At 31.6% G+C, this 72,089-nt stretch overlaps 7 protein-coding genes and 1 long non-coding RNA gene across 9 annotated transcripts; 3 read left to right on the forward strand and 5 right to left on the reverse strand.

Annotated features, from left to right (window-relative positions):
- Positions 1-1,803: 1,803 nt before the first annotated feature.
- Positions 1,804-2,856, reverse strand: LOC108455537 (transcription factor ORG2-like). Its single transcript, XM_017754084.2, has 3 exons — positions 2,544-2,856; positions 2,102-2,461; positions 1,804-1,990 (listed from the first exon to the last, which is right to left on the reverse strand). Exons 1-3 carry the CDS (start codon positions 2,775-2,777, stop codon positions 1,910-1,912), a joined length of 675 nt encoding a protein of 224 aa, XP_017609573.1. The 5' UTR covers positions 2,778-2,856; the 3' UTR covers positions 1,804-1,909.
- Positions 2,857-18,599: 15,743 nt separating this feature from the next.
- On the forward strand, positions 18,600-20,996 carry LOC108456093 (syntaxin-72). 2 transcript variants are annotated; one of them, XR_008270955.1, is made up of 9 exons: positions 18,600-19,253; positions 19,341-19,466; positions 19,779-19,941; positions 20,011-20,096; positions 20,191-20,259; positions 20,344-20,388; positions 20,488-20,550; positions 20,607-20,703; positions 20,820-20,838. XR_008270955.1 is itself a non-coding variant. In XM_017754688.2 (9 exons), the coding sequence occupies exons 1-9, from the start codon at positions 19,098-19,100 to the stop codon at positions 20,830-20,832; spliced, it is 798 nt and encodes a 265-aa protein (XP_017610177.1). In that variant the 5' UTR covers positions 18,606-19,097; the 3' UTR covers positions 20,833-20,996. The 2 variants fall into 2 exon arrangements, 1 of the variants encoding a protein (XP_017610177.1); XM_017754688.2 differs by having other exon boundaries at positions 18,606-19,253; positions 20,627-20,703; positions 20,820-20,996.
- Positions 20,997-21,849: 853 nt separating this feature from the next.
- Positions 21,850-22,533, forward strand: LOC108455539 (AT-hook motif nuclear-localized protein 15-like). Its single transcript, XM_017754085.1, has one exon. It carries the CDS (start codon positions 21,850-21,852, stop codon positions 22,531-22,533), a length of 684 nt encoding a protein of 227 aa, XP_017609574.1.
- A 13,118-nt stretch (positions 22,534-35,651) lies between these two features.
- Positions 35,652-38,361, forward strand: LOC108454217 (zinc finger protein BALDIBIS). Its single transcript, XM_017752599.2, has 3 exons — positions 35,652-36,224; positions 36,318-36,714; positions 36,905-38,361. Exons 1-3 carry the CDS (start codon positions 36,089-36,091, stop codon positions 37,890-37,892), a joined length of 1,521 nt encoding a protein of 506 aa, XP_017608088.1. The 5' UTR covers positions 35,652-36,088; the 3' UTR covers positions 37,893-38,361.
- Positions 38,362-42,767: 4,406 nt separating this feature from the next.
- On the reverse strand, positions 42,768-44,150 carry LOC108457490 (fasciclin-like arabinogalactan protein 12). The gene has a single exon (XM_017756592.2). It carries the CDS (start codon positions 43,707-43,709, stop codon positions 42,978-42,980), a length of 732 nt encoding a protein of 243 aa, XP_017612081.1. The 5' UTR covers positions 43,710-44,150; the 3' UTR covers positions 42,768-42,977.
- A 12,509-nt stretch (positions 44,151-56,659) lies between these two features.
- Positions 56,660-57,700, reverse strand: LOC128280632 (uncharacterized). The gene is made up of 2 exons (XR_008270729.1): positions 57,609-57,700; positions 56,660-56,917 (listed from the first exon to the last, which is right to left on the reverse strand). It is a non-coding gene; the product is annotated as an uncharacterized LOC128280632 (long non-coding RNA).
- A 3,636-nt stretch (positions 57,701-61,336) lies between these two features.
- Positions 61,337-62,804, reverse strand: LOC108456056 (uncharacterized). Its single transcript, XM_017754649.2, has 2 exons — positions 62,350-62,804; positions 61,337-62,262 (listed from the first exon to the last, which is right to left on the reverse strand). Exons 1-2 carry the CDS (start codon positions 62,648-62,650, stop codon positions 61,544-61,546), a joined length of 1,020 nt encoding a protein of 339 aa, XP_017610138.1. The 5' UTR covers positions 62,651-62,804; the 3' UTR covers positions 61,337-61,543.
- Positions 62,805-64,157: 1,353 nt separating this feature from the next.
- LOC108456085 (uncharacterized) lies at positions 64,158-65,795 on the reverse strand. Its single transcript, XM_017754679.2, has 2 exons — positions 65,176-65,795; positions 64,158-65,088 (listed from the first exon to the last, which is right to left on the reverse strand). Exons 1-2 carry the CDS (start codon positions 65,624-65,626, stop codon positions 64,364-64,366), a joined length of 1,176 nt encoding a protein of 391 aa, XP_017610168.1. The 5' UTR covers positions 65,627-65,795; the 3' UTR covers positions 64,158-64,363.
- Between the last annotated feature and the right edge of the window lie 6,294 nt (positions 65,796-72,089).

Consider the following 72,089-nt stretch of genomic DNA (forward strand, 5'->3'; position numbering starts at 1 on the left):
TTGGGTTCCAAAGAAAAAACACATCACCTTTCTGCAATGGTGGATGGCCTTTTTAGAGTTCAACCCATTGGGCCCATCATTTCCTTTTCTAATTACATATTTCATATGGTCAAGAAGCAAATCTCTAATTAATTTTAATTATATATAAATATTTAAATTTGATAAATTTACAATTAGAGTCCAATTAATTTGAGAATATGAAATTTCCCATCAAAATTTGAAACTTTATAATTATTATTATTATTTTAAATTAAATACTATTAAAATATACAAATTTTAAAATAAATTATAAATAATTAGTATCTAACAAATTCAAGTTTATAATATTAAGTTTAAATCCTCAATTAAACTTATGTTCAAAAGATAGGTTTGATTAGTTGTAATTAATATTATTTTCTTTCACAATTATTTTTTCAATTAGTGGCAGTTTTATAATCTTATTAAAAGAAGAGTTTAATAATAAAATAATATATTAGAAAACATGTAAAAGTACAAGATAAATATGTAAAAGTACAAGATAAATTACATTTATTTGTGATATTATTGATAAATTTTGTAAAAAAATTATAAAATAACACAACAAGATACACAAGCAACCTATGATACATAGAGCACGAGTACTATAACAATTTTTGTTACCCGTGTTCTATGTATCAATTTTTGAAGAAATTCATTAAAATTTGATGCGTGCCCACATTACATCAAATAAATATGTGTATATTAATGAACCTGTGATATATATTGCACATTACATTTTTATAATATTAGTTTTTGTTTAAAATTGTTAATTAATTTCTTTGACAAATTGATACATAAAGCATGGATAATTATCTTTAAAATATAAGATACACGTGCCCGTGCTCCTGTACCATTTAAGTTATATTTTGTATAGTGTAAGTTAATATATATAATTTAGATAATCACAAAAATATAAAATGATTTAAATTTATTTATAATATATATCAACCATAAAATTAAATTTATACAAAATTATAAAATAATTTTAATATATTTTAATTGATACATACAACCAAATCTGTGCACTGCTGGAAAAGAAAACTACTTATATATACAAAGAATATTACAATTTTGTAATGCAATATTGTGGTGTGTGATTTATGACATAATTATAGATTTAGCTCTTAATGTTTACATCTTTTATTAATTTGATTTTTATTCTTTTCTAGCTAAATTTAACCCTCAACATCTTAATAAGAGTCGAATTTGACCATCAACTTTTTTAAAAAAAAAGTTAAATTGATTTTTTTCGACTAAAATATTGACTAAAACGTGAAATTTTTAAAAGTTCATATTCTTTAGTCATTGATAAATAATTTACTGGACAATACTCAACGCACTTACCACAAAATATACAAATTACAAAATCGATACTGTAATTAAGCAATCGTTTTTTTCGAATATCCGTTTCAAATTTCCAATAAACAACGGGTAGATCTACAAGGCATATTTATTTGGAATCTGAAATGTTCAAATTCTGGGTACGGCAAATGTTGATAAAATCTGAGAAATTAATCGTAGGAACATTAATTAATTTCATGTTAGAATGGAAATTTGATGCATGTACGGTGTTTGCAACATAATTATACACAAATACAACTTACGACTCATGCCTCTCTATGATTTTCGTTGTAATTCTCTTCTCAATTTACTCTACTCGTATGTTAAGAGAAGATCAAAACTTGACTACTTGATGAGAAAAAGAAGCTACTTAAACCTATAGGTTGCCTTGCTATTCTCTCATTGGTTTGAGAGGGGCTATGTAACATGTGTTTGAAAAGGGGATTGTGAATAAGAATTACGAGGATAAGAATCAAATTAAGAGACAACATGATGCCATTAATTATATAAAAGTTGTAGTTCACATTTAGTTAGGGATATATAGCCAAGATTAATTACACAGTGCCAAAAGCTTCCCCCTCAATGCCTCAATATCTGATTCCCTTAATTGGTAAGTTGTTTTGGGTTCCACCTGCACAATCCAATTAGATGAAAGAAGCCACTTAAACTGCTTGATTTCATGTACAATTATCACTATAACAAATTCACTCTTAGAAATATATATATATATATATATATGCACCTGAAGGTGAATATTGTAGAAGATCATGCCAGCTCCAAATGACTCAAAAGAAGTAGCATTCAAAAGGATTAATCCTTGTTGCTCCTCCAAGATATGCAAAAACTCAGATAACTGAATCTTCTGAACTCGGTCCTTTCGCAACGTTATCTGAATCACAACTTCACTATCACTACTTAGCCGATTTATAGAAACCGTAGCACTGCTTGAACATCTTCCATCCCTACAACGTTTAATACCACCCTGCTGAAAAATCCTCAACAAAAGCTCTTCTTTTTTATGAACCAATCTCTCCACTTGTTCCTGCAACTCTGGTATATATTTCACTGCTTCTGAAACCGTCGCTGGAATGCTCACCTTTTTCTGCAACAACAAATTGATGAGTTGCATATTCATATTTATGACATGCATGTATATGTCTTCAAATAAGAAATTAGTTATGTACCATTTGATCTGCAAGTGGAAGCAATGATCGAAGAGATGAAAACAAGCTGTTAACCTCCTTCCGCCGGTGGCGCTCGCCAGCATTGTGGTTAAGCTTCTTAACCACGCAGGGATCGAAGCTGGCTTGAGGGACCGAGTCTAGGGTTTCATTGTTTTCATAGATATAGTTAAGTTGATGGCCAATGGGATTAAGCAAAGGCCAGTTAGGTGTTGGGAATGGGGCTAATGCACACATATTAAACTGCTTTAACTTCTTGCAACTTTTCTTTAATAAACTGAAAGGATCATTGACTGATGGATATATACAAACTACAACACTTATCAAATATTCTCCCTTTGTTTAATATATACATGGAGTTGGTGCCTCTTTTAAAAAACTTAATATTTTATTAAAACATTATAAAAATAAAGGAGAAACAGAATGTGGGCAATTTGCCATGCATGAGGATTGCACGAGCCAGGAGTAGGATTGCCGCTGAAAGACATGCGTAAGATCTCGCAGGTCACGTGAAGGACATGTTCCTCACCACCCACACTCCATGTTATATACAAAGGTTTTCCTTGAAAAACTTGCAAGTTGATCCAAGTACTAATAGGATGAAGCTCGTGCAATAAATCAGGCCTTGTAGAGGAACTGTAATCGAGTTGCAATTATGGAATCTTTATGCATCAAAGCAATGTTCCTAAAAGTCTCATCCTTGTGGTATATGTTAAGCCTTTACGCATCGGATACATGCAACTGATTCGAGGTAAGTTGGATACTTGTTTGAGAAACAAGTTCATCAAACATGACTCGTTATAACAACTTCACTCAATAGAATCACTTAAGTGTCATTTGATAAGTTTTCACATGGCCAGTATGCAAATTAGTCCTTTAACTTTACATCGGGTCAGCTTATATGAAAAAAAGTTGTACTTTGATTCATTAGGAGACAATTTGCAACGATGAATATTTAAGGTAGAATGTTTTGCTAGGCACCTAATAGGTCATAGACGATAGGATGAATTATGAAGTTAAACTAAGTAAGAATTGATTGGAGGGAAGTGTCGAAATCATTTTTTTTTTGAAAATGGTCAACTTTTATTTAAAAACAAAAATGGGAGTCGCCACCAATCCTTTTTTATTTAGGTGTGATCGGATCACCTCATAATTTAATCATTTTCATAAAAGTTTAAATTTACTAAAACGATAATTTTTGGTCTACGAAATCTAGAAAACGAGTTCGGGAGTCGATTACGCACGAGGAAGGATTAGCACCCTCGATACGCCCAAAATTGGTACCTAGTTGATTACTCAATGTCTTAATATCGAATATTGAAAATTTGGAAAGAATTAAATATACGATCTTTTTTTATTAAAAAAAACTTGAATAAATTGAAACGATTGCCAAAGACCCTCTCGTCTCGAGATAACAAAATATCACATCCCGTAAATTAGGACACAATACTTTGAACCCTCGAGAATAAGCTTGCCTTCAATTTTTATTTGAAATTCATGTATTTTAATTTTAAAAGGATATTCGGTTGTTTAGATTCGACAAGAAAAATCGAAACCCCGTAAGTTGGGGTATGATTTCTCGAATCTCCAAAATACAGAACATTGCCTTTATTTTTTAAGATTTTCCCTTTTTTACAAGCTTGGATAAAAATTAACGAAATATTTAAAAACGATATATATACTTAGTTTATTTGAGTATGGCTAAAACATGAATTCGTATTTAACAAATGATAATACAACGTGACTTTGTGGTAATAATGGCACAACATGCTTGATAATAAATATAAGATAGCAATCATGAGTCATGGTATAAATATGCATAATAATAAATACGATGATATAAATGGCGATGATAAGAGTAAAAACAACAACGAGATAAACAAATAAAGAAGACAATCTAATTAGAAATAATAAAATAAGCAATACATGAACTAATAAAAGGTTTTAAATAAAACTTAAAAGCAAGCAAATGAATAAAAAATAAATAAAAGAAGGAATTAAAATAAAACAAATAAAAGAAGGTAATAATAATAATAATAATAATAATAATAATAATAATAATAATTTAAACTTTGAAACATATAAAAAGTGTATGTATAAAGAAATAAATAAAATAAACAATAATGAGAGTAATAATAATAAAAGCATATTAGAAAAATAATAATAAGAGAAGAAACAAAAAAAAAAAATGCTAAATATTAAATTAATTAATTTAATAACACGATAATATTAACAAGGAATGGCTAAATTGAAATCAAAATGAGATTTTGGGCAAAAATCGGGAATGGAAATAAGGTAAAGGACCGATTTACAATGTGCAAAAAACAAGGAAGGACCAAGTGGGAAATAATCCCCATCCTCCAAAACGCATCGTTTCAAACGGATCACATTGAAACTGGAATGAAACTTTATGGCCAAAATAAAAACAAAACAAAAGATCCTATTGAACCCATCCTCAAAAGCGGGAGGACTAAGGGAGCAAATAGACCCTTAGTCCAAAAACACGCGGATCCTAAACGGTCATGGGACGGGTCGGGTCAGATCTATCCAAAATGACGCCGTTTCAACGTCTGAATACCAGGCCTAAAACGACGTCATATTAATCCTAGTATAAATAATAAGAAACAGAAAAAAAATCATTTGAATGGCCCCTTTAAAAAAAAATTCTTTCTTCCTCTCTTTTCTCCTGGGTAACCCAGAATCCAGCCAGGCTTCAGTGAGTCTTTGCCATGGTGCCACCGTGGCTTCGTCGTAACTCCGCCGTGGTGGAAGAAAACTCCAAAACCTATTTTGAGCCATCTTTTCACGTAGAAACAGATTCAAAATCGAAAGATTTCAAATCGAACCCAAAACTCTAAAAAAAAAAAAGAAAAACTTTTCGACACATTTGCTTCAAAGTCTCAAAACTCTTCTGGCACTGATCATCCTAGATAAAAGGAACATTCTTCTGTAGTAGTTTAGTCATCGGCAATGCTATCTTCGAGAAGCCATTTACAAATCTCCTGTAGTACCTAAGCTAAATCGAGAAAACTACGCACCTCCGATACATTCTTTGGCGCCTTCCACTGAACAATTATTTTGATCTTCTTCGGATCAACTCTAATCCCGTCGGTAGATACCACGTGTCCTAAAAATACCACTTCTGACAACCAGAATTCAAATTTACTTAATTTCCCATACAACCGTTTGTCCCGTAGAATTTGTAGAACTTTTCAAAGATGCTGATCATGTTCTGCCTCTGTCTTCGAATATACCAATATATCATCAATAAAGACCACCACAAACTGATCTAGGTACGGCTGGAAAATGTGATTCATCAAATCCATGAATGTAGCTAGAGCATTTGTCAATCCAAATGGCATTACCAAAAATTCATAATGGCCATAACGAGTACGGAAGGCAGTTTTAGGCACATCACTTTCTTTCACCTACAACTGATAATACCCGGATCTCAAATCAATCTTAGAAAATACTGAAGCTCCCTTTAGCTGATCAAATAAGTCATCTATACGAGGCAAGGAATAGCGGTTCTTGATTGTCATTTTGTTCAACAGTCGATAATCAATGCATAACCGTATAGAACCATCTTTCTTTTTAACAAACAGCACTGGAGCTCCCCAGGGTGAAATACTCGGTCAGATGAAGCCTCGATCTAGTAAATCTTGCAACTGTACTTTCAACTCTTTCAATTCAGTAGGCGACATTCGGTACAGAGGTATAGAAATTGGTGCTGTACCTGGATACACCTCAATAGCAAATTCAACCTCTCTATCAGGTGGTAAGCGCAGTAGTTCTTGTAATAGCCTAAATTCAAAGTTATCGGAATAGTGGTTTCGTAACCACAAATCCGATTTAAAAAGAAATTTATTTCAATATTTTTGCATGAAAATTGATATGATAGGAAAATCGTATGAAAATATTGATAGAAAAAAAATTTACCGATTTAGTGGTTAGATAGAAAAAGAAATTATTGAAGAAATTATTGAAGAAATTGGGTAAAAACAAGGTATCGGGCCCTCTATCTCGTAAAACCGAGTCGAAAATAATTTTATAAATATTTATGAAATGTTAGTAATGTGGTATTAAAATTTCATTAGGAAATTTTAATGTTTGGGTAGTCAATTAAATGAAAAGGACTAAATTGTAATAGGTGTAAAAGTTTCTAGAATGATTAAATAGCTTAAGAGTCTAATGAGAAAGGATTTAAAAGGCAATTAGACCCAAAATTTATTATGGATGGACGGCAAGGGCATGAAATCAGAAGGAAAATTGATAAATTAAGGGCAAAATTAGAATATTACAAAATTAACTAAATAAAACTAGGACTAAATAGGAAATATCTAGATTTCTCTTCATTTCTCTTCAATTCCAGCAGCTAAAAACACCATAGGAGGGTTCTATAAGCTGGTATTTCATAATTTTTGCACCAAGTGAGTTAATCCTTGCCTTTATCTTGCAATTTTTGTGTTTCTAAGACTTTTACAATTAGGTCCTACTATTAAATTCATTAGTTTTTGATTTCATGGATGAAATTGAAAGTCACCATGGTTGAGTGCTGTAAGTTTATGATGAAATAGAATGAAATTAAAGCTTTAATTTGTTTATGAGATGATTTTATTAGGTAATTTCAATAGAAATTGATTTTTAGGACCTAATTGTGAAAATGGTTGGAATTAAAGTATATTGCTGAAATTATGATTCCTAAAGGTTTTAAACTAGTTTAAGGTGATAGAATAAAATGTTAATTGAGAAAAATCAACTCAATTTAGAGGCTAATTGAGTAGGGACGAAATTATCATTTATTAAAAGCTTAGGGGAAAAATGGTAATAAATAGCTTGCACAAAAACAGTTTGGACAGCAGCAGTAGACTAACTTTTTAAAAATCACCATAAATTTTAGAAATTGAATTAGAAGATGAAAAAAATATGTAATTAAAGCTTATTGAGTCTAGTTTCTCATAGAAGAAATAGTGTAAGCAAAGGATTTGTAAATTTTGAGATATAATGAATTTTGTGAGACAAGGTCAGAATGAATTCGGGTTCCCCTGTTTTGAAATTGAAAAATCATAAAAAATTGAATCAAAATAATTAGATGCTTAAATTTATAAGTCTAAAATCCTGAATGAGTCTATTTTTAATAGAAACAAACAAGAACATCATTTGAATCCTGTATGAAGAGATAATTAATTTTTAGTGAAGAAGGGTCAGAACTGTCAGACAGCAGAACAGGGGTGACTTTAAAGAATAAACTGTACTTATTTGCTAAACTAAAAATTCTGAAAATTTTATGATAAGAAGATATATGAGTCTAGTTTCAGGAAAAATTAATGGATCTTAATTTTGAGTTCCGTAGCTTGAGTTATAAATAATTTAGTGACTATGACTCAAATAGACAGCTTTGAATAAACTATAAATAATAATAGTTGAATTATAGAGAATGTTGCAAATGAACATGAAATGTATTAAATTGATAATTAAATTTATTTATTTAGATCCAGAAGATTCAAATACGAAGCTAGATCGAGGAAAGGAAAAAGTTCGGGATTAGTAGATTTTTTTTGTTTACAAACAAGTATCAAGGTAAGTTTGTGTAACTTGAATTATATTCTTAAATTGCTTGAGATTGTATGTTATTGATGTGAATATGATTTGAATGTTCATTGTATAAAAAATTTATGAAACATTGATATATTTGATAAAAAGGGGAAGAAATCCCGGTTGAATGAAAGGAAAATTCGATCGATCTCTGAGAAGGAATTAACGGTAAAAAGGATCTAGCCCGGCCGGGTGATCCTATCTTGATATAGCCCTCTCGAAGAATATGTGGAAAATGGATTTAGCCCGGACGGGTAATCCAAATTAGGGTCTGAATTTAGCCTAGACTGGTAATTTAGATCCAAGCTCATTAGAGTAATTGTCGTTGCAAGGGATTTAGCCTGGACTGGTAATCCCGACAATACTCTATGAGTTTATATTGCAGGGGATTTAGCCTGGACTGGTAATCCTGATAATACTCTATGAGTTTATATTGCAGGTGATTTAGCCTGGACTGGTAATCCCGCTGCAAGGTTGAGGTTCGTGGGAGTGTGCTCTCTGAAATGGAAATGTGCGCACATGAATATGAATTGACGGACCCGGAATTTTACACTAACAGTGTACCTCTGAAAATTCATCGAAATTTTGATAAATTCAACGGGATAAATATGGAAAAATAACAAAGAAATGGAAATTATGATATTGATGAGCTCATCAATCATGGTATATATTATTGGTACATGGAAATTATTGTACTAACTTGAATGTTGAGTTTGTGCATATTAGAGTAATAATGTATTGAATGGATATATGAATGTTTATTGTATTGTATTGAAAATATTAGGTAAGTATAATTCTTGTTACATGAGCTTACTAAGCACGAAGTGCTTACCCCGTTTCCTTTTTCCCTGTTTTGTAGTGTTAAGAGCTCGGAGGTCAGATTTGGTCAGAGACACATCACACTATCAACCTCAGGATTTCGGTATATAAAGAAACTTTATTTTGGAAATCAATGGCATGTATAAGCTAATAAAGTAAATGTTAACGTGAAATGAATATAAACTTAGCCATTAGTATGGTTAACAAACCTGGTTTTGGGTATGTGATGACGTTATCTTATAAATATGCATGAATTTATCTTGAAAATATGTTGAATTGGTTTGGTTGAAGTGGATTGGTCCTGATTTAATATTGCAGGGAAGGTTAGATATTTATAAAGGGGCTATATTTAATATAAAAAAAATCGTAAACTCTGATAATACCTCGTACGCTATTCCGGCAATGAATACGGGTTGGGGTATTACAGTTCTTCTAGAAATACATTTGGAAACTCGCATACAGTCCTAATCTGACTGCACTGACTCCCAACTGAATCAGAATTAATAACATATGCCAAGTATGCTGAACAACCCTGCTGCAGTAATTTATTAGCCTTTATCGTTGAAATGATGCGTGTCGAACCACTGGTACGGATGCCATTCACTTCAATTCTGTCCTCATTTTCTGTCTGAATACTAAACCTCTTTTTATAGCAATCCAAAACTACCCCATGTTTATATAACCAGTCCATACCCAAAATGATATCAAAATCACCAAAAGGCATGATCAACAAATCCACAGGAAACATTTTATCATGTATTATTAACGGGCACCTCCGACATACTCTATCTACTGACGCCGTTTGTCCCAAAGGGCTAGACACTTCTATAGAAACTCTAGACATTTTAGATCCTAATTTCCCCGATTCAACTAGTTTTGAATTAATATATGAATGTGACGAACCGGGGTCAATTAAAGCATAAATAGGCTCAGAATACAATAAAAATATACCTGTAACAACATCGTGTGCATCTCCTTCCTTACGGGTCCAAACTACGTACGCTCTAGCCGGTGCCCTGGCCTCTGATTGTTGTGTAACTATATCACTGTTTCTTCTAACACCTCCACCTCCGGACACGAATCGCCTCGCTAGATCATCGCCACAAACAAGAGGCATCGATCTACGAGATCTTTGACGATCGTACTTTCACTTTTTGGACAATCTCGAATGAAATGATGTGTGAGCCCGCATCGAAAATGTCATCGAGTTATCCTCCAACATTCACCTAAGTGTTTTTTTCCACAGTGTTCACAGTCAGGGATATCAATTTTTCGTGAAGTTCCCTTTACACTATCGGTAGAAACAATAGTCTATTTACCCTTACTTTTGTCACCTGGATCCGATTTGAAGCTTGGCTTCCAACCACCTCTGAACTCTCTAGATATTTTTGGTAAATGATTAGAACTAGCAGTTCCAGTTCGTTTTCCAGTCAATTTAGTCATTTCAGGCTTTTTTTCCAATCTCAAAACTTGTTCTACCATTTTCGCTCTTTCAACCAAATCTACAAATTCTGTGATTCGTTGTGACAGTAACTGTACTCTGATTTCATCTCTCAAGCCCCGTAGAAACCTCTTGTAACTATTTGCCTCAGTTGGGATGAACTCAGTAGCATACCGGCTCAATCTAGAAAAAGCTCTTTCATAATCCACTACTGATAGATTGCCTTGTTTCAACATTAGAAATTCCTGCTTTTTATCTTCAATATATAGCTCTCCAACATACTTCTTCTGAAATTCCTTCTTAAATAATTCCCATGTTACCTGTTCTGCTGGCAAATGTCAAATTACAGATTCCCACCATAGATAAGCCTCACCCTAAAGTAATGAAACGACACAAATCAAGCATTCCCAGGGGTACATTTTAATTGCCGCAGAACCCATTTAGTTGATTCCATCCAATTCTCTGCTGTAGATGGATCAACTCTTATCAGACCCATAAATTCTATAGCACCGTATTTTCTTAGCTCTTTTATTGGGGCCCGTCTCTGAGTTGGTACAGAAATTGTAGCAGGAACAGTCTCCGTTACTCTTTGCAAAGCATCGACAATATCTCTTAATATATCAGAATCATCTCTATCATTTCATCTTTCTACTCTAGGAGGTTGGTTTCTCATCGGGTTAATACTAGGTGTTATTGATTCAGTTTCATTTAACTCGTAAGATTCTTCTTCTCCAGTATGCATTTCTTCATCAGTATCGTTTATTCTTTCATCTGACATCTTTTATCTATAAAAAAAAACAAATAAATAGGTCAGCATCCAAAATTCCCGACTCAATTTCGACTAAAAAGTGGCATGTACTATTAGACTCACTTCCGAGATCGATTTAGCCCGAGAATCAGCTAAACCTGATAGCTCTAATACCAATAATTGTAACACCCCCTAACCCCAAACCGTCACCGGAATAGGGTTACAAGGCATTACCGGACATATCAGACAACTTACGAATAATTCACAATTAATATAACATTCATAGTATAATTTAATAAGTAAGTCCCTATATTGGACTCTCGAAGCCTAAAACATGTATTAAAAGTAAAACGGGACTTGTTCGAGTATTCCGAAAATTTTTTCATAATTTTTATTTTACATGTGTATAAATACACATATCACACATGTACACTTTTATCATCATACATTTGGCACAAATTATAATTTATTTATAATCTAATAACAAAATTTGAAATCAAATAATAATAATATTAACAATAATAATTAATAAAATCTAAGAGAAATCTTAGATTTTTCTATCCATTTTGCCGCTTCAATCATTACAAATGGCTTAATTGCCATTTTAACCCCTTTTTAATTCTATTATTTTAGAATTAAACTTTTAACCTTTACTCAATCTAGTCCTTTTTACTAATTACTCTAAATTAAACTAGTTTCACCTAAATAGAACCTAATTAGACATATAACTAGACTCATAATTATTCCTAATAATTATTTACGAACCTGTTTCACTAAGACGGAGGCCCGATAATGTACTTTTTCGGTGCCCACGGATTTTGGGTCATTACAACCGAGCCTTGGATGGTGTGCGTGCTGAGGGAGCACATGGAAGGGGCACGACACAAAGGAGATTCAAAAACCCTAGGGTTTCTGAATTGTTTTAGGTTATTGGGCCTTTTGGGCCTGTAGGAACTTGGGCTTATTTTAGGCTAGGGTTTGGGTTTAATTTTTGGTATTTTGGGCCAAAGGTGTAATTTAGGCTTAATGAGTCTGTAAAGTTTGGGTAGTGGGTTTTAAGTAATTCGGGCTTATATTTGTAAATTGGGTTTGTCATTAGTCGTAAATGGATTGGACTTTAATGGATTTATTATTGTTTTCTCTTTTGGTTTGGTTTTATTGTTTCTGGTTTGGGACCCAGGAAAAATAAGCCTATTTTGATGTTTTGGAAGCTTTGGGATAAGGTTTTGATGAAATTTAGTGAATATTTTGAAAGTTATTAGATTTCTAAATATTGTTCATGTTGAATAAAAAGATGAATTAGGGGTTAGATTGATAAGAATTCAAGTTAGAAATGAAATAAGGATTGAATTGTAAAGTAATTCATAAGTTTTATGTTGTAGGGACTAAATTGATAAAATTTCAAAATTAGGAAAATATGCTGGAAATTTAATAGTTAAGTATGAGTTTGGAAAAAATTTCAATAGAAATGAAGTATGAATTGAGATAGAAAAAGGAAGTGAATTTAGTTAAGATTAAATTAAAATAAAAGTAGAAATTGAATAGAAATTGTATTAATTAGATATAAATTAGTAGTGAATTAATGAATATGAATTGTTTTAATTCCCATAGCTAACGTTGTCTCAGGAAATCTCGGCTAAGCAAGGAAAAATGGCAAAGACAACGGGAGTTAGCTCGAGAAAATACGGTTTGTATTTCTATAATCGAACTTAATACTTAAATTGTTGGATTTATTATTTAATATTTATGTAGTAGGTGTTTTGAGATGATTATTTGAATTGGATTGAATATTGATTATATTGAATTGATTTATGAATATATGTGAATATTTGAATTGAAATGAATATTGATGTGGAAATTGAATAATAAATATTTGTTATATTGGAAAATATATGCGTTGGAAGTGTGATAAAATTGATAGAAAAATGTGATTATTGTGAAATTGAATATTTATTAGTGAAAAGTGAATGGAATTATATTGAATTGAAAATATATAGTTAATTAATTAAAATATGAATTAATTGAAAATTGAAAAGTGAATTAAATACCCTATTAATTAGTCGGTCTAGTTGGATATAGTTGGCATGCCATAGGATATGGAAGAGTACTGGTTTTGTTCGCCATCGATCGGGCACTTATGTGCCGACTCATCATCTTATTACCGATTCGAACTTTGTGTGTCGGATATTGTTACTATTATCGTTCTTTATTCTTGTTTGATTTGTTCGATGAGGTACTGTGTACCATCTTTATCTTATTCTTGTTTCCGGCCGGCCGATGAGGCACTATGTGCCGATCTTGGTGTGTTGGTTGGATCCGTGTATCCGTCTAGGTCCAAGTCATGTTAATAGGGGTAAATAAAGGAACTGGAGAGATCATTATTCTTGAATAATTTAATTGTTCTTGTATATCGATTTTCTTGAATAATTGATATTCTTGGATAACTGATCAATTGATTGATACTGAATAACTGATTATTATTGAATAATTGATTGTTATCGAATAACTGACTATTACTAAATAAATAATTGTTCTGATTGACTGATCGTTAATGAATATTACTGATTGATTAATTGCTATTGAAAAATAATAAATGATTTTGAATTTAAAGTAGACCAAAATATTGGTTGGAAAGTGAATGTTTGAATACTCATTGAGTTTGAAAAGTTCAATATATATAAATTACTATGTTTTATAATTGTTTAAGTGTTCAGATTATAGAAATATCACTGAGTATACCTATACTCAGCGTACGGTTTGTTTCTGTGCGCAGGTTAAGTAAAGATAGAACGTTGAATCAGCATCCCAGGCCGATCCTGAATTCAATAAGGTAAAGTGTGTTAATTATTGGTAAAGGCATGTACTTAAGGTGTCTTATGTGTGTGTCATTTTGAAATTGTAAATGTAAGGATGAAATAAATAGATTTAAGTTTGGTTATGATATATAATAGAATTTGGTTAATTTGGTATGAAATTGATTTATTTGATGATATTTGATATTTGAATAAAATTAAATATTGAATAATATGTAAATGTTTAAATTTGGCAAATTATGAGTGTATCAGGTTGTGTTGGTATTTATGTGTATATTAATTGTAAATGGCCGATAGGTCTGGTAATGCTCCGTAACCCTGTTTTAGGGACGGTTTGGGGTTAGGAGGCGTTACAAATAATAATAATAATAATAATAATAATAATAATAATAATAATCTAAACTTTGAAACATATAAAAATATAGTATAAAGAAATAAATAAAATAAACAATAGTGAGAGTACTAATAATAAAAGCGTATTAGAAAAATAATAATAAGTGAAGAAACAAAAGGAAAAAATGCTAAATATTATATTAATTAATTTAATAACATGATAATATTAACAAGGAAGGGCTAAATTGAAATCAAATTCAAAACCAAAGGATTTTAAACCAAACCCCAAAACTCTAAAAAAAAAAAACCTTTCGGCTTTTGGCCTTTTCCGCCGTGGCCTCGGTTGGATCCCTAATGATCTGATAGCCTTCGGACAAGAAAGGCAACGTCGATGATACGTAGACCAAACGACGGGTAAAAATCTCCTATTATGTATATTTACTTATTATTTCTGCTTTCGAATTAGAAATAAATAAAAGAAAAAAATTACCTTTTTGAAATTCTCAGTCTCGTTTTTTATTAATATTTTCTGTAAAAAAAAATACATTGACGATGGTGACTTTTTAAAGCCGGATGCTACAATTAATTTCATTTTATTTTTATTGTTTATGCTTCTGCTTCTACGGTTTCTATTTGCTTTCTCTGCTTTTTGTTGCTTTCTTTTTTTTTTTGCTGTGTTTGTAGGTTATAGGAGTCAACGAAGGCATGTTTTGCCATCTTGGTGCAAGGTCGCGGCAGAGCCGAGCCTTGGATGGTGTGCGTGCTAAGGGCGCACATGGAAGGAGTACGGTGCAAAGGAGATTCAGAAACCCTAGGGTTTCTGAATTGTTTTAAGTTCTTGGGCCTTTTGGGCTTGTAGGAACTTGGGCTAATTTTAGGCCAAGATTTGGGTTTAATTTTTGGTATTTTAGGCGAAAGGTGAAATTTGGGCTTAATGAGTGTGTAAAGTTTGGGTAGTGAATTTTAAGTAATTCGGACTTATATTTATAAATTGGGTTTGACATTAGTTGTAAATGGATTGAACTTTAATACATTTATTATTGTTCTCTTTCAGTTTGGTTTTTTTATTTCTAGTTTGGGAGTCGGACAAAATAGGCCTATTACAGTAAGGTTACAAGGCAAACAATTAAATGGTTCAGTTGTTGAAATTCTAAAAAAAAATAAAATTTGATGAAACAAGGAACAAGGTGAATAAGAATTGTTTGGAATAAAGGCATGAGCTTAGTAGACTCGATATTTATGATTCTTTGAATGGTAAGCCCAGTGTTTAATTAAAAACTGAGACTTCCCTTATGGCATATTGGATATATGTCAGTCATTGGGTTTTATAGCAGTAATCCATATACAACTTTAGAGATACGCTTTTTTTATATGAGAATATTATTGTATTTGTCTACTTCTTTTTAGATTATAAAAAGTTTAAATAAATTTAATTTTTGCTTGATAATTCAATTTTATAATGTTATTAGTAGGGGAAAGTCAAAATTTTTAGGGGTCAAAATTAAATTTTAATTTTTATAGCCTATATTTTTATAATTTTAAAGGATTAAATCAAATTTTAGCATTTTTAGGGGGAACAAAGTGTAATTTTACCTTTACTAATTTAAATTTTAAAATTTTTAAAGGCCTTAAATGAACAATTTTTCATTTTAGTAGGGGTCGGGGCCCCTACCAGCCCCTAGATACGCTGCTGGTCACTAGTTAGTTTAAGTGCGTTATTCTAATTAAAATGATTATGTGAATCTTTAAGAATTGTTAGCACTGTTAAAATTTTTTTTTTAAATTCAGGTTCATTATAATGTTTTCTTTTTGCTCTATGGATACCAAGTTTATTTTATTTTTTTCAAAATGTCACACCAATACAAAAGAATTCTAATAGTGTTAATAAATGTACCTAAACTTTTAAATTGAAAATAAAATTATGGAAATTAAATTCCAAATATATGAAGAGTACAAAAACTTTGAGCCATTTGTAAACTTTAAATTTTTACAGTATAATTTAGTCAATAAATAAATAATTAATCCAACGCAAAGCATGGGTGGAAACTATTGGGAAAGTTGCTACTACTCGTTCCATATTCTATTATAATGAAGTTGTTTCCCTACTTAGGCTATTGACTTGGCCTTAAATAGGTTTTATTTGTGCTGACTTCAATCTACTTGAATGTAACATATTTGACAAAACTAGAAGTATTGGTTGACTCAGGTGCTAAGACTCCCAATCGAATTACTTGAGATGATTGGATAAGCATGAAAGTCTTCTCTTGGTGATTAAAATGCTATTTTTAGAGATAAATATCATATTTATTCAAGAGAGTTTTGGAGTAATTAAAAGACTGATATATGAAGACTTTTATGTGTTAAATATTCAGGATAATCAATGAGATAATTTTAACTCTTAAATATGAGTTTAAAATCTATCAAAACACTATTGATTAACCACTTGAAGAGGCCTAAAAATAGGGCGGGAAAATGATTGTATGAAACAGTGATACCACGTCATTTGTATATATTTTCCAATAGTTTTATGCCACATCAGCATTTTCATCTTGAAAAAAATTAAATCCAAATTAAAATCCTAATATTCAGGATGAAATTATTGATGTGACATAAAACTATTAGAAATGGATAATATCCCTGTTTTATACAATCTTTTCTGAAATAGGTTGTTTCATGCTGCATATCAAGAGCAGTTTTTGGAGTGTTTTTGTTGACAACTTTGTTTTGTTTTCTTGTGGTTATTCTGTAATGCTTTTTTAGGTATTATTTGGAGAGGTTTATTGCTTGTATTATGAGATATTTGAGTGAGTGATTTGTGACAATTGGGGTAAGTATTGGGGCTACAATTACTCCTTTGTGTAAGTGTAGATTAAACTTAAGTCAATAGGTGATTCGGATGATTGTTGAATAAAATTACTCACTAGACAAGGCTACGCTGATGTAGGATTGTAATGTCTGAAATGTGTTAACAAAAATCAGTTGTATCGATTTATTTTTACCTTTATTTTTATTGTTGCATGTTTTTGTTCTAATTATCGTTACAACAAATATTAAACAAAGTTAATTTATGATATCCACGAACTAATTATTTTATTTGAGTTAAAAGAATGACATGTTTATTCATGTTTTTGGCTAAAAAGTATAGCGGGAAATTTTCTATTATTTTCAGCGTTATTCCTCTTCCATAGATGTCAACAATTTGTGTTTTCTTGAATCAAGAAAGTCCTATTCGGCCTACCTGCTCTTTCACCTTTCTTCTTACCTTCACTTTCTTTGTTTTTGCTTTGGTTCGCACCTTGATTGGCACCATTAAATTTTGATAAAGTGTGCAGCCAAAAATTAAATGAAATGTTAAAATAATTAATGTGTATTATACTGAAAACAGTTATAATAGAATATTCCAAATTTCAGCTCATCAATCTCTCAATCTGAGTTAACATGAATGCTGATTTTGGGGTTTTCCTATAAAAATAACATTAAAATTTTATTTAATTATGAGAAACAAATTAATTATCGTTAAAAATAATTAAATAAGTTTAACATTTATCAATAAAATATAATTTACTATATGAGTTTAAAAGAAAATAATAAACAAAAAGAGTTTATGAAACAATTATCTACTGCACTAAATTTGGTGCCGTCATACGGTTAGACGACACTAAGTGTTTTTTTTTTACATCAGATGATCTGAAAGAAGAAAATTCATATCAAGTCCTTGAATGTTTTGATTTATTATACTTTAATTTTGTGTCGTCAATGTGTCATGTGACGTCAATAAAAAATTATTTTTTTAAAAGAAAAACAATAGTTGTGTCATCAATCAATTAGACAACGTCAATATTCACTATAGAAAATACCCCATTTTTATAATTAATATGTTTCACATACTATTTTTGTAATTAATTAATTTTAGTATTATTTTAAAAATCCTCATTTCGGTTTCTACCTTAAAACTAAGTAGTTATTCCTTCTCTTTTTTCACTTTCAGCAAAAGAAAAAAAATTGTTTCTTCTATATTAATTTAAGCTATCCAAACAAAAATGTAAACGTAGGGTGGTTACTATAAAAGTATTTTAGAAGTTTTTGTATTAAAGGTAAGTTTGTATTTTGTTTTTATTAAAAATAAATAAATTAATCTTTATATATTAGATTAAAAATAAATTAATTTTTCTGTTAAAAGTTATATTTATTTGTATCTTTAAAAGCTAGTTTGATTGATGAAATAATTAAGCGATTGTAATATGACGTATTATATATATCTCATACTAATATATAGGGGACCAGTTTATAACAATAAAAATGAATAAAATTTTTAAGAGAAGAAGCGATAGAATTTTTTATCTAATGTAGGAGTAGTTTTAAATAAATTAGAGAAAATGGAATGGTAATTTTAGGTGGTTTCTCATTTTAACCAATAGGTTAGAGAAGATTCGTGATAGAAAATATTTCATCATAAATCACATAACTGCGAGATTTTTCCTTAAAGGTACATTTTCTTTGTACGTTAACAATTTCAAAACGAGAATGAAAGTTGGATTTGAACAAGCCAATCCGGCGGCGAACGGCGGCGAAAATGAAGCCCCGCCGTCACCTGCCAATTCAAAACAGAAGAAATCGGGCTGTTACATCAGTTTTTCAGCTCCCTTACCAAGGTATCCGCTCCACCATTACTTTTTCATCCCCAAAATTAGAAACAACATCCAACTACGAAAAATCATGGAGCCTGAAGCCAACCGAAAAAAAACACCAAAATCATTTTTCCTCTCCTTTCTCTTTCATCGTTCCATTCCCTCTTGGAAAATTGAAAAATGACGGTAATTGATATCCTATTCCGAGTCGATGAAATCTGCAAGAAATATGACAAGTACGATCCCGAGAAGCAACGCGAAACCAATGCCTTTCTCGACGATGCCTTCGCTCGCCTCTACTCTCTCGTTGAGGCCGACATCGAAAAGGCTCTCGCTGTTCGCTTCCTTTTTTCTTATCCCTTCCTTTTTTTGTTTTCTTTTCAAACATTGATTTTTCAAATTAATTATTGGAATAAAATGCAGAAATCTGACAAGGTTTCTACGGAGAAGAATAGAGCAGCGGCGGTGGCATTGAGCGCTGAGATTCGTCGGATAAAGGCTCGATTGATGGAGGAAGTTCCTAAGCTTCAAAAATTGGCTAAAAAGAAGGTATATTTCTATTTAATTTCAGCCTTTTTGCGTAGTCATATTATCGTTAACTTTGTAGGTATTTGAATTTGTTAACAAAGATTATATTATTCTTTAATTATGATTTGTCTCATTTCAGTAATGTAGCTCTAGATTTTATGATAATTAAATATCAGTCAGCATGAAGTAGGGTGAGATTACTAGTTCGATTTGCCCATGTTCAAAATTTTAAGCTGCATTGTCTTGATTCCTGATTGATTATGGTAACTTAAGATTACAAGAGGTTGACAATGGAATTCTTGTATTGAATATGCTATTGGTATCTAACTACAGGTGAAGGGACTTTCCAAAGAGGATCACGAAACTCGTTTCGATATGGTTCTAGCGCTACCTGATCGAATTAAAGCCATTCCAGATGGGTCTACGGCTGCAGCAAGCGAGAGCGGTGGATGGGGAACTTCATCATCCAACAAAAAAATCAAATTTGATTCATCAGGTAATTGAGGGTAATGCTTATTCCTCGAGCTAATTTTGAAATTGATCGTCGATTACTTTCCTTTATCAGAGGAGCGCTTCGGTAGTGATTTTTACCAACAAACTGAAGAGTCAGATCAATTTAGACAAGACTATGAAATGAGAAAAATGAAACAGGCATGTAAGCTTCACAGCAATACCTTTAATATCTACACTGCAATCCAAAGTGGTCTCTGCACTGTTGTTTTAATTATATATAAAATGCATGCAGGATGAAGGTCTTGATGTGATATCAGAAGGTCTGGATACACTGAAAAATATAGCTCTTGACATGAATGAGGTTTGTTCTTATGTGAATGGTTCTGGTTTGGTCATGATATCATGAGCAACAAGAAATTAATTTATTTGCTTTAAATATGTTCAGGAAATAGATAGACAAGTTCCTCTAATGGATGAAATTGAGACAAAGGTGAGAATTTTTCTTAATGCCATGTCTCTTCAGTTTGGCCTTAGAATCAGTTAAAGCAGACAACATGGACAAAACCCATAAATGCATCACTTAATACAGGTTGACAAGACAACATCTGATATTCGAAAGAATAATGTTAGACTGAAGAAAACCATTACCCAGGTAATTACTGTTTTCTAAAAATGATTGTTTCTTCCCATTAAGCTTCCAATAAATAGCATTTTGCTTATGTTTGCAGATAAGATCCAGCCGAAATTTCTGCATTGACATTAGTCTGCTGTGTATCATTCTAGGGATTGCTTTCTATTTGTACAAGTAAGCTCCTTATTATCTTGTATCCTCTTTCCATATAATGATTTCTGGATGCAAATGTTAAATGCTTTTGCATGTATGTCCATTCATTTTCTAAGGAAATCTTTCTCTGTTGGCAGTGCACTGAAATGAATAGAGGCTTTTATGTACGTCCATTTAGCCCTAAGGAACCTACAGCTATACTGTTTATTTTACTGTAACAGGACATGATTTTTTTGCCCTGCAATAATATATGGCTTTGTAGCATTGCTGGGTATATCTGTATATCAATAAAACATTTTTATGTTTCTATTTCACCATATATATATTTATTTGACAACTTCTTATACTTGCTAGGAGATACTTTCTATATACATATTTTAAGATATAAATTTCTGTACATTATTTTTATTAGAAAAACTTGGAAATTTAGTTCTAAAGTTTTATTATACTTCAAAATGGACACAAATTAAATTGTTTCATTTGAATGAATAAAAATGTACCGAAAGATTTTTGTTTGGTATTTTATATTTTGAGGTTCAACTTCCGGTTCGGGTCTATAACCATAAAATAGATACGGAATTATTTAAATGATAAGGTTAGTTTAATATTTTATGTATTAAATGTATTTAATTATAATCATTAGTAACATGTAAGTAAATTAGATGATAATAAATAAATCCAATTAATTTTTTAGGTGATGTGATAATCCATAGAATTATAGACTACCATCACTGCATCAAATATTAACCTTTAATCCATTTAAACATTTATAATACATAAAAATATATCCATATCATTATTACATATTTAAAAACTTGTACTAAACATTGAATAGAGTATCATTAGATGGTTCGCATAAAATTATATACCATTACTTTCTACCTTTTGTTTATTATATACGGGAATAAAATCAAGGGTTTTTTTTGTTTTTGTTTTTAATTTAAATTAATACTAATTTAACTATTATTTCGAATCAAAATATAATACTAATTTAACTATTATTTCAAAAAAAATCAAAATACAATACTTTTTTTTTAATAGTGCATATTCAAAATCCTAATACAACTAAAATTACAAATCCTAATTATAATATTCCCCCAACCCCAACCTATATATATATTTATTAGTCACATTGAAAATTGAACATTTAGCACCTTTCTCTTGTCGATGGCGGATTATAGAGAATACATCCCTTTAGTACAGCCTCATACCTTCGATCATTCATCTGACCCCAACCCTCCTCCAAGCGTCCAAACATGCGGAGGGAGCTCAGAGGTACTACAAGGAAATACTGCAAGGAAGCCTAGAGGTAGGCCTCCAGGCTCTAAAAATAAACCCAAAACTCCCACTGTTATAACTAGAGACAACGATTCAGCTATGAAGACAGCGGTTCTTCAAATCTCCGCTGGTTTTGATGTTATTGAAAACATCATCAACTTCGCCCGTAGAAACCATGTCGGTGTTAGTATAATCAGCTCCACCGGCTTTGTTTCAGACGTCATTCTCCGATATTCTTCTTCTCAAGGGGCGCCATATCGTTTTGCTGGAGCCTTTGGGATCCTCTCCTTGTCTGGCTCATTCTTTGCCGATCATAGTACTACATCGACGCCATGCTCTTCTTTTAATATAATTCTTTCAGGGGGACAAACCCAATTATTAGGAGGAATAGTAGCTGGGAAAGTAATGGCAGCAACGCCAGTGACGGTTGTGTTGCTTACTTTTGCAAGCCCTTCATTTTATAAGCTTCCGTATGAAGGCGATGACGAAGATCATCATCACCAAACAATGCCTTGTAACATTGATGGTGCCATCCAGTGTTACATTCCATTTATTCCTTGGGCTTCTTCCTAGAAGACGAATGACATACCTGAGGAACTTAGCTACTTCATGGTTTTACATCATCATCGTCATCATTTAAGCTAGTTTTTCACTATTTTGGATATTCCACCAAATTTACAAACCTTATTTTTTTTTATTGCGTCCATTATTGTTACTTCATCCATCATATAATATTTAATTTCTTTATCCTAAGAAAATTTAACGTTGATTAATATTCAGTTCCTTCTACATGGATATAAAATTAATACGTCGACCCTAGATTTTCAAATTATATATCTTCTCAATATATATTTATTTATATCATATATGCAATGCACTCAACTGTGGGTATATACAGAAATACTACCTGATGTGTGTTATATTATCATTTGTTTAATATTAAAATTAAAAAATTCTAATTAAACAATTAGTTTGGATTTTGGTAATAATTGGGGTTTAATTTAATTAATAAGTAAATTATGGCAGAAGATTATTTGGTGTTTGAATTTGTAAGAATTAAGAAGTCTTTGGGGTGCAAGGATACGTATATATGTTTTAACATTTAGAATTATGAAAGAGCTGATAGACTACAAGTAACGTACCTTTTCTATTGACTATTAACCAACACTTCAAAAGGCAGAAATGAACCTTTCAATTAACTCCCACTTTGAGGCACAAAGTATAGCATGCAAGCCATCATTTGTGTACCCTTCTCTGGATCGCAAAAAGATGGTATTAGGTAGAATATCAAACCCACATATTCCTTAATTTGCAGCTCCCAACAAGTATAGTGTTGTCCACTACATTATCTACAACAAATATGAGTTTTTAAAGCTCAAAATTAGTCAAAGAAGGAGAAGGAAAATCTACCCCATTTTCCAGGAAACAAGGTGAAGGAAGCTTTTGGTTAAAAACTTTCAATGAAAATTTTTGAAGAAAGAAAATGTGAGAGAAGGGAAAAACAAAGAGTTTTAAAAACTCAAAATAAAATAAATTCATCGCATCGAATTAAAAGGAATTGAACATTTAGAATTTAAAAAATAAAAAATAAACTTTATGTCATCTATCATGTGTTGGTCATACATTTATTATATTTGCCACCGCATAAAATATTTAACATGATTAGTGTTTTGGAGCAAATTGTAATGGTTTATAAATTTAGATATCAAATTAGATAAAAATTTAAACGTCAAATTAAAAATTTCCAAATTCAAGTATCAAATATTATATTAAACATAAAGAAAAACTTGCTTTTCAACACAATACTAAACAAATAATTTTTAAAGAATTTAATGGATTTTAAATTTTAAGCAAACAAATCCAAAATGCTAAAATTTCTAACTTTTGGATTACTGTAATTAGGCTAAATCAATTATGTGCCATTGTTATTTAGCTTTTCACTTTTCTTGAAATTGATATGGTTAATACAACAAATTCAAGTATATATAATAATAATTATTATTATTATCATAAATTTAAGCTTTTGAGTGAAGTTGTTATATATATATATATATTAATTAGGTACTTATTTTTGTTTATGTTAAACAAGTTACTTTTTCAATTACTTTGAGAAGCACTTGATTTTCAATTTCTTCGGGATGTTGTTGTTGTAGATTCCTTTTTTCAATAAATATTAAATATAATTAACTTTAATGTAATCATAACTACCAATATTTAGAAACAAATTAAGAATATAAGTTCCATGTTTCTTGTGATGAGTAGGTATGAAAAATTCTAGTCTCCCAACTGAATGACCTTTAATTTCCTACAAAATCAACATTAAGAATATAGCAACGTTAAAAGATGATATGTCATACAATACAATCGCTTGTATAATCATTTGCAACACTTCAAATGCATTAAAAATTGTAAGAGACAAAAAAGTCAAAGACTATTATCCAATCTAAATCCTTCTTACTAAAAATCCAACATCAACATCCACTCTTAACGTCACAAGATATACAAAATATCAATAATCCAATCCAACCAAACATCAGATCTAACTATCTTTCCATACAAAACCAAAACAACCCAACAAAAATAAATCCATTACAAATATTGGGCAGTTATAAAAAATTTACTGATGTGGGTGACCGGAGGAAGTCGGACGTGACGTGAAAGGTTGGTCGGCTGGACAGGGACAGCGGTAGCGACGGAGGTGGGGGAGTGAATAGATAGGGACTTAGAATTTTTTGAGTTAGTTGAAACAAAAAAGAGTAGTAGTAGTTTTTTTAAGTAACCCAACAGCAGCGTTGAAAAAACAAAATGAGGTCGTTTTAATCAATAAATTAAATATATTTAATGACATTTGGCATTAAAACATCGCGGAAAAGAGATATCTATTGCAGCGTTTCCAACACCAAACGTCATTATATATCAGTTTAAAAAATAAAATATTTTTTAATTTATTTTTTTAATATATTTAGAGGCATTTTCTTCATTATCATTGTTAATTATACACACATAAACTAGAAATGCCGCTATATGTCAATTTAAAAATAAATATATATTATCTATTTTTGACATATTTAGGGTGTTTTCTCCTCAAACACCTTCACACTTATGGCGGCGTTTTATCGTTAAACACCATTATATGTTAGTTTTAAATGTAATTTTTTTATTATTTATTTTTGACATATTTAAAAGTAAATGATTCACACTTTGTATAAAAATTGTTGTATGATTTCGGCCATTAACTTTCATGGAAATAATTTCGTGCAATTCAGAATAACATCTACTATGGCTTTTATTTATATAAACGTCGCTAAATGTATAAACTTGTGGTGTTTTTAACTATAAATGCCGCTATAGATCGCCGATAATTCTATGTTCTGTTGTAGTGGTAGTTGTTATGGTTGTTTTACTTTCTCCATAATAGACTAGCTATGGGTGAATAGGATTTTGTAGGGTTGTTGGACCTTAAACACGAAGCGAAAAGCCCCTGAACTATTACTTATTTAAGAGCAGAGAAGAATCTTCATTTTTTCTCCATTTCTGATAAGAATTTTCATCCAGAAAAGAGAACTTGTTTTGTTGATTTAGAGATGAAGAAACAAAGGGATTGAGAAAAAAAATAGAGAAGAAAAATAGAGATAGGGAGAATTGTGAGATGGAGATTGCGAAGGAAAGGGAGTGGGAGAAATGGAGATTAAGAGGGAGAGGGTTGGGAGAAATGAGTTTTTTAGTTTTTGGGTTTCCAACGTAATTAGTGATACAAATATGGGGCCCAATTTTTAGCCTAAGAACAAGTTGGGCTTAACCTTCTACAAAGCCAATTTGACAGGCCCAAAAGATCATGAAACTTGAGATTCAACTTGGATGGATTTTGAGCATCCTTAGAGTTAAGCAAGATTATCAAGACTCTAAATATTGGTTTCAAGAAAACAAATATTAGATTATATTATGTTAAGATTATCAATTAGTTTTTTTTAATTTTAATATAATTTGTATTGATTCTATATTAAAATCAACCCAATTAAAAACAACTTGAGAAAAAAATACTTGTCAAGTGTTGATTGGATAAACTTTTTCAACTTAATAGTGTTAAACTTAGGTACTAGTTTGTTTAACAAAAACAAAATAAGTACCTAATTGAAACAAAAAAGATATAGGTACCATATTGAACTTTAATGTCAAGCTCAAGTACCCTTTGGTACATTAACCCTATTTTTATAAGCTTTTTATTTTTTGCAATATTATATGAGTGGAAAATGATTTTTACTATTACAATCATGAATTCAAGTAAGGTTTATTTAATTAATCTAACTTGCTTTAGAGTTTAGGATTTATTCAAGTAATTTGATATTAACTTCAAGTATGCTACTTTTAAGGTTGTTTCATCCATCCTCCTCTATCGTTACTTCTCATGTGATGGATCAATTCAAAGGCGACCAAAGCATTACTGGTTATGAGTTGACCAAGCACAAAAGCGGATTGCATTGGAGAATTTTACATAAACAATGGATGCATAACCCTATTTAAATCAAATTTGAATAGTATTATGATAATAAATTGATTTATATTTTCACTACAATATGAAAATTCAAAATTGAATAATTCGCAATTGTAGCAACCCGATATCTAGTGTTAATGAAAAATGTAGTGTTGGAATCTTGCTTTCATAAATTGAGTCTATAAAAATTAAATAAGGATATTTACGAGTTAGTGTATAGATGAATTGAAATTTGGATGATGAATTGAAATTTGGATAAGTAATTTAGCCAAAATTTGAGTAATTAAGGCTTAGTGACTAAATCGTAAAAGTTTAATCGCTATAGATTTTTAATTAGGAAAAGGTTATGGAACTTAAATTGTAATTATCCAAATGACCAAAATGATTAATAAACCATTATTAAAAACATGTTAGTGGACGGTATTGATAATTGGTGATTAAACTAATTAATTTTAGTTAAAACTATAAGAAATGATTATTTAAAGGTTTAATTAGATTAAGTAAAGCTTGATTATTCATATAAAAGGGAGCTTAGTGGAAGGAGAGATGATAATTCATCTTCTCCAATCGGCCAAAGTAGAAAACCTAAGAGAAAAATACTATTTTTTGGAAACTTGAAGCATTTGACCCCTAATTCCAAGTAAGTGCCTAGCCATTTTTATAAATTTTTATAGATTTGAGGTAATGGGAGCTTGATTTAGCTAGCCCATGTACTAATTTGTAAAAATATTAGAAATTGTTGAGAATTGAATGAAATTGGTGTGAAATTGTTAGAAATTAAGCTTAGTATATAAAAAGGACTAAATTGCAAAAATTAATTGTTAGCGTCGTATATTAGGGACCAAATTGAGTAAAATGAAAAATGTTATGAAATGTTGATAGGAATAGAAAATAGAAGATCCCTTATGAATTTTGGTGAAATTGGATTCTAATCCGAGGCCCTGAATTGAAAGTTATGTTTATCCTAATTTTAGGGACTAAATTGAATAAATTGTAAAATATGTGTAATTTAGTATTTGATTTTGAATTGTTCGGAAATTGATTGTATGATGTTTTCTGATTATTCATAGCTAACGACAACACCAAACAATCGAGAGGGAAAGGAAAAACAAAAATCGTTGACGAGTGACGCATGAAACCTTAGTTTGTACTTTTATGATTCGGGATAGAAATATTTTATTGTATATACATATTTATTGATTGGTGAGTCATTGAGGTGAGTCTATTGTGATAATGTGAAATGTTTTGATTGAATTTGATATGGAACATCGATATAGGAGACTAAAATGAAAAAAATGAAAAATGATATGTAATACTTGAATTGTGATATATGAAATGAAAATTGAGTAGATATATATGGTATGACATGGAAAACATGTATTTAGGTGATGATTTGAATTGTGATATGCATATGATTGAAAATGGTATATGTAGTGAATTGTATATAAAACTGAACATTAGTACCCTATTAACTAGTCGGGTTAAGTTAGATATAGTTGGCATGTTATAGAATTGGATTGTGTACAAGTTTATGTGCTTACGTGCCAAGATGCACTTCGCTTGCCACTATGCGCTTCGTGTACCACCATGCACTTTACGTGCTAGTTTCCTTTACTTCGATTTATATGATAATACACTTCAGTGCCAGTCTAGTGTGTTGGTTGGACAATCCGTGTATTGTCTAAATCTAGTTAGGTTAATAGGGGGAATTAATAATAAGCTCGATAACTTATCCTGAAATGAATTGGTATGATACTTGAGAATTGAATAAGTTCATGTATAAATTGAAATGAATAAAGTATGTATCTTATTACGCAAAACAACTAAAAATGAGCCTTGAGGGTCGAAGTGAATGTGAATGAATTGGTAGACTCCAGGATTAGATTGAATGATAAGTATAAGATAAGTAAATGAATTGATTATGAAAATTTGATTGAAGTGATGCCTTTGACATGTATGTATTTGTGTTATTTCTTGAGTAAGTATAAGTTCTAATTGATACTTGAAAGGTAGGTAGCAAAAGAATGGATTTGTCACACCCTAATTTCTTTAAACCCAAAAATTTAAAACATTTATGAGTTAAACTGAAAGAGTCTACAAACTGGCGGTCTATATTGAAAAACCAGGAAAAATGAGGAATGAAATGAGATATGGTTGAAAACCAAGTCTAGTTCGATTGGATTAGAACTAGTTGGTCCCTTAATGGAGGACAAAATGATTATGGATGAATGGTTGTGATAAGTTGAAAGGCCAAGCATGAGAGGCTATATATATAGTTGGGGAATAACTTCATAGGGAGGATTCAACTCTATATTATTTTATTGTCATCTCTTCTTCATCTTCTTCCTAAGTTGCTTTGAAGAAGAGACGATTAAGGGAAGCTCTATATGGAGCGATAATCATGAGGTTTAAGTAGGAAAATAGAATCCAGCAAGCTACTGTTAAGATAATGGGAAGCTCTGGCATCAGGAAAAGCTAAGCTTAAGAAACTAAGGTGTACCAGTGAGTTTCTATTCTAAAACCCAAAACTAGAAAAGTTTAATGCATGCTTTCAAAAGTTTATAAGTATCCTCCATACTAGTTTAGAATGCATGATAAAGAGAAATAATAAAAGGGAATCAATGACGAGTTAGACGAAGTTAGGAATGAGAAAAGATAGAGTAATTCTTTTAGATACCGCTATACGATATTGTTGAATGCAAACCGTGTTTTGCAAAGCTCTGGGTCTTGCAGAGAGAACATTGCGGTGTTTGAGTATCAATGTATAGAATGGTGAAATAGAGGAATGGATGGAATGAAATAGCAAGAGTAAAAATCATGGCTAGGCCATGGGACCAGTCGGAGGCTATAGCCAAACCTTAGTAAGACCATATCTAAAAGACGCTATAGCATTAGGATAAAAATGAGTAAGACCATGGTTGAAAGATGTTATGGCATCATGGTAAATAGCACTAAGACGATAGTTGAAAGACACATGATATCATTTAATAGTCCACTGAGACATTAAACACGAGGAATATGAGGTGTACGGCCATAGTTGGACTATGACAACCCAAGTAGTCTACTGGGACAATAAACACGGGGTTCTAATGTGTAAAACCATAGCTGAAAGATGCTATGACATTAAAAGATGATTTGATAGTAGAATGAATAAGACCATAACTGAAAGACACTATGGCATCGGGATAGTTCGACAGGATAATAAATACGGGATTGTCTAATGGGATGTTAAACACAAGATTGTCCGACAAGAAGATTAACACTGGGTATAACGTGTAAGACCATAGTTGGCAGACGCTATGACATCATAGGTAGTCTATCGAAACTAAAAACACGAGGATTGCAGATGTAAGACCATAGTTTGACTAGGGCAACCAATCGAATCACTTAGGACGACAAACGTGTGATTGTACGGCATAATATCATGGCTCGACTGTAGCAGCATAAGAGAGTTCATCGAAACAATAAACACGATTGTGGAGTATTATAGGACATAGTGGTCCATAGTAGAAGAATGTACTACGCTTAAAGGTAAAACAAATAAGGCATATCACCAAAAAAAAAAGTAATCTAACTACTATATAGAATAAGCGAGACTTGTTCCGCCAAAATGGCATGGGATCTTGATAGCCATACTAATGAATGAACGTAAGTAAGGCATACAAAATTTAGATAAGGAAAGAGTTCGCCACAGACTAAACAAATTGAGAACATTCCCCAAGAACCTTAAGAGGGTAAGTTAGAATGCTGCCTTAATACAATAAAATTACGGAAATAAGAAACCCATGATAGGGATAAGTGGAAAGAAAAAAAAAGGTAAAGAAAGGATAAGAACTGCGAGAGCAACGAGGCATTCAGAAGAGCCGTCAGATTGGCTTGATGGCAGAGTAGATGGTCCGCTAGAATGGCTTAAGAGAAACATTCCCAGTGAGCAAGGAGTTTATTGTATTTACTATTGTTATTAATTAGAAAAATCCCGATAAGATGGGATATGTTTTGTGTAATATAGAAACTCACTGAGTTCGTTTGAACTTACAAGGGTTGTTCTATGAATGCAGGAGATACATGATAAGAGACTCAAAAATGGACCAAGCCAGATTGCGTTAAGATAATGGGCATTGATAGAAATTGTCATGCACATAAGACAGGGGGTCACCTTTAGAAACTTCGCCAAGAGGGGCGATTATGATGTATTTATTTAGATTCCATAGAGTCCGTAGTGCGAACAGTAAACTTTGTTTAAAATTTAAACTGATTGTGAGATTATTAAAATTTTAGTATGAATGATAAACTGGTTCAGTTGTGATGCCCGTACCCGGATCTAGAGAATGAGTCGAACAGAGGTATTACAGGATTTGATGGGAAATATTGAATAATTTAGCTTACCATTTGGTATATGCTCATCTTCATATATATATATATATATATATGATCATACCAAGGTTGCATTATGAGTTCATATGCCTTATATCATTCTACTTATGCTATATTATGATATCTTGAATCATGAAAGTATAACTGAGCCCTATTACTCAGCGTACGGTTTGTTTTTTCCGTGCGCAGGTTTAGTTTCTCCTCGAAGCTTCGGGAGTTGAAGGGAGTTGAAGTCAACATCCAGACCACCATTTTCGACTCAACAAAGTTTGTATAGTTTGTTCATTTTGGTCTTGTGGCATGTACCTAAGGACACCTTGCTAAATGTTTCAAATGGCTAAGCTGTACATGTTGTGATCTTATGCAAATGTTTAGAAATTGTGCTTGAATATGTTCATATAGTTGATTTGGCGTTTTAAGGTTAATGGCTATGCATTTGTTAGAATTTTTGGTTTGTTTTAGAGTATAAATGGTTAAAGTTAGACTTGATAGTTAATGTTTTTGGAAAATACCATTTTGGTATATTTTCGCTTGATATCAATTGGTAAGTTGATGATTTGGTTGTATAGGGAGATATACATGTGATTTCAGGTCATTTAAACTTGTAACAAGCTGATTTTGAAAGTAACAATTTGTCATGTCGCGGTGACGAACCTCTGGCATTGCGACGAGAAACAACTCAACGTCCTTGTTGTGACGACATAACCTTGAAGTCACGGTGAACCCTAGTCAGAGAGTCATGCCGCGACGAGGAAATCCTCGAAGTTAGGACGTCAACTCAAGGTTTTGTAATCTTTACTATTTGATTTGTTTCGACCTCGGGTTAGTAAAAGAGCTTTCGTAGGCTCATATAAGACCCAAAAACGATAATTCATTGTTTTAATATGCATGATTTGCTTGTATTTAAATGTATAATGATGTTGACTTGAATGCTATTAATTGTAGTTGCTCTGACAACGAATGTGGCACCTTGTAACTTAGACTTGGTGATTGAGTTAAGTATCGAGGTGTTACAACAATTGTCTGTAATTTGAGAAACCAAATAAAAATGCTAAAATATAATATTTTTAAATGAAATAATTTTATTATCTTTATAATTATAATTTTTTCAAAATAACATAAAACAATTAAAAGTTCTTTAATTATATTAGATTATGGCACATCCGGTAAATTTGTGAAAAACAAAAGGGATAATATATCACATTTGGTACATGTATTTTCATAAAATGTCCAATATAATTCCTGTACTTTGAAAATATCTAATGTGGTATTTGAACTATCAATATGTGTTTTATTATGGTATTTTACTTTTATAAATGTCCAATGTGGTACTTGTACTTTGAAAATGTATAATGTGGTACCTAAATTATCAATATTTGTTTTATTATGGTAGTGGGTGTTAACACCGTTAGTAAATTGCTAAACTAACTAATAAAAATTCGACACGTAAATTTTTTTTCAAATCATCAAGTTCACATAAATAATATAACATTATTTGAAAAATCAAAATAAAACTAAAATAATTAAATTAAATTAAATTAGAAAAAATAACAAAACATAAAAGTACTTGATATTATTTAAAATCAATTAAAAACATTATTTAAAATGGAAAATTTTTGGAGAAGATGAACATTTACTTAAAGGAGAAGATGACCTTTTTCTATTATGTAAGTTTAATATTTATTTTTATTAACCATATGTTTAGTTATTTTTAAATTTAATTTTCACATAATGTAATATTATTTACGTGAACTTAATGACTTGAGAAAAAATTTACGTGTCAAATTTTATTAATTAATTTAACAATTCAGTAACGTTGTTAACATCAGATACTATAATAACACACATATTAATAATTTAAATATTACATTATATATTTTTAAAGTACAAATACTATATTTAACATTTTATGAAAAATATAAATAGGTTATCTCAAGGTAACAAATGTTACATTTGATAAGAGTCTGGGTATGAAATGTGAGATTTTAAAAAGTAGGATATTTTTTTTTGAAATTCAAAGTAAACTAAACTAACCGGAACCTTATGTCGATAAGCTTTAGCTACTGACAAATCTCAATTGGGGGTCCCCTCCACCCATTGCCTTTTGCCTTCTGTCCACTCACTTCTCACGGGCGCCAACCATCCCCCTCCCTTTCTCTCTCTCAATCTTTTCACCTTTTTATTTATGTTTTTAACCCAATAAGAAAATCTCCATGCTTCTTGCTACAATTATAACATAATCATTTTTTTCACTTTAAACAATCTTCAATCTGAACACTTTGGCTGTAAAGGCAACTCCCTTTTCATTCAATCACCCCCCCTCCTTTTTACATTATTTTATACATTTTTTTCTCCCTTCCTCATCATCATTCTTTTCCTCTTTCTTTCAAATAATAATATTCAACTTCTTTTTTCAACATTTATTTTGCTCCTATATAAGTTTTGGACTTATTTTTATATTTTAATTTAATTAATTTTAATTTTTATATTTTAAAAATTTTAAAGTTTCAATCTTAACATAAATAGTAACTGTTAAATTTGTTGAGTACAATTCCACTATTAATCTTATACCGTGTTATATAAAGTGTTTCATTAGCATTTGGTATCAGATTTGGGTATTTGTGTGTTTTTTTCTTATACTATATAAAGTGTTTTGTCAATTTTACTTAAGCGGTCTCTCAAAAAATGAACAAAAAAATAAAATAATTTAAAAAAATAAATAGTTTTTTTGGGTTGAATTTCATGTCCAAAATTTTCAAATATGATATTTATAATATAAAGAGACTTCAGTTTAATTTTCATGATTTTAGCACATCAGGAACACCTTAAATGAAAAATTCAAGTTGTTTCCATTGTTTCGAGTTTTCGGTTGGGTGGTTTATTTTTATTATTCTAGCATTAGGTTTTCTTTTATTTTAGCTTTTCTTATTCCATTACATATTCTAACATGTTTTCACTTATTGTATTAATAGGTATAAAAAGAGCTGTCTCTTTTTTCTCTATGTAACTTACTTCCAAGTTTTTCTTTAGCTTCTTAAAGCCTTAGGATAACTTTATTAGATAGTGATCTCATATCTTTTTTAATACTATTGAAATTGATTACTCTTTAAAAGTTACAAACGAGAAAATTTTTAACTTTTTTTTATTGCCTTTTCGAGTTGTTTATTTTTTTATTGTGAGTGTATAATGGTAATGTTTAAATTTTGTTGACAAACTTTTCTTATTTGAGTTTTTTTTTTTTATTTCAACCACTAATAATGATATGCACACGAAATATTAGAGAAGAGAATAATCAGTTGTAAAATTATTTTTATTATTTTTATTCTCCAAATTTTGAAATTTTTGCCATTCTTTTTTGCTCAGCAAAAGTACAAAATCGGGGGTACATCACTAATCACCTTATAACCAAGCATAGAAAAACGAGGTTCTACCAATGCCCAGTTTGGCAAGGGGTCAGCCAACCCATTTGCCTCTCTGAAGGCGTGATCGAAATATACGTTTTTAACAATGTGAATACAACAATCAATCTCACTAAAGATGTTCCAAAACTTCCATGGTCGAATTTCAGAATTGAACACCCATCCCTCAATACCTTTAATGTAGCCACCGCATGCAAATCCATGAACATTGAACTTGACAGTGTTTTCAGCAAGAGGATTCGAAGAAATTCCGACTCTCTACGAAGGAAAGGAACTCGCAACATCGACATAGCTTTGGAGAGACCCGCCAACATGCCTCTTTGGTACAACACAATCCCTCCAAAATAATGATCTCAGTTTACAAGAGAAAACAGTCTCTAAACCATTCCAAGCTTGCCATTCATTCCTCATTAGCCAAATGAACCACAACGTAACCCCACACCCAATCAACCATCTTTGTTTTAAAACACCAGCATAACACTGGATAAGCATCTCTTTAGGTGAAGACGGCATTACCCCCCCCCCCAAACCATTGGAATATCATACATGAGTATACGAGAGCTATATTCTTCATATGTCTTACACCAACAGCAAGGTCATTGGTAACAAGCACAACTATTGCACTAGTACTCTATCTCTCAAAAACCACTTTGAAGGCAAAGCTATCCTTTCTAGCAAGCCAGAGAAAATATTCTACCTTTAGCCGCATCAAGATAATCCAAAGCCACTCTTCCATCACATAACCATGACCATTGTTCTCTAACAAAGACTCCTTAAAAACACTCAAATAGTTATATTTAACCCACCTGATTTCACAATCTATTCACGGATTAAATGTGGGCGAGTTTATTACATTATAACATGTTGAATGAACATATCACATCACTTAAAAGTATCATGTATGTCCATTTCCTTTAATTCTCTAACATACAAGACAATTGTACAGTAATTTTACCTAATTCATTCTCTCTCTCTCCAATCTATTTTTTAATTGGCAATGGAGGGAATTCTTGCATTTTTTGAATTATCTGAATTGAACCCTCAAATTTATCTCAAAATCAAAATCCATAAAATATTTGAATTTGTAAAAAATCAATTTCACAAATTTCAATATTTTTAAATATTTAAATCTACAAAATTATATATATATAAAATCAAAATTATAAACTTTTGAGAATCAATAGATTCAGATATTTAAATTGAGTCACATTATTATTCAAGTAACTTGAATAACAAATATCAAAATATCTATTCATATCTACATTAAAACTACAGCAATTGATAATTTTAATTGTATAATAAGTAATATCCAAATTTAAAAAATTAAAATAACCGAATCCACGATTCGATTTCTCATCCCAAATTTCTCCACGCTATATCGTAAGTGTAATTTGTATATTTGAATATAATATATAATATAAAATAGAAAGGTGGTCCATCTGAGTCTATGGCTGATGGCTGACTTGGAAAGAGAAGCCGTGTAAGATAAGGTGAGAGAAAGGGATGGGGAGGAGGAAATATTCTCTCCAGCTAGCTTTCTTTTTGGAGTTTTCTTCTGGGTTTTAACCCAATTTCTAAACAAGCTCTTGTATCCTTGCCTTTGAGTTCAAAAAAATCAAGCTTTCTCTTGTTTTTAAGATTTAAAAAACACAAGAAACAAGAAAACAGAATTGTTGGGTTGTGCTTATTTTGTAGTAAAGCCTCTTGGCTTTTTTAGTATTATCTTCAGTTTTTGAAGTACTACAAACAAAGCTGCTTCAGCTTGCGGTGTTTTGGTTTTTATTTTGTTTAGCCACTTTTGGATAGATTTGCAGTGCTCCATCACTTCATCAAATCACCAAAAATGATGTCTCACGATGGGATTTCCAATTCAATTCCTTCCACCATCAGAGGGTTGACTCAACAACCAAATCCAAACCCTAACCCTACTCTTAGTGTGAATCCCTCCAAGAAGAAAAGAAATTTGCCAGGCACACCAGGCAAGTCTGTCAACTTTCATTCTTGTTTGATTTTATTTTTACAACTGCTTTCCTTGATGGGTTTGGTTGTTTTTTTTTTGTGGGAATAAGCAGATCCAGATGCAGAAGTTATAGCTTTATCTCCAAAGTCTCTAATGGCGACCAACAGATTCCTCTGTGAAATCTGCAACAAGGGTTTCCAAAGGGACCAGAACTTACAGCTCCACAGGAGAGGTCACAATCTGCCATGGAAGCTCAAGCAAAGAACCAACAAAGAGGTTAGAAAGAAAGTTTACATCTGCCCTGAAAAGACCTGCGTCCACCATGACCCATCGAGAGCACTAGGTGACCTCACCGGTATAAAGAAACACTTTAGCCGTAAACATGGTGAAAAGAAATGGAAGTGCGAGAAATGTTCAAAGAAGTATGCAGTTCAGTCTGATTGGAAAGCTCATAGTAAGATTTGTGGCACTAGGGAGTATAGATGTGACTGTGGAACTCTCTTTTCCAGGTATTGCAAATACAGTACATATATATATATATATATATATATATATGTATGTAAGGTTTTCCATATGATTAGTTTGTTGAGGAATTAAATGCTAACATATTGAGCATTTAATTTTAATGTTGTCTGACCCAAAAGTAGATATATATCGGCTTCTTTGATATGGGTTTTTTTTTCATTTTTTGTCATGCAGGAAGGATAGTTTCATCACTCATAGAGCTTTCTGTGACGCTTTAGCTGAAGAAAGTGGAAGGTTCACTTCGGTTTCAACGACGACTATGAATCCGTCAGCTTTTACTAATGATTTGACACACATTGGGGGGGCCGATAACTACGAAACAGGCTTTAGGCCAGAGTTTGCTTCTGGTTCAGAGCTAGTCGACAATGGTTTGCAAAAGCCAAGGCTACAATTATGGCTCGACCAAGCTAATTCTCAGCTTAACCCAATTGGTATTCAAAGCAATGCTAATGCTTTCTTAGCACCAAAATCTACAAGCTTGCCTGAATTGGGAATAGCTGCTGCACCAATGAACATGTTCGGTTCACTATCACAATCACAACAATGGCTCAGCCAGTACCCACAGGCATCATTTCCAGGTGCCAACCTCTCTATGTCATCAGCATTGCAAAGAGGACCAAAACAAGAAGAGAACAAGGGAGATTTGTCTGAATCGATAACATCTTTGTATTCGAACAATACCCAGAATAGTCTCCGACAAAACCACACTCACATGTCAGCCACTGCTCTCCTGCAAAAAGCGGCCCAAATGGGATCTACAAGAAGCAACCCTACAATCACTAACAGTGGATTATTTGGGTTAATGAGCTCACCCCCTTCAACAATTCCGAGCCCCATCAATGACCACAACAAAAATGAAGCTTATTACAAGCTGTTTAAGCAGGCAAATCAATCTGAGAACATAAACGAGGTAGTGAGTTCATTGCCTTCAACGCAAGCAGCCATCATCAAAGATGGGTCATTTGTCAATAACGCCTCCATGAAGGCAAATGAAAGACAAGGAGGCCAAGCGGTTGCATCAAAGCTGAACACAAATGCAAATGAAGTGGAAGCAAGCTTAACCAGGGACTTCCTTGGTGTGGGAAGTCAATCAAGCAGACCCTTCTTCCAGCAAGAGTTTGCCAAGTTTGCTTCAATGGGCTCAGTTCAGCCATGGAGTTGATTCCAGTTAAGACTAGTTTGAGACAGAAGAGGTAGGTCAAAGGTGCTTAATGAAGGTGCATGCTAGCTTAATGAAAATGGAGATGAGTGATGAGTTTATTATACTCAGAAGAAAGGAAGCAGCAAGCAACGAGTCAACTCAGGAAGGGAAGGGAGGGAGGGAGGGAGGGAGGGAGTCTTGTGATGGGACCACTCGACTGAAGAGAAAGAGACATGGCAGTGTTTGGGCCCTCCATGCACGTAGAGTTTTCACCATTTTTTGTTTTGTTTTGTTCTTCTTATTGTTATTATTATTATTAGTATACCAGTCTAGTGTTTTTCTACTAGTAAACTTGTTTTATTATTATTATTATTATTATTATTATTATTATTCTGAAAGCTTTTTTGTGATTTTAGTTTTAAATTTGCACTGTGTTTCCCACCCTATTTTCAAAGCTTGACTGAAATAAAATTCGAAAAATTACTATGCATGTTCAAGTGCCATTTTCTATTTTAAAATAAGAAAATATATTATAAAAAATCTCCTTTTGTTGCACGAATGACTAGATTACATTTAACCTTCCAACTTAACCACAAACATACAAATAAGAACTGAGTCATGATACTTATATGATGCGAACAGCAAAAAGTTGAGATCTTATTTTGAGAAAAGGAAAAAGTTTTCGCACTTCACGTTATAAAATCGACTAAAAGCATCCACAGAATCTTGTGTGTATTCATCACTTTGTCATATTAGTAGAAAGGGAATAATCAACTTTACTCTTTTACAAATAAATAAACCTGCTGTGTTTTACTTAATATCTAAATCTTTCTACCATTTAACAATAAGACTGATGACATCAAATAATTTTTCTAAATGATGTATTTTTAATTTTTTGCATGTGAAAATGATGTTGCTTTCTCCTCTCGTTTAGATCAATAAAAAAAATATGTTTTTATTGGTTTCAGTTTATTTGGCAGATACAAAATTTATACCAGAAGAGTGTTGAAGAATTCCAACTAAAACTTGAATCATTAATAGCATAGGATACTTTAGGAAAATTGGTAGGCCAACGAATCTGGCCACTTCCATTCAATTCTCGCCCCATGCACCATGTTTCTAAATTATACTACAACTAATATTCTTCAGATGTGGTTTTTTTTTATTTTATCAAATATTTTTGAATTTAACGTTTTTGTTTTTTTCAATATGAAACGCACGATGATGTAAGGAATTTTGTTTAGGGAATTAATAAAATTTAGAAAAAAAAAAGAGGTAAAGCTAAAAATATTTACATTAAAATTGTTTATTTCAAAAGTTTTTCATTTAATTAAAGGCTTAAAAGCTTAAATTTAATATTTTACTTTTTGAATAGTTTAAAATAATAATTCTAACATCCAGGAGTAGACCTATTCATAGTTCGAGTTACCCGTCCGAAATTTGAGAGGGTTTGGACAAAAATATTAAGCCCAAAAACTGAGCTTGGGGAAAAAAAATTAGGCTATTTTAAAATATGGTTTAGGATCGGCTTAAACATTCAAGGCCCAAGCTTAAGCCTAGCCCAACCAAGCCAGTCTGTTTTTAAGTTTATGATATTTTATATTATGTTATTTTTATATATTAAGTAATTTAGAACATATTAAAAAATAAACCTATACTAGATATATAATACTACTCTAACATAAACATTAAAATAATGTTAATATGACTATAAAATGTTCAATAAATAAAAAACTTATAAAATTTTATTAAATATTAAAATAATATAATATAAATATTTTTTTAAAAAAAATTAAAAAATTATGGGTGAGCCTAAAATTAGTTTGGGTTAGTCTTTTATAAATATGAGCGGGTTTGGGCAAATTTTTAGGCTCATATTTCAGACCAGACCAGGCTTGAGCAAGTATAAAGTATGTTAATATCATGATTTGATTAAGTTGATGCATCTCTAGTTTGTTTCCGAATTATTTCAATGTTGCAGTTATTGTCAAATTGTCTTTTTTTTTTGTTTTGGTATTACTTTACAGTCATGATATTTGTACATTAATTTATAGCGATTTTTATTATTATTTGTACTAATGTCATGTCTTTCTATTATTGTTGTTCATGGTTCCTATTAATAATAGTATTTTCTTTAAAAATTATATTTTTATGTTGATGTATAATACACAAGTAGTATTTTATTAGGTTAAAATATACTCCAAATTTTTGTATTCTTCATCTATTTTAAATTTAATCCACTTTTTTAGTACAATTGAAAAGTAAGAGTCATGGCCAAGTGAGTTAATAATAGATTTTGAGGCAATGGTGGCCCATTGTTTAGTCTCCTTCTGAGGTGTCGGTTGGCATATTTGCATTGTTGGATAAGGACTTCTGGAGAAGCTGTTGCATAGGCTGGTTGGAGTTTCCATCTTAGAATGGAGCGTCCAATAATGATATCGTGCCATTCTTGTTATCAAAATTAAGTAGGTTTCAACAAGTGACGTTATCTTTCAGGATAAGAAGGATGGAACGAAGGGTTAGTAACCTAGTTTGGAGAAGGCTGGTCATTTTGTAGTTGCTGGCCTGCAAGAAGCGCGAGACATCAGGGCTAGAAATAATGGTTGCGCCACCGATGAGGCCAGAGCCGTTAGACTTATAGACATCAAAACTCAGAATCCAGGGAGGGTCCCATTGATCAATGGTAAGTGCTCTTTGGGGAAGAGGGTGAGAGGCATGAGGGGTCAAAAGAGCAAGAAATCGACAGAACGAAATTGTTGATGAAAACGAAGTTACTCAAGAGGTTAGGGATGGGTTTTTTTTTTTTTTAAATGAGATTATTTCTGGTTTTCCAAATGATCCGAAGTGAACAAGTAGTGAGGGTAATAAAAGAATTGGATTCCTGTGAATTGAGGTTATTAGTGTTGAGCCATTAGAGAAGCCATTCAGAAACAAATAAGGAATTAAAAGATTTAGATTAAACCGTGAGGGGAACCAAATTAAATAACTCTTGCAAAATGACAATGAAAAAACCCTCTTAGCAACCAAGTCTTTAGTAGGGAGGCAACCATTGCAGATTTTTTAAAGAAAGACAATGATCTTGAAGGAAATTTTTTTTTTATTATGATTTACAATAATAGTGTAAAGCTTGAACAACAAACGCAATTAGTGCGACTTGATCTCAAGCCACACCTAGAGTAATGAACACTCTTGACCATCAAACCTCATATGGGTTCATCTTGAATAAAAATTTGAGCCTCATAAATTATTCCAAGCTTTTACAGATTATCAGAACGGGGAGAGGGTGAATTCATTTTGTAGAAGTGTTGGTAGACATTTTTAACTAAAAAATAAAAGACCATTGTGGTCAAATTTCCAAACGTTCCTGTCTTGAATAGAAAGGGTCTTGTTGAGAAGGTGAGCTCCTTGGATTGAATCTAAGAGAATCATACTCCTGCTAAGATTACAATTACATTTTCTGAAATTAAGATAAGAGAGAACATGAAAATCCAAATCATTGCATCTGTTCTTAATTAGGAGAGAAGAATCAAGGTTATGAGATATTCTACAATTAGACCTGCCCCTACTTTTATTCAAGGAATTTAAATCATTTATATTTGAGATTTTAAGATGTAATCTAATTGGTAACATCATTAAGTTTATTAAAATGTTAATTTTTTAATTACATGGCTATCAAGTGAGTATTTTTTATTTTAAAATATCACACTAACAAATTTAATAAAAAAATTTAATGAGATTAACAATTGGACTTGAAATTTGAAATTTGAAAAATAAATGAACTAAATTCCTAGAAATAACGGAAAAGGACTAAATTCTAAATTTATAAAAAGTAAAAAGACTTATAACATATTTTAATATTTTTATGAAGATGTTATTTGATAAATAATTGAAATAATACTAAAATTTAAATTTAGAGTGATTTTATTTTCCACACATATATTTCTCCCTTTAAAATTTGGGTTCCTTCTGTTTCCTTAAATCTTCAACATCAGAAAACTATTCAATTGGTCTTTACTTCGGCTCGACACTCAAAAACCTAGTTTTGAAAGATTGAAATGTTTGGCCTTGTTAGCAAATTATCACTCACTTAGATCTCTCTTTGAATCACTGTTGTTTTAACCTTATCGGAAGTAAACACACCGCCCATCTAAATATACTTTTAATTGAAATTGAATCTGGATCGAGTCCTCACATTACTCTTTCCTCGGCCCTTTATTCTTGACGGTTGAATCCATTGTAAAGTCCTTTGTTTCAAAGCAACAAACTTTAGCTCTATCTTTTTCTTCAATTGGGACTTTCCAATATGAAAAAGAAAATATATTTTTCTTGCATCCGCCCCAGAAGTGGCCCTCCTAAAGTTCCATTGGTTGGTTGGTTGGTTTAAAATTTGAAGGTTTAGGTTTTCTTTTTTTCTTTTTAAATTATTATTTAATCATTCCTAAATTATTTTTTTTGAATTCTTTTATTTTTAAATTAAAAATTAATCTATACTTAAGCATATTCAATTTAATCTTTTAAAAATTAAAATAATACTTAATTATTCCTTTTATTTCTTTTCGAAGGCTTGGAGAAAGAAATGTTTTAATACATGAGTTTGGGTTGAAAAATTGAGCATCTTAATAAAAGTGCTTTGGGTTTTAGTCGGTTTATGTTTCTAGTTTATAACTGTTTTTCTAATAATGTTATATCCAATGTTTGAATATGCATGTGTTTCTCTGTACAATATATTTTACCATTATACTCAACATTTATTAATAATTTAGAAAGAATTTTTTATACTTAATTCAACTTAATTTGAATATGAATTTAAACTAAATAAAATATGAATATTTGAAAATAAAAGTATTCAAAAACATGCAATGATGCAAAATCTTAAAAGAGAAAGGAGGAAGAAAGTGCCACAAAATTCACAATTACAATTGAGAAATAAGAGATAACAAAGAAAATTTCAAAACAAAAATAAATGAAATCAACAACACAAACTCAAAATTCAATCTTCATACAGAACATAAATTTTTTAAATGATAATTATTGAAAAAATAAAAAACACTCGCCATCTTGATCACCATCAAAATCACTGTCTTCTTCTTTTCTCCATTTTCATGGTCACAAAGAAAGTGCAATAACTAGAGCAGCAACTCCAAACAAACCAACATTTTGCAAGGTGGCCGCTTTGGAGTTATCAGCTGGGGTAACATCGGGGCTATCAGCAACGGTGGTAGCCTTCTTATTCTTCGACTTTGCCGGTGCCGGTGCTGGAGCTGGAGGCCTAGGTGCAAATATTTGCAATGGTTGAAGAACTTGATCGATTTGATAAACAGCAAGCTGACCATCAGTGTAAATAGTGCCGGAAACACTGGTGTTTGTCAACCCTGTTGTTATATTCACGGAGTTCCCCGAAGTGGTGATATTGAGAGGGAACTTGCCATCGCCACTATCACCAGCTTGGGTTCTCAAAGGATTGCTAATGGTTTGGAACTGAGACGAGGTGAGGTATGTTGGGACGATGTGGAATTGCACCAGCTCCACTTTTTGTTCATCGGTGAGTGAATTCAATGTGCCCGATTTAAGGCTGGAGAAAGCATTGTCCGTTGGTGCAAAAACGGTCATACCATTGTTGGAATTGTTGAGCTGACCGAGCAGCTGGTTGGCCACTTGAGTGGACTTTAGAAGACGAATGAAGAGGGTGAATTGACCGGCTTTTTCGAGGATCTTGGTGACGTTTGTCGGACCGGAAGGTGCTGGAGCCAGTGCCGGAGCTTGGGCTAATGTTGTTGAACAACTGAGGGAAAACAGGATGAGCAACGTGAGAGTAGTGAAGACATATTGTTGCCTCATTGTGGGTTGTATTGGAAGGTGACGTTATGGCAACTAAAACAAAGTAAAATGGAAGGGAAGAAGTGGTCTTTGAACAAAAAATGTTATGGATGTTTTGATTGGATGAGAAATGGGAGCTTTTTATTTAGGATATGGGAGGGTGAAGTTAGGTAAAATATGCTACTTTAGTTAACTAGAAGACATACTTATCAACTTTAGCAAACTCTATTGGGATGTTTATTTGAAAGGAAAGAAATTGATGAGCAACTACATTGCTTGGAAAAGCAGGGAAAACAGAGTAGATTTTGGAGTGGATATGTGACCAAATAAACATACATATTGGGGCATCATTACTTCAATTAGTCCCCGTGTTCTTCGAATGGATCTACTAATTGTTGAAAGGGTTGCCCAAAAGCAGTAAATAAGGCATACCCAATAAAACTTACAAGTAAACCAGATATGGAGATGGCAACTAAGGTTACTGTTTTCATTGTTATATAGTTTCAAGATTACAATGAGTCTATGATAAGATTGTTTATTTAATATATAAAGTCAACAGATCTCATTGAATACAAAATAAGATTTATGGCTACACAAACCGTTGAGGGTAGTTTTAGATCTGGTCTAAGACAAACTGTTGTAGGGGATTTTTTGAAACCATTGAATTCAAATTATGGTTTGAAACCATTGAATTCAAATTATGGTAAGGTAGCCCCTAGATAAGGAACGGCTCCTTTGATAGGTATCGCAACACAATGGCTTTATTTGCGATATTTTTATATATTATTTTGGAGATTTATAATTCTTCCATTTTATTTGATGGAATTTTAATGAATTAGATTCATAAGAATCACAAAGCCTCGTTTTTCAATACAAAAAGTGAAATTTTTAATTCTCAGGTTTATTAGCCTCATTCTATTTCTGTAGTGATCGAGTAATAAAAATTTTAATATTTCCTAAATAAGATATCGATTCAAATATTATAAATAAAAGAAAAACAATATTAAAAAAATTACTTCCAATAGACATTCAACTTCGCTTGTTTTTTAATATAATCGAGATATGATATAACCATCCAACACCATTAAAAGGAATTAATCATTGCCTCGGCTTGTGATTGGGAATGCTTGGCTAACTTAGGAAATAAGTTTCCGTAGCGATTGCGGTTAAATTGGGCCCTATTTCCAGCTAATGTCAACGAGGCTGATGGCTCCCTGTGGGGCTTTAATTTCTATGAGCAGATCGATCCAAGCCGATGATCCCTGCTTCCTTCTTCTTTAACCCTCTTTTATTTTCTTGGATTCATTAGATTCAACGAAGGCAAAAACACTTTTTTTCTTCTGTCCCATCTTATTAACGTTAAGGCAATTATTGTCCATTTATATAAAAGCTATTATTATGTTACTATATTCTACAGAATATGTACAACAAAAATATGAAAATTTATTTTCAACTGTATCACAGGTGAAATTATAATGACTTTAATCTTAGAAAAACCTAAACAGATCCCTGCTTCACCTTCTATAACAAAAATCTAAAATTTTCTTAATGGGTTAAATGGGAAATTATCTTAGAGTTCTAAATTCAACCAAAAAGAAATTTATTTCTATAAATTATATTAAATTAAATTTAAAGAAAAGGTTAATTTCACTAGATATCCTCAATCTATGACCTTCATTTTAAATTGACCCCAAAACTTAAAACATTCTAATTATATATTAAATTATTGATGATTTGATGTTATATCAATCAGTCTTTTCGTTACTAAAATTGTTAATATAACCTTTTAAAAATGACATGACAAATCTTATGTAATATAATTAAAATATAAAATTAAATAAAATGAATATTGTAAAGTATGTTCTTAAAACTTGTATAGAAAATTTATCAGTCATTTAAATCGACTCTAGCAATGCCTCTAAACTGACATTCGCCTCCCTACCCTTTGCACATATGAGGTAGAGTGCATACTGGTTGGGAATCATTCCTTTATAAGTATCCCCTCTCAACATCGAGGGGAGCCTCAGAAGAAGATACGAAACCATAGCATCGATTCTACTCGAATACAATCTCAACATTGCTAAATCACCACTCTTAATGGCTGCTTGCACTACTTACAACGTGAATTACTTTCATCTTTGTGACTCAATGCTCTTTTTATGGTGTGAACTGTCTCTAATTCTACATAATTTAATTGTTATAACAACTCTAAAGAAATATGTTATTATTGAATTGTAGAAAATAAAGCAACATTATTCTATTAAATTAAAACATTTACTTTTTAAGATATCAAATTTTGAAGGTTAAAATATGGCATAGGTCTTTGTACTCTTCACAAATTTAAAAATTAGTTATTATACTTTTATTCTCATGAATTTAGTTTATTTACATTTTAGATTTCAAAATTCCGTTTCAATTGTTAACATTTTTTTTTTTGTTAAATTTGTCGGCGTGACATTTTGATAAAAAAAATACTCACTTGGTAGCAATATATATAGCTACAAAAATGACATTATAATAAACCTGAATTTCATAAAATAATTCTACCTACCAGTATTAATAGTTGGATATGAATTTTGAGATTTGAAAAGTAGAGGGATTAAATTCCTAAAAATAAAAATATAGGGACTAAATTTTAAATTTAAAAAAATACAGGAATTTATGGCAGATTTTAACCATTTTTGAATTAAATTGTATTTTGGGCAATAGTACGAAAGTGTTTAACTTTATTTAACCCAAATATGGTATAGATGAGAGGTGTAAAGTTGCTTCTTTCTCAATTCAAGCTCACATGAGTTGCTTCGACAATTGGTGGTAAGTAGAGTAAAGCATTGATGTTGGCTGCCACTTGGTCGGACCAAAAATACAAATATTGTTGTTGGTATTTCATGGTTGAGTTCAATATACGCAAAACATCTATTTTTCTTCTAAGAATCCACCATTTTTTTTTAAGGTTTCTTCTGCTGCTCCATCTTATCTCATCGTTGCATTCTAATTAGAAAGGCAATGTAGTATGTTCAAGAGATTCTTCTATGTTGTGCTCATAAAGATTTGGATAGATATTAATATTAGTTTGGGTGAGAATAAAAAGAATAGTGATGATGATAAAATTATTTATTGTAACAATGAAATTTGATATTGTAATAGAAATTAATTTATGGGGTCAGGGAAACTTGAAAAGACGAACACGATGATCCATTTCTTCCTTTCTATTCACCTTTGCTTGCATTGAGGGAAATTGAGGTTGCAAGTTGGCAATGAAAGGAGGGAGAGTAGGGCCTATAAAGATGCTGGGGGAGTCAGGCATGCATGCCTAGATGGGCATGGCTTCAGTTCTACCCTCACACACGATTCTCCGCCTTCTTTTTGTTGGCCCAATATTGAACAACCAACAACTTCATCCTTTGCTTTGCTTGGTAAACAAGCTATCATCCTACTCCTACCTCTTCCATAATCATTACATCATTTATTGGTTTTCTATTCAAATTGTAAATATAGAGATTTAAATTCAAACTCTAAACTTACTTAAATGTTCATACATTGATAACCAAATCATTATAACTTTATAGCACCTAATCATGTTTCATAATTCCTAAAACTAACTCTCCTCGCCTCTAACCATACCCTACACTTTTCCCCTTATTTAAACTATAAACTAGGGGCATATATAGGACAAAGGGACCCATATCAAATTGCCCCTCCACTACATATATAAACTCCTCCAATCACTAAGAAGGGATAGACTCCGACTATTAGAACACTAGTGAATCACTCTCAGTTGGGTTTGAATAATATTTGAATAAAATTACTATTAATTGATTTTTTGAAATGTAAAAATAATTTAACCGTTAATTAAATTAAAGTTCTTTTAAAAACATTAACCAAACTGAAATTTATTTGTTTTTGTCTTTTGGTTAAAATAAGTATAAAATATATAAAGAATATATATTGCTAATGTTCATTTTCTTTTATTTAATAGTTCAAAAACTTTAAATAAAGGTGGAAACAATAAATAAGACATTAGAAACACTATATATATTAATTATTTATATATTGGGGATGGGTTATACATATTATATATTATCTATTTGGTTAATTGGTTAATTCGGTTAATTACTTGGTTTCAAACTGAATTAACCGATAATTAAAATTCCAAAAAATTATTAACCGACTGTCGACTGAACTAAATTCAGTCACCGCCCGATTAACTGAATTAGATCGATTCGATTGGTTAATTCGGTTTTAACCAAACTGTGAACATCCCTAGTGAGGGGTATGCATTTAGTCGGTTCGTTTTGTTTATACCGAAAATTGAATAAATTAAATTATCCATGTAAATTGAATAAGCTGAACAAACTTGGGAGCATAACAGAATTGTAAATTTTCACTTCAGTTCGGTTTTTCAGTTTTTTTTTAGTTAATTTTTTTTCCCTAATTGAAGTATTTATGATTTTATTTCCTTTAATTTTTTCACATAATTATCTCCTTTCTTCAATTTAACATAACGCATCACTTTTATTTTTATTTTTATTTCAAATTAATTATAAAAATATTAAAATTTAAATGAAACAATTTTAATTAACTCAAAATCAGTTTATGGTTTTCCTATTGGATTCCAATGTTCCATGTTTGTTAACTCTGCCATTCGTATGGGATTTTTCATTTTCTTACAAGGCTTGGATGTAAGCATTTCATTTTCATGATTTAAATATCTCTGCTGATGATTAGTACACTATAGAAGTAAGGTTGAAATGACTTTATAATATATATTTATACCATGTGTTTAGCCTTAGTTTTAGGGTTTTTTATATATTAAATGATAAAATTAAAATAAATGTCATAAAAATTAAATTATTAATTTAGGTTTTAAATTTGAATGAATTTGGGCTTTTAAAAATATTAAGTTTTAATTGGTATTGAGTTTAAGGTTTAAATTTGAGTTTGGATATGTAAATGGATTATGAATTTAATAGGTTTAAAATGTAAAAATTAAAAACTAATTGAATAAATGTAACGCCCCTTACCCGAGACCATTGCCGGAGTCGAGCACAAGGCACTACTAAACTTATTTGAGCACTTAACCAAATTTAGATAATTTATATAATACTTTTCAGACAAGCTGTCCAACTGTGTCATAGTTGCTAAATAATTCATATCTCGAGTTATAAAACTCAAAATCCAAATCCGTAAATTTTCTATAAATTTATACTCATATATCTACTTACCAATTTTTTTCTAGAATTTTTGGTCAAGCCAATTAGTACAGTTTATTATTTAAAATCTCCCCTGTTTCAGGGTTTGACTACTCTGACCTTTGTGTATTACGAATCAGATATCTCTCTGTACAGAGATTCAATGACTATGCCATTTGTCTCTAATAAAACTAGACTTAATAAGGAATCTGTACATATAAAGTATGACTTCTAATTATCTTTGTAAAATTTATGGTGAATTTCCAAAGTCAGAACAGGGATCCAGAAATCGCTCTGGCCCTGTTTTACAAAAATTTAAACATCTCATAAAATATAGCTCATATACCTGTTTTGCTTCTTCCATATGAAAATAGACTCATCAAGATTCGATTCCATAATTTATTCATTATTTAATTCCATTTTTACTATTTTTAGTGATTTTTCAAAGTCAAACTACTGCTACTTACGAAAACTGTTTTAGTACAAATATTGTTAACTAGTTTATAACATCTTTACTTCAATTCATTCAAACTCTATACATGCCATATAAATCTTTAAACATAAAACAAAAACTACTGGAATTGATCTAAATAGTGTGCCCTGTTGTGTTGATCCGATCTACCCACTTCACTTCAAGTCAATCTACATAAAAATATTAAACACACACAAGTAAGCTTATTGAAGCTTAGTAAGCTCATAGGCATATAAACACAAATCATATCAAATATCGTACACAATCATATATCTATTAGTTTAACTATTTCATCCTCCAAATCACAATTTCATTAATAACTCATTGGAATAATTTCCATATGGCAACTCACAATTTAACTCCTTAGGCCCATTTCTCATTTACTTTATTGTCAAATTAGGGAACAATAAGGGAATTGAGTGCTTCATTATCACATTGCCATAGTAAACCATGGACTTTCACATTGATACGCATCACACACCGAAGCCATAGCCTTGCCATGGTCTTACACGGTTCACATATCATACCGAAGCCATATCCCAGACATGGTCTTATACGGAATCACATTATCACATTATACCGATGCCATAGCCCAGCTATGGTCTTATACGGAGTCACATTATCACATTGCACCGATGCCATAGCCCAGCTATGGTCTTAAACGGGCACACTTGTCACATATGTTTCGTCAACTCATCAGGGTCACAGAATAGAAGCACTCAAATCCATTGTTCCTACTAATTTGTACTTTTAGTTACACATTATTCATTAGTTAATGCAAATTGATAGTATTCATCAACAATAAAATACTTTAACAATCATAATATTTTCATATCAAAACATTGAACTTTGCCATATGAACTTACCTGGACTAATTTGTAAAAGTCGTAGAAATTCGGGGACTATTCTTGAATTTTCTCCTTTCCACGATTCGATTCGTTTTCTTGATCTATAATTATAAAATCATTCCTTCATTAGCATCCATTTCAATTCTATTTCACTTCACAATTTATGCTGTTCAAATTTCGAAATTGCACTTTTACCCCAAAATTTACAATTTTCACAATTTAGTCCTTCTCAATTCACCCATCAATTGAACTAATTTTCTCAATTAACACTTTATTTTATCATTATAAACTATTTCAAAACCTTTTATATTCTTAATTTCAACAGAAACCTTCAATTCACAACTTTTTCACAATTAGGTCCTAAATATCATTTCCTATCAAAATCACTTAATAAAACCACCTTAATATAAAATTAGAACTTAAATTTCATAATAATTCATCATAAAATTCCCTTATCCATCCAGGGTAACTTCCAATTTCACCCATAAAATCAAAAACTAATGAATTCTACAAGTGGACCTAATTGTAAAAGTCGTAAAAACATAAAATTATCAAGAAAAGTAAGAATTAAACTCACATGATGTAAAATATGAAAACCAGCTTTCTCCAGACCTTCTATGGCGTTTTAGCTGAGAAAATATGAAGAAATGTCTAGATTTTTCAATTACATCATTATTTAACTATTAACTTTTATGCTATTTCCAATTTTGCCCCTTGTTCACATTGTTTTCTTGCTTATTTCATACCCAAACCGTCCAGCCATTAACCTTTGGGTCTAATTGCTCTTTAAATCCATCTTTTTAAATACTTAAGCTATTTACTCACAATTTAACAAATTTTGCGCTATTTTCAATTTAGTCCTTTTAATTAATTAGCCATCCAAGCGTTAAAATTTTCTAACGAAACTTTAATACTAACTCAATGACACTCCATAAATATTTATAAAAATATTTATAGCTCGATTTTCAACTTTGAGGTCTCGATACCTCATTTTTGACCCGTTTGACCTAATAAATTCTTTTAATTCACTAATTTCACCATTTCACAAATTCTTCTAAATTCTTACTTGACTCATAAATATTAAATTACTATCTTGTTCAATCTTATTTGTCGAATTTAGTGATCTCAAATCACCATTTCGACACCACTTGAAAATTAGTAGTTACAACTCTCCCCTTTAAAATTTCGTCCTCGAAATTTGTTGCAACATGATTTGGATATTGTGATCTCATTGACTCCTCTGTTTCCCAGGTTGCCTCCTCCAATCCATGTCGATGCCATAACACTTTTACTAACGGTTTTCGTTTATTCCGTAGTTCTTTAACTTCCCGAGCTAATACTTTCTTTGGTTCCTCCGAATAAGTCATATCGATTGTAGCTCTATCTCGGTATGAGGAATCACATGTGAAGGGTCTGATCTATATCGTCTCAACATAGATACATGAAATACATTATGGATCTTCTCAAGTTCGGAGGCAAGGCCAATCTATAAGCTCTGGACCGATCCTCTCAATGATTTCAGTATGGTCCGATAAATCGTGGACTAAGCTTTCCTTTTCTACCAAACCGTAAAACTTTCTTCCACGGAGAAACTTTCAAGAACACATGATCACCCACATTGAACTCTATATCTCTTCTTTTCAAATCGCATCGACTTTTGACGATCGGAGCGACTTTCAAACTTTCGAATAATCTGAACTTTCTCTTTAGTTTCCGAATTAAATCCACTCAGACTAATTTCGATTCACTTAATTCGACCAATACAACGGGTTCGCACTTCCTTCCATCTGAGCTTCAAGCGGTGCCATTTTGATACTAGCTTGATAAGCTGTTATTATAAGCAAATTCACTAAAGGTAAGTACCTTTCCAGTGCCACCGAACTCAGTATACAACACCTTAACATATCTTCCAAAATCTGAATCACTCGCTCGATTGTCCATCATGCGAGGGTGAAAAGTGTACTAAATTTTAACTTAGTACCTAAAGCTTCTGTAGTTTATTCCAAAATCTCAAGTAAACCTCGGATCTCGATCGAAATAATTGATGTCGGCACCCCATGTAATCTCACAATTTCGACACATATAATTCGCTAACTTATCAAGTGAAAAATGCATTACGTAGGAATAAAATGCCCGATTTAGTTAATCATCTACTATCACCCAAATCGAATCTTTTTCTTGAGTCACTGGCAATCCGGATACAAAATCCATCGTCACATGTTCCCACTTCCATTCGGAATCATTACGGGTTGTAACAAACTGTAGGCACTTGATGTTCAACTTTTACTGTTGATGATTAAACATTTTGCCACAAATTCACAAATTTCCGTTTCATACCGAGCCACCAATACATTTTTTCAAATCACAATACATCTTCGTACTACCGGATAAATCGAGTACATACTACTATGAGCCTCGATAAGATATCCTTCTTCAATTCTAGATTATTCGGGACACAAATTCTATTACGATGGTATAACATACCACTATTATCAATAGAGTAATCTAAGTTCAAATTATCCCGAACCATTTGTCGTTTCAACACCAATTTCGGATCTTCATCTTGCAATTCCGAATTCGTTGAAAGAATCTGGTTTTGTCTTTAATTCAACTAATATAGAACCATTTTCATTAATGAGACAAATGAGCATTTAACGCTAGAAGAGCAAATAATGATGATTTCGACTAAGTGCACTGCCACTACATTTGCCTTACCGGATGATAATCAATGATAAGATCGTAATCTTTCAACAGCTCTAACCATCGCCTCATCTCAAATTCAGCTCTTTCTGCGACATTAAATATTTCAAACTTTTATGGTGCAGTATACACATAACATTTCTCTCCATATAGGTAGTGTCTCCAAATTTTTAAAGCAAATACTATGGCGCTAACTCAAGATCATGTGTAGGGTAGTTCCTCTCATGTGGTTTCAAGCTGTCGAGAAGCATATGCTACAACTTTTCTGTTGCATCAATACACAACCTAAACCATTCAGAGACGCATCACTATATACTACATATGGCACACGATTCAAATTTGAGTTAACACCGAGCCTCTGTCAACATTTTCTTTAATTGATCAAAACTTTGTTGGCACTCATCGGACCATACAAACTCAACATTCTTTCGTAATAATTTAGTTATCGGTGAAGCAATCGGTGAAAAATCTTTCACAAATCGACGATAGTAACCAGCTAATCCAAGGAAACTTCGCACTTAGTAACATTCTTTGGAGTTTTCCAATTAATCACCGTGACACCTTACTCGGATCTACCAGTATACCATCAATGACACAATGTGACCCAAGAATCCCACTTCATGAAGCCAAAATTCACATTTACTAAATTTTGCATATAACTGTTTTTCCTTAATATCGTAGTACAATTCTCAAGTCTTGAGCATGCTCGATTACGTCTTTGAATAGATCGTTATATCGTCAATAAACACAACCACAAATCTATCTAGGTAAGACTGGAAAATTCGATTCATTAAATCCATAAAAGCGGCAGGAGCATTTGTCAAACCGAATGGCATAACTAAGAACTCATAATGACCATACCGAGTTCTAAAAGCATTTCGGTACATCACATTCCTTTACCTTTAAGCGATAATACCGGATCTGAGATCTATTTTTGAAAACTCTTGTAGCATCCTTAAGTGATCGAATAAATCATCAATACGAGGCAAAGGATATTTATTTTTAATTGTTACCTTATTCAATTTGCTCGTAATCTATGCACGACCTCAATGAACCATCCTTCTTTTCACAAATAAGGCAGGTGCACCCACAGTGACATACTCGGTCGATAAACCCTTTGTCTAATGACTCTTGCAAGCTGCGTTTTAACTCTCTTAATTCTGCTGGAGCCATTCTATACGGTGTCACCGATATGGGAGCTGTTCAGGAAGCACATCTATCACGAACTCAACTTCTCTATCGGTGGTAACCCGGTAATTCTTCGAAATACATCCATGAATTCATTTACAATAGATAGTTGCTCTAACTTTGATTCGAACTTGAGTATCAAGAATATAGGCTAAATAAGCCTCATTTCCTTTACGCAACAATTTACGGCAGACATAAAGGAAATCATTCTAACCATGTCATCCAAATTTCAGACTCAACCAAAATAATGTCTCTGTTTGACATTTCAAACTAATTCGTTTTCTCGACAATTCACTATTGCGTCATGTTTCATTAACCAGTCCATGCCCAAGATAACATCAAATTCCGAAAGGGTAGCGACATCAAATCGGGGGAAATCACACCCTTAAATTTCGGTGGGCGGTTATGACATATTAAATTAACTACCACACTTTGACCTAACGGTTTGTAACTTGTACATCATAATCGATGAGGCTCAACAAATAAGTTCTTTTCGAGATGCTAACATAGTGCAAATATATGAATGAGTAGACCGAGGTCTATTAAAGCATACAGGAATATCATAAAGATAGAAAGTACCAGCAATTACATACGGAGTGTTGCTTCTTCTCTCGCTCGAATGGCATAAATCTGGCAGAGAGCCCTAACTTCGATCGGCTAGCAGTATCTTTCATACCCGAACGAGTAGCCCTGTAGCCTTTGCTTTCGACGGGCGTCTTCCTTTTGAGGAAGAATTTTCAGTTTCTCCTCTGTTCCACTTCTCCTACTTGTAATTGGGGCGATCACGAATAAAGTGATCGGTGGCCCCACATTTATAACAAGCCCTAATTTATACGCATTCAAGGGTGACTTCTTCCACAATGTTGACACTTGGGCCTTTGGGTATTTTGTACACTACCCACACTAACAAGCAGTCTGTCGGATGCTTTGTAATCAGATTGTCTTGGCCTACTTTTTCTGATCTTTCGGTCTTGAAGTGGCTCATTGAATTCCTCTTTAGATTTCTTCTTTGGTAAAGCGAAAATGACTTAGATGCACTTCTTTTGAAAGATTCTTTACTTCTTCTATCTCGTTGCATCTTTTTATTATATACTTCTTCAAGCTTCTGAGCACGATCTGATAGAACAACAAATTCTCGTATCTCAATGCCCCCTATCATCATTTTAATCTCATCATTAAGCCCTTCTTCAAATCGATACACATTTCTTCTTGATGGGTACTATATCTCGAGCATATTTGCTCGGATAAACAAATTCTCTTTCATATTCAGCCACTGACTTGTTTCCCTGTCGCAAGTCGAGAAATTCTCTTTTCTTCTTATCCAGATATCTTCTACCGACATATTTCTTCTTAAATTCATTTTGAAAAAATTCCCAAGTGATCTTCTCGGTAAGGTACAAATGACTTCTATTGTTTCCCACCAGTTATAAGCTTCTTCTTTTAATAATGACACGGCACATATTAAGTAATCATCGGTGAGCACGCCATTTGCTTAAAACCTTCATTATACTTTGTAACCAATATTCACTTTAACGGGTCATCGTCATTTCTTCCCGAAATTCTTCACCCCATGTTTTTGAGCTTTTCAAATGGAGAAGCGTTTGCGATTCAGTTGTAGGAGGAGGTGGAGGAGCAGCCGGGGTACTCTGATTTTGAGATAGGGGAGGAGGTTGCGAGTCGATTTCTTTCTCGCACATTCTCATTATACCAGCGATTCATGAATCCATAAATCATATTTTGAGTTCTTGTTCTCGCATCAATGAAATCAGACTTCACTACTTGTTCCTTGTTCGAGATTTGTACTCTGCTATTAACTTCTTCTTGCTCGGTTTGTTCGGTCTATCGACATCTTTTCAAATCGAAGATAATCTATAATAAAAACAAGGATTAGATCGGATCATACACGACACACTATCACTGATTTATATGGCATGTAATTCTAGACACTTTTCACATCATACATATTTGAGAATCGACTAAACCGAAGCTCGATACCAATAAATGTAACGCCCCTTACCCGAGACCGTTGCCGGAGTCGAGCACAAGGCACTACTAAACTTATTTGAGCACTTAACCAAATTTAGATAATTTATATAATATTTTTCAGACAAGCTGTCCAACTGTGTCATAGTTGCTAAATAATTCATATCTCGAGTTATAAAACTCGAAATCCAAATCCGTAAATTTTCTCTAAATTTATACTCATATATATACTTACCAATTTTTTTCTAGAATTTTTGGTCAAGCCAATTAGTACAGTTTATTATTTAAAATCTCCCCTATTTCAGGGTTTGACTACTCTGACCTTTGTGTATTACGAATCAGATATCTCTCTGTACAGAGCTTCAATGACTATGCTGTTTGTCTCTAATAAAACTAAACTCAATAAGGAATCTGTACATATAAAGTATGACTTCTAATTATCTTTGTAAAATTTATGGTGAATTTCCAAAGTCAGAACAGGGGATCCAGAAATCGCTCTGGCCCTATTTCACAAAAATTTAAACATCTCATAAAATATAGCTCATATACCTGTTTTGCTTCTTCCATATGAAAATAAACTCATCAAGATTCGATTCCATAATTTATTCATTATTTAATTCCATTTCTACTATTTTTAGTGATTTTTCAAAGTCAAACTACTGCTACTTACCGAAAACTGTTTTAGTACAAATATTGTTAACTAGTTTATAACATCTTTACTTCAATTCATTCAAACTCTATACATGCCATATAAATCTTTAAACATAAAACAAAAACTACCGGAATTGATCTGAATAGTGTGCCCTGTTGTGTTGATCCGATCTACCCACTTCACTTCAAGTCAATCTACATAAAAATATTAAACACACACAAGTAAGCTTATTGAAGCTTAGTAAGCTCATAGGCATATAAACACAAATCATATCAAATATCGTACACAATCATATATCTATTAGTTTAACTATTTCATCCTCCAAATCACAATTTCATTAATAACTCATTGGAATAATTTCCATATGGCAACTCACAATTTAACTCCTTAGGCCCATTTCTCATTTACTTTATTGTCAAATTAGGGAACAATAAGGGAATTGAGTGCTTCATTATCACATTGCCATAGTAAACCATGGACTTTCACATTGATACACATCACACACCGAAGCCATAGCCTTGCCATGGTCTTACGGTTCACATATCATACCGAAGCCATATCCGGACATGGTCTTATACGGAATCACATTATCACATTATCTGATGCCATAGCCCGACTATGGTCTTATCTGAGTCACATTATCACATTGCACCGATGTCATAGCCCAGCTATGGTCTTAAGCAGGCACACTTGTCACATATGTTTCAATCAACTCATCGAGGTCACGAATAGAAGCACTCAAATCCATTGTTCCTACTAATTTGTACTTTTAGTTACACATTATTCATTAGTTAATGCAAATTGATAGTATTCATCAACAATAAAATACTTTAACAATCATAATATTTTCATATCAAAACATTGAACTTTGCCATATGAACTTACCTGGACTAATTTGTAAAAGTCGTAGAAATTCAGGGACTATTCTTGAATTTTCTCCTTTCAACGATTCAGTTCGTTTTCTTGATCTATAATTATAAAATCATTCCTTCATTAGCATCCATTTCAATTCTATTTCACTTCACAATTTATGCTGTTCAAATTTCAAAATTTCACTTTTACCCCAAAATTTACAATTTTCACAATTTAGTCCCTTCTCAATTCACCCATCAATTGAACTAATTTTTCTCAATTAACACTTTATTTTATCATTATAAACTATTTCAAAACCTTTTATATTCTTAATTTCAACAGAAACCTTCAATTCACAACTTTTTCACAATTAGGTCCTAAATATCATTTCCTATCAAAATCACTTAATAAAACCACCTTAATATAAAATTAGAACTTAAATTTCATAATAATTCATCATAAAATTCCCTTATACATCCAGGGTAACTTCAAATTTTACCCATAAAATCAAAAACTAATGAATTCTACAAGTGGACCTAATTGTAAAAGTCATAAAAACATAAAAATTATCAAGAAAAGTAAGAATTAAACTCACATGATGTAAAATATGAAAAACCAGCTTTCTCCAGACCTTCTATGGAATTTTAGCTTAGAAAATATGAAGAAATGTCTAGATTTTTCAATTACATCATTATTTAACTATTAACTTTTATGCTATTTCCAATTTTGCCCCTTGTTCACATTGTTTTCTTGCTTATTTCATACCCAAACCGTCCAGCCATTAACCTTTGGGTCTAATTTCTCTTTAAATCCATCTTTTAAATACTTAAGCTATTTACTCACAATTTAACAAATTTTGTGCTATTTTCAATTTAGTCCTTTTAATTAATTAGCCATCCAAGCGTTAAAATTTTCTAACTGAAACTTTAATACTAACTCAATGAAACTCCATAAATATTTATAAAAATATTTATAGCTCGATTTTCAACTTTGAGGTCTCGATACCTCATTTTTGACCCGTTTGACCTAATAAATTCTTTTAATTCACTAATTTCACCATTTCACAAATTCTTCTAAATTCTTACTTGACTCATAAATATTAAATTACTACCTTGTTCAATCTTATTTGTCGAATTTAGTGATCTCAAATCACCATTTCCGACACCACTGAAAATTAGGCCGTTACAATAAACTAATTAAATCAAACTTGAAAGCCAATTAAACCGAAAAATAAAAAAAAAAAATTGGTGTTTTTAGTGGTTCACTTTGGTTTTTTCGATTTAGATTTTTTTTTTTTTGCACGCCCCTACTCACAATTCACATCATTTATCGCCATCCACAACCTCCATCACCAAACTTTGTGAAACATTGTTGATTTTTGCTTTGCAGATATAAGTATAGATATATTGTAAGTTGCAACAAGATTAAGTCATTGCTACAAGAAAAATAAATGAGGTTAAAAATTTTAATGCATGTATTGATTAGACCTGTTTATAGGTCGGGTCATCCGGCTCGATCCGAAGACCCGCCCGAAATATGAAAGGGTTTAGGCAAAAATATAAACCCGAAAAATGGGCTTGGACAAAAAAATAAGGCTTATTATAAAAAACAGGTTGGGCCTCGGGTAAGGCATTTGTGGACTGGAACCGGCCCGAATTCACTAAAGGACAAAAGAATCTATTTTTTAATATTATTTTTTTATTGTTTTCTCCCTATTTTGCTACCATTTTCTATTATGTTGTTACTATTTTGTTGTTATTATTTGGATATTGTATAAAACTTGTTTTATTGTCAATTTTGTTATTATTTTAAAGACATTTGTTAATTTTGTTATTATTTTAGAGGCATTTGCTTGTTAAGTTGCATCTATCTTAGTGTTATTTAAGTATACATATTTTTAAAATTTATTTTCAATTTGTTGAGAAATATTTATTTTGATGTTTTAGTATTTTTGATATATTATATATTTCAAAATTATATAAAAATAATATAAAACTAATATGAGCGGGCCGGGTCGAGCTCGGGTTTTAACATTTTTATTCGGGTTGGGCTTGAGTAAAATTTTAGGCCAATTTTTGGGGCCGGGTCAGACTTAAATTTTTAGTTGAGCCCAGCTCGACCCATGCACACCTCTACTAAGTACTAGCTATTTGATTTTATGTAAATCTAGATAAGTCAAACAAATCCTAATTGCTACTAAAATTAAACTAAGCAAATTATAAAGATTTCACAAAACTAGAGCAATGGAAAATCCCAACTTTCTCAATAAAGTGTATGATCTTGGAACTTTAATTTCACCTAATCTAGTTAATCAATTATCCCTCGTGCAGTCATTCAATCTATGTAATTATTAACTCAAGATTCAATGGACTAACTAAACCATTGTAGTATCTATTTAAGTTAATCCTCTTTCCCCACTAGCTATATTCCACTGTAAGGCAAGATGTCATAACGAACAAACTTATCGTGTTGATTAGGATATCAAATATATTCCTATTATAGCTGCAAATTAACTCGTTCGTCGCTACTAGAGTTAATTCTAATCTATTCAATCTAGATCTCAACCTTACTTTCCTCTCTCAAGACAAATTAAAATTATCAAATTAATAAAACACGATAACCATACAAGCAATTAAATAATCACAAGACTAAATAATTAATAATTAACATAGATCAAAATTAATAATTAATCAACTAATATGTAGAATCTATCACCATTCCAGAAAAATAAAATTTAATTAATCATGACTTGAGAATACATGAAGATATTTAAAACAATCTTGCATAAATAAAAATCTAGAGAGAAAATTGATGAAAAGGATGGTCTCGGATCTCTTTGAAAGCCTCACATCCCTTGACATGGGAGCCTACTTCAAATCATGAAGTGCCTTTTTGAGTCTGGATGCTTAGGATCTTCAAACCCCTTATGTTGTTCCAAATAGATTTCTTCATCTATGAACTTATTCAAAAATGCATTCGATACAACTTAATGTTAAGATAAGTTGCAAGTTCCAAAGCAACCTAATGACCTCAAATCTGGGTCTTAGAGCAAATTTCACATCAAACTTAATTCTCTCTACCTGTGCCGTATCCTTGAGCCAAAAACCTTGCTTTATTCTTAGTGATATTTCCTAGTATTCGTTTGTTTTGTTTTGGAATATCCATCTTGCTCATTGTCAAAAAAAGGCTTTTCGAAATGAAGGCAATAATCAGATTATGCCACGTCCAAAACCAACTCCTTAAATTAGTTGCATCACATCACTTTCAAGGACATAAAGAAATCAAATTATAATTGAAAGACACAGAAAGAATATCTTAAACTAGGAAGAATAAAAGAGACCAGTTTTAAGTATAGTTAGAAACAAAGAATTAATAACAAAAATTGAATTAGAAAAAAACCCATATTTTCCTTTTATTTCTCTCCTTGGGTTTAACGTTCATGTTGGTCTTGCTTTCATATGATCGCTGGTGGTATTCGTTGCTTGGACTCATCTGTGAAAAAATGAAAATATTTTCCAAGCATCATCGAATATTATTTGAAATCAAAATCAATAACGTAGTTGTCTTCTCCATGTATTTTCACAACTCTCTAACATTGTTTTATTCAAGTAAACACTCTCATCGGTAGCTTCCTCGAGCATCTGAATCGCATCTTCAGCTCTACCTTCTCTGCATAATGTACATGTTTATAGTATTCCAATGTAAAAGTCAGCTTCCTCGACCTTTTTCTTTTTATTAATTAGTATATCAACATGCAACAATTTTATTACTAAAAAAAAAAATCAACAATTTATTACTTAACAACCCAAACTAAGCAAGTTTACATCGATATATGTTGTATACATCTTGTTTAAAGTAATGATATGTGATGGGCAAAAATCTGGCCCTTATTAGCATTACAATTCTAATCACAAACAAGGAGTCAAAAGACATGCATTACATGTATGTTATTCACTTTTAATCAGTCCTTAGTTGGAACTTAAACCGGCTGTTCCTTTAAACCTGCAATGATTGCAGAGAGGCGAATATAAGGATGGCGTTTGGTATTTGTCTTCCCCACCCATCATTGGCATCGCCACACCTCGTTTCACGGGGCTAACGTAGTCCGGCCGGTAAGTCTGTCCCAACACCCCTTCCGCTAGATTGGTTAGTCCGGTGAATTTGAACTGTGTCTCCAAATGTGCAAAGGCGTCATCAGCAGGCAACTGGTAATTGTGAACCTTGTTTTCATGTTCCCCAATGGCTCTAACTTTTACATTCAACTCCACCAGCCCTGCAACTGTGACCTTAACACCGTTGGTTTCCTCAGTTCTTTCAACTATCACTTCCCTTTCTTCCAAATTAGTCCTCCACTCGGCTTCTCCGTCGGTCGGGATGTTTACGACATCGCCGTCCCATCTTACAATGAGAGCGTCGAAGTTGTCGTCCCATTGAGAAACTCTCTTTGCCGCGAGGACGAGAGTGTGAGTATCGAACATGACCGCCAAGGCTTGCACCCATGTGTAGTCTCGTGTACGTCCTTGGGGTCGTGTCCCGATGAAGTGTGCATTGATATGGAGGTTCTTATCTGATACAATGGCGAAATTTCCATCCTTGGCTCCATGGAAGTAAAACATAACTCCATCACCACCAACAAACCTTGGATCATAGCATAGAGACCCATATCCGTTACAGTTTGGCTTTCTCCCTGTCAAACAACTTCAAATCATCAGCATACATACACAGATTACACATAGATACACCCATACATACATATAAATATATATATACTTACATTTGCAGGTGACTTCACATTTGCTACTGCAGTCAAAGAAGCATCCTTTGACCTTCTTATTCTTTTTGGGCTTCCTTTGAGCGCATTGTCTCGGACATGTGAGTACCTTTCCATTACAAGCTCCTCTTGCTAGGCAGTAAACTCTTTCTTGTCCAGTACTGGTGGGTGCCAAAACAGTATAATGAGTTGAAGCAGCATCATAGGGTGTCTTCTTGCTGTTGCTACCTTGCGCATTGCTACCTTCCATGGAAATGAAAACCAGGACAAAGGCCACCAAAAAGAAAGAGTATCTTCTATCCATGTCTCTCTGTGTTTTAGAAGTTCCTTCTCCTTCTATTAATCTTTAAATGTTGCAGTTTGGAGAGGAGATAGGCGGAGATATAGTGTTACGGAAAACCCTATATAAAGACCAGTTCCGCTGCGGTTTGCCTCCAAATACGGCTAAAGCCATGTGAAGTTTCTTCTTTCTATAAACAAGCAGGTGACAGAGAAATAGCTCCTCTGGATCTGCAATTTGTTTATATTTACAATTTTACATTACTCGGTGTAAGGGAAAGATATAAATGAGAAAAGGGTGCTATGAAACTGTCCACATCATCCTATTGGAAAAGATAATAAGTCAGATTTTTTCTTAGTAATTTTCGGTCCAACTAGATACGTGAACGATTATATCCCAGTAGTAATTTGATTACATGTATATACATGCAAATTATATATTTTAAAATATAATTCTGCATTTAAAAATAATATTTAATAAATAATAAAATATATATTTTGAAATTAATAATAATATATATGAATATGTGCTATGAAATTTAAAAAATAAATTTATTTAAATTGTGAGTAAAAATAAATTTAAATAGATAAATAATGTGATAAAAATATTAAATGCACTATAATTACTTTTCTAGCTCAGCGTTGTCATTTTTCTGTAATAATAATATATATACAATATATACGAAATTAAAAAATACATATGATCAAAATATTAAATGTACTCCAATTTTTTTTAGTTAGTGTTGTCGTTTTTATAACACCTTAAAATGCTATCATGTTAGATAGCATTACTTAGCATCTAATATAACTTATTTTAAATATAGAAATGTATTGTTATAATTTCTCCAATCGAGTTGATGTTTGGTTAACTCATACGTTAACTCAATCAAAGGTTTAAAGTTAGTAGAGATATAAATGAAAAAAATTGTATAATGATATTAAAATGTAAAAAAATTATAATTGCTATCAGTATGATTTTGTAATTTTTATTAATTTTATTAATTTGTGAATAGAAATATTTATATCTAAATATATATATGAAATATTGTGAAGAAAAACGAAGAATAAAAATAACATATTACTATATCAAGAAACTTAGGCATAGGCCTTGGTTGAAATTGGAGATGGTGATGAGAATAGTAATAAATTTGATGCTTCTAATCTAGTTGTTCTCACACATTATCATGTGACTAAAGCTTCTAATAATGGCGGATCCCATAGTATTTTAAATGACTCTCCAAGGTCAAACCGCCTAGATTTGTGGTTTCTGCACACCCCCTCCACCCGGCTAGGCCGCCCAAATCTTTATAATATTTTGAAACTTGAGAAAGTAAGCTTTTAATAACTACAAGTTGCATTAAGGGAATAGGCCAAGTCAAACCCATTAAATGAACAACAAATTCATCTGCCACCCACTGAATATATATATCATAGCTACTTGGGGCATTTCATTTCAATGTTTAATACATCACAAACGAATTTAAACATATCACATACTCTTTAAAGTATAGTGAAAGAAGAAGAAAAAAGAATTAAGCATTGAAAAATGAGACTAGTGTTTGTTGTTTATTCAGTGGGTAATTTTCATATGGCCCTTATTATTTTACAATAGAAAAAAAAAATTGAGGTAAAAACATGTAAAACGACATAATTGACACATATTGGTTTATTTTAGAGAACAAATTTTTTGTGTGTGTCGATTATTATCAGCTTGGAGATGGAGAATATCAAACTCAGTTCAGATGGTGGCAACTGATCCAGATGGCCTCTGAAACCTGCAAGCCTTGCAGAAAGGTGAAAAGAGTGATGGGGTTTGGTACTTGTCTTCCCCACCCATCATTGGCATAGCCACCCCTCTCTTCACTGGACTAACATAATCTGGCTGGTATGTTTTTCCCAACACTCCTTCAACTTCATCACTTAAGTTGGTGAACTTGAACTGTGTTTCCAAGTGAGCAAAGGCATCATCATCTGGTAACTGATAGTTATGAACCTTGTTTTCTTCTTTGCCAATGGGCGTCACCCTTATGTCCATCTCCACCAATCCAGATATTTTGACATGAAGACTGTTTTTGTCATCGGTTCTTTCCACCAACACTTGTCTTTCATCGCCGTTACCCTTCCTCCAGTCACCTTCTCCGTCGTAAGGGATGGTAACCGTCTCGTCGTCCCATCGTACACTGAGAGCATCAACATTGTCATCCCACTGAGAAACTCTATTTGCTGCAATGACAAGTGTGTGGGTATCGAACATGACAGCCAAGGCTTGCACCCATGTGAAATCACGAGTCCTTCCTTGTGGTCTAGTGCCGATGAAATGAGCATTGATTTGAAGCTGATCATCTGAGACAATGGCGAAGTTCCCACCCTTGGCTCCATGGAAGTAGAACATAACTCCATCACCACCAACAAAACGAGGGTCATAGCAAAGAGAGCCATAGCCATCACATTTTGGTTTCCTCCCTGAAAAGATACCAAAAAGAAAAATAAAATAAAAATCTGAGAGAAGTTGGAATTAGGGTGAATGGTATTATAAATATATATGCTTACACTTGCAAGTGGCTTCGCACTTGCTGCCGCAGTTAATATGGCAAGCCTTCTGCTTTTTGTTCTTCGTAGGCTTCCTCTGAGGGCATTCAGATGGACAAACAAGGGTCTTCTGGTAACAAGCACTTTTCCCTTTGCAGTAGGCTCGTTCTTGCCCGGTCTTTGATGATGACATGTCATAATTCACTTCATCATCGTGTTTCTTATTCTTCTTCTTATCTCCATTGCCCTTGTTTTTGCCTTTTCCTTCGTCGCTGTCCCCCTTGCCCTTACCATTGCTGTCGCCCTTGCCCTTACCATTGCTGTTGCCCTTGCTCTTACCATTGCTGTTGCCATATCCATTACCATTGTTGTTGCCATTCCCATTGTTGCCCTTACCTTGACCATGCACAATGGCGGCTTCAGTGGATAGCAGTACGATAACGAGAACCACCAGAATACTATACGACTTCATCTCGTAATCGAATTGACACACTAATTATATGTTTGTTTCTCCTCTTTATAGCTTATGATTATTATTAGTGGTAGAGTGGATCAATGGAGGAGAGCTGATGAAAATGTAGCACAAAATCAACCTATTTATAGGGTTTGTCAGGATGAACCTCACCTTGAACTTTGGGCCTTTAATCATTTTAATGATGCCTTGCTTTGCTGTTAAAAAGAAGAAAAACGGATTAGGTTTTTGGAGGAATAAATTAGTAATTATATTGTTTTTACGTTCAAGTGCAAGTAATGATCAGCATAATGTCTTTTTGAGTAAAATCCAAAAAAGAATCTTATGCAATAGTTTGTTAAAATCATAAATTATAAGCTCTTTTTTTTTTTTTTCTTTTTTCTCACCAAATAGCTGTAAAGTATTTCTTTCGGTCTAAGCCTATGTTATGCTTCACTTTTCTTGAGTTCAATGCAAAGTTCAACTAATCCTGTATAATTAAATTTAGGGTGAAGTTAGAAAATCTTTTTAAGGGTTAAAATTAAAATTTAATTTTTTACGATAATAAAAATATAATTTTAATATTTGAATTGTCTATATTTTTATAATTTTAAAGGACTAAATTAAATTTTTATCATTTTTAGGAGGACAAAGTATAAATTTACCTTTACTAATTTAAAATTTAAAAAAAATTAAAGGGCCCCTGCCGGTCCCCTGGTACGCCCCTGCTTTGTTTTAGGTGTTTGAAAGTGTTCCCTTCTTTCGTTTCATATATGATTCATATTTGTGAGTTTAAAAAAAATAAGATTTATATTTGTATAAATGATTATGTGATTAATAATTGTTATACCTGCTCTACGTGTTATCAACAACCAAGTTATAGGCTAACGTATCCATATCAAACAAATCTCTAACCAGGAAAAAGCCAAACCTCAGTAGATTGATGAACCTTCACAAGATCACTCTCGCTAGGTATGTATGAGACGCGCATAGGGACTTAGACTTATTGATTACCTAGTTTTCTTAAGAAGTTATATCTTAGGACGTCACATCACATCCACTTAAGGGAATAAGGTATAACTCCACTGTAAGAAGTTATATCATAGAACGTCAGACCTCTATCTTTCACATACATGTTCACCATAACGTATGAGAAAAGGCCAAGACACAAAAATCACCTCCCGTCTTTCCTTATTCTCTTCCTACCAAGAATAATCTCCCAAGACCATTCTATCACCATTCAGTGGCTCTCCACCCAACTGTGGATGAACTTAAGGGTGTAATCGATCCGAGCTCAAATACTGCCAAGCTTGAACTCGACTCAAAATTCGAAGCTTGATACTCAACTCGAGCTCCATTGAACATTTATTTTTAAGCTTGATTAAGCTTGTTTGTCATTTTTTACTCAAGCTCGATTTAATTATTAAGCTTAGGGTTAATAATATATATTAAGGGAAATAATGTAATTTAATAATATAAAAATATGAAAAGTTCGATAAGGCTTGCGAGTCGTTCGAGTCAAGTATTAATAAGCTTGAATTTGGCTAGATCAAGAGCTTGAGTTGCTCGAGCTTTGCTCGATAATTACCAAATTGAACGAGCTCAAGTAGCTCATGAACACCAGTGTCTCATTTACACCCTTAGGTGGACTACCACCACATCATTCATCTCCTTATTCTTGATAATCCCACTAGTTAACAAAGTAAAATATAATAAATAACAATTAATTGTATTTTATACCGAACCTAAAGGGCTAAATGTCTTTTACCCCTATTATTAATGCTTCTTTAATGTGATCGTAAAATCAAGAAAGGTTCACCGTCATGTTAATTAATAATTTAATTAAGGGTTAATATTTGATACATTAATGGTATATAATTATATGCAGCATCAATTAACCAAATTATGCCACATCATTAGAAATAAAGTGAATTTAGTTTTAAAACTTTTTAATGATGTGTAATTGTCTAATTCACTAATGGTGTATAGAATTATATACTATCTGGGCATCAAATATAAACACTGTTAATCAATATTATTTATTTTTATTATAGTAAACTACACTAGTAGTCACCCACTACTAGTAAATTCCTTTTTTGCACAAATATGAAAAGTTACAAAATGATCACTAAACTATTTAATTTTGTCTTTTTTCGTTACCAGCCGACTAACGAAGGCAACATTCAAAATTAGCATGATAACAAGTTTAACCCTCAACATTAATAAATTATGTCAATTTAGTATTGATTCTAAAAAAATTAACCCTCAAAATTTACACATTGTGTAATTTGGTCTTCTTCTTTTTTTTTTTTTTTGCAGTTTTGCTTCTTCTTTTTTGTAAAGCTTTGCAATTTTGCTTTTATTTGTGACATTGAAGGTTAATTTTAAAAGAATGAGAAAAGATGAAAATTATTATCTTGGATTTTTGCTATTTCTATTTTTTGTATATTTTCAATCAAATTTTGCTAATAATTCTTTTAAGCTTTTTAGGTGAAAGGGTCACAATGAAAAGCAAAACTGGAAAAAAGACTAAATTACACAATGTGTAAATGTTGATAGGGAGATTTTTTAGAATCAAGACTAAATTGACACAATGTATAAATATTAAGAGTTAAAGTTGCTATTATGCCAATTTGAAAAGTTTTCACCATTAGTCGGCTGGTGACCAGAAAAGACAAAATTGAATAGTTTGATAACCATTTTGTAACTTTTCATAGTTATGTGACCAAAAAGAAATATACTAATAGTTAGGTGACTACTAGTGTAGTTTATCCTTTTATTATCACATAATAATATATTAAAAATATTTTTAAAATGTCAATTCAATAATATACGGAGTAATAAAAATACTTTCATCGATTCAAAAGTTTATCTAAATTAGTATTTTGATATATACTAGATTATAACACATTAGATGTGAGTAAAAGATTATATAAAAATATATTTTAAAGTTTTTTTATCTAAAATCTAAATAAAGCTTCCGTTAAAATGGAGAATAATATTTTAGTTCAAACCCAATAAATTATGAGTTTTATATTTAGTCATTATTTAATTAATTTAATATTTGATTAATTAAGTAACGGTCAAAATTTAATATATAGTATAAATAGAATAGATTTGTTGAAATTTATCTATCAAAAAACTTATTGGAGTACAACATGCTTTTTAAAATTTTGAAATAAATATCTAAGAGATACATGTACGATAGAGTGAATAAATATAATTTATAACTGAACCCTATATGTTGGTCTAATGATTAGGGTGTTTATCATCTTAAGTGTCACTTGAGTTCAATCACGCTAATCACGTTACTGTTAGGAATTAATTTCAAAATTTAAAATTTAAAAGAGTTCTTTGAAATATTAAAAATTAGGAAAAAAATTATTAAAATTCAGAAAAAGTTGTTGAGATAATTTTTTTTCATGTTTAAACTACAAAATTTAGCTAACCTATCATAGTTGACCAGATTACTCCAATAGCGGACCGCGAGCGAGCATTTCCTCAAGATATGGTCGATATTTTTGATGCTAGCATCGCAAATATAACAGCTCGGATTGGCTTGTTAATTTTTAATGAAATTTATTTTTTGAAAAGAGTAAAATTATTTTTAATGAAAATATTGATTAAAATATTAATTTTTAAACATGTTAATTTGTATGGTAATTTACGTATATTTCATTTTTTATGAAATTTTTATATATTTTAAATTTTTTGAATATTTTATAATTTTAAATTATTTTGACGTGACATATAAGATAAATAGTATCGTATTAGCATAAAGTACATATGGATTTGTTATACGAGTTGTCATGCTAATTTTGTTAAAAATTTATGTTTTAGTCAATAATTTTCTTAAAAACAGTTCAATTATTTTAAAAAATAATAATTAATTTTAATTATAAAAGAATAAACATCAAATTAAAAATATATTAAAGATTAAATTTGAGGACAGATGAATTTCCACATTTTAAGAAAAGCATCTTATAAGTAAAATAAAAAGAATCACCAGCCTTTTTGAAAAATGGAAGCAATATAAAATAAACAATAAATGTCGTTGCCGCTCCTACACTTTTGGTACGTTCTCTACTTTAGTAAACAATAATTCATTTAGCTAATATTTTAGCCTTCTTTTTCTTTTTTACTTTACATCAAATTATTGAACTCTAAATAACAAAAAAGAAGAAGTTATATTTAAACTATTTGCATCATTTTTCCCACATATTATTCAAATTAAAATGTAAAAATAGTAAAAAAGTTGTAATTAATTGTATATACCATTATTTAAGTATGTAACTTTATTAGTATTATGAGTTATACTAATCCAATTAAAAATTTTAAATTTTAAATAATTATATTATTATAATTTTTTTATCTTTTCCTATATTTATATAAATTTTATAAAAATTAAATTTAGAAAAAATTTACAAATGACAAAATTTTAACCTAAAATATCCCTCGATGTTATAAAATGACATGCGTGTGTCTTAGTTACTAATAGACCTGTTCATCGGTCGGGCCACCCAGCCCAACCCAAAATATGGAAGGGTTTTGACAAAAATAAGGCCTAAAAAATAGGCTTGGATAAAAAAATAAGGCCCATTTAAAAACGGACCAGGCCCCTAGTAAGGCATTTAAAAATTGCTATTTTTTTAATGCTATTTTCTTATTGTTTTCTCATTATTTTGTTACTATTTTACTTTTATGTTGTTACTATTTTGTTGTTATTGTTTAGATATTTATAAAACTTGTTTTATTATTAATTTTGTTATTATTTTAGAGGTATTTGTTTGTTAAGTTGCATCTATCTTAGTATTATTTAAGTATAAATATTTTTAAAATTTATTTTCAATTTGTTGGGAAATATTTATTTTGATGTTTTAGTATTTTGATATATTATATACATTTAAAATTATATAAAAGATTAATCTGAAAGGGGCAGGGCTTGGGTTTTAGCATTTTTATCCGGGCCAAGTTTAGGCAAAATTTTAGGCCCATTTTTCAGGCAAAGTCGGGCCCAAACCTAGCAAATGGGCCTGAATTTTTAGTTGGATTCGGCCCATGAACACCTCTAGTTACTAGTATATACTAAAATTAACTTATGATATCCTTCTCTAAATTTTATAAAGGCTTAATTGATATTTTAATCATTTGACATGAAAAATATTGATGTATAGGGTTTAATTGTTATTTTAATTATTTTATGAGGGTTAATTGATTTTTAATTATTTTAAAAGGGTTTAATTGATTTTTTAATTATTTAAGTCTAAAATTATTAAAATATTATTAAAAATATATAGAAATTATTAAAATTTTAGAAAAAATACAAATAATGTCATTTCTAAGGATTGAACTTATGTTCTCTCCTTAGGATTGTAAAATGACTTACCACTATACCCAACACTTGTTGATAAAAACTTATAAATAATATAAAAATTAAATATTATTAATATAGGTGGTAGTTATAATTAGAACCAAAATGCTTTTAGCCATTAGATCAAATTGAATGCTTCTAGCATTAGATTTATGATTTAACTTATCTCACTAAAATAAAAAGCACACCACTCAATCAATTTTCCTTTCTTTGAGATTATGCAAAAGAAAATTGTTCATGTTATTGGTCTAAAAAATCCAAAATTACAATTCATCCTAACGCTATATGATACAATTGTTTATTTGTACTAGAAATTTAGATTTTGCATTTGCACAATCCATGTTCAAGTTGTTTTTGTAACACCCCTTACCTGATCTAGTCTTCGACCCCAAGCTATAGGATGTTACAACAGTTAACAGAAAAGTTCACATATATTTCTAACTTTAATATTCAATAAATCAACATAAAACATTTCATAATTCAAGTACAATATGATTACAACCAAAACTGAGTCTCAATCGAGCTTACGAAGCTCTCGAACCAACTTGAAAACAATTTAGGACTAATTTAAAAATTTTACGAAAAGATAGGTAAAAAGGCAAAACAGGGGTCACAAGGTCGTGCGGCCAGACCGTGTGACAAGCTGATAACGAGTGGAGCTAGATGGCATGGTCGTGTACCTAAGCCGTATAACAAATTGAAGTTATCCACCCAAATAAACATACCAAAATGGGCAAGTTCATAAATTTCAACACCAAGCACATATATATATCACATCTATTACATCCCACTTATAATTAAACTAAGATGAACCAAAGATTACCAAAAGAGACATTGGGTAGTATGAGCCCTAGAAGTGATCCAATAGCCAAGTTTCGCAAAGATGCAACTACAAAAGACATAAAATAAAACGAGGTAAGCATTGACATGCTTAGTAAGTTCATAGATGTTTAGACAAGATTCTTACCTCAGTTTATAATTACGTAAACATATATAACTAATTTTATACAATTTACTGTCAAGACGTTTACAATAACGAGGTGAGCATTTCATGTATCAATTGTATAATCTCACAATCAATCACTATGATATATTTCCATATCATTCAAAAGG

Source organism: Gossypium arboreum, chromosome 9 (assembly GCF_025698485.1).
Source record: "Gossypium arboreum isolate Shixiya-1 chromosome 9, ASM2569848v2, whole genome shotgun sequence".
Classification (NCBI taxonomy): Eukaryota; Viridiplantae; Streptophyta; class Magnoliopsida; order Malvales; family Malvaceae; genus Gossypium; species Gossypium arboreum.

What these genes read in the sequence shown, in the direction of transcription:
- LOC108455537 (XM_017754084.2), bottom strand. Translation starts at nt 2,777, where the DNA reads ATGTGTGCATTAGCCCCATTCCCAACACCTAACTGGCCTTTGCTTAAT. An exon ending in TTCCACTTGCAGATCAAATG is followed by an intron (nt 2,462 to 2,543) that starts GTACATAACTAA and finishes TTGTTGTTGCAG; the next exon opens with AAAAAGGTGAGCATTCCAGC. An exon ending in TCTACAATATTCACCTTCAG is followed by an intron (nt 1,991 to 2,101) that starts GTGCATATATAT and finishes TGGATTGTGCAG; the next exon opens with GTGGAACCCAAAACAACTTA.
- LOC108456093 (XM_017754688.2), top strand. Translation starts at nt 19,098, where the DNA reads ATGACGGTAATTGATATCCTATTCCGAGTCGATGAAATCTGCAAGAAA. An exon ending in AATCAAATTTGATTCATCAG is followed by an intron (nt 19,942 to 20,010) that starts GTAATTGAGGGT and finishes TTCCTTTATCAG; the next exon opens with AGGAGCGCTTCGGTAGTGAT. An exon ending in TAGCTCTTGACATGAATGAG is followed by an intron (nt 20,260 to 20,343) that starts GTTTGTTCTTAT and finishes AAATATGTTCAG; the next exon opens with GAAATAGATAGACAAGTTCC.
- LOC108455539 (XM_017754085.1), top strand. Translation starts at nt 21,850, where the DNA reads ATGGCGGATTATAGAGAATACATCCCTTTAGTACAGCCTCATACCTTC.
- LOC108454217 (XM_017752599.2), top strand. Translation starts at nt 36,089, where the DNA reads ATGATGTCTCACGATGGGATTTCCAATTCAATTCCTTCCACCATCAGA. An exon ending in AAATTTGCCAGGCACACCAG is followed by an intron (nt 36,225 to 36,317) that starts GCAAGTCTGTCA and finishes GGGAATAAGCAG; the next exon opens with ATCCAGATGCAGAAGTTATA. An exon ending in TGTGGAACTCTCTTTTCCAG is followed by an intron (nt 36,715 to 36,904) that starts GTATTGCAAATA and finishes TTTGTCATGCAG; the next exon opens with GAAGGATAGTTTCATCACTC.
- LOC108457490 (XM_017756592.2), bottom strand. Translation starts at nt 43,709, where the DNA reads ATGAGGCAACAATATGTCTTCACTACTCTCACGTTGCTCATCCTGTTT.
- LOC108456056 (XM_017754649.2), bottom strand. Translation starts at nt 62,650, where the DNA reads ATGGATAGAAGATACTCTTTCTTTTTGGTGGCCTTTGTCCTGGTTTTC. An exon ending in ATGTGAAGTCACCTGCAAAT is followed by an intron (nt 62,263 to 62,349) that starts GTAAGTATATAT and finishes GTTGTTTGACAG; the next exon opens with GGAGAAAGCCAAACTGTAAC.
- LOC108456085 (XM_017754679.2), bottom strand. Translation starts at nt 65,626, where the DNA reads ATGAAGTCGTATAGTATTCTGGTGGTTCTCGTTATCGTACTGCTATCC. An exon ending in GTGCGAAGCCACTTGCAAGT is followed by an intron (nt 65,089 to 65,175) that starts GTAAGCATATAT and finishes GTATCTTTTCAG; the next exon opens with GGAGGAAACCAAAATGTGAT.